The sequence below is a fragment of the Chenopodium quinoa genome, unplaced genomic scaffold (assembly GCF_001683475.1).
Source record: "Chenopodium quinoa cultivar QQ74 unplaced genomic scaffold, ASM168347v1, whole genome shotgun sequence".
Classification (NCBI taxonomy): Eukaryota; Viridiplantae; Streptophyta; class Magnoliopsida; order Caryophyllales; family Amaranthaceae; genus Chenopodium; species Chenopodium quinoa.
The window spans coordinates 570,053-642,141 of NW_018743262.1; the positions used below are offsets into that span (position 1 = coordinate 570,053).

Below are 72,089 nucleotides of genomic sequence, written 5' to 3' on the forward strand. Positions count from 1 at the left end.
GTCGCCTGATCGGCTTAGAAATCTTCCCAAGGCCGCCAGACAACCTGCTAACTTCTGAACCTCTCGGATGGTACGAGGCGACTGCATGTCAATGACCGCCTGCACCTTCTCAGGGTTCGCTTTTATTCCTCTCTGATTGATAAGGAATCCGAGAAATTTCCCAGACTCGACTCCAAAGACACATTTCTTGGGATTGAGCATGACATGGTGCCGCCTGAGTGTGGCGAAAGTTTCTCGGAGGTCCGACAGATGATCTTTCTGAAGTTTAGACTTGACAATCATATCATCAATATATGCCTCGACATTGCTCCCAATTTGATCAAAGAACACAGTGTTTATCATTCGCTGAAAAGTGGTCGGGGCATTCTTAAGACCAAACGGCATGACCGTGTAACAGTATAACCCCTGATCAGTGACGAAGGCCGTCTTCTCCTGATCTTTCTTCCATAAAGGAATTTGATGGAAACCAGAGTAGGCGTCCATAAAGCTCATCAAAGCATGGCCGGTTGTTGAGTCGACCAGGTTATCAATTTTAGGCAGAGGGTAACTGTCTTTGGGGCACGCCTTGTTTAAGTCTGTGTAGTCTACACACAATCGCCAGGTGCCATTCGGCTTTTTAACAAGCACCACATTTGCAACCCAGTCTGGGAAGTAACATTGCCGAATGAACCCTGCATCAAGTAATTTTTTAACTTCGGTGGCTGCCGCCTGACTTCTTTCTTCGCCATGGTTCCGCTTCTTCTGCCGTACTGGCTTCTTTTTCGGATCCACGGCCAGTTTATGTACCGCCAGATCAGGACTAATGTCTGGCATTTCATGGACTTCGAATGCAAAGATGTCCTTGTATTCTTTCAATAGTTTGTGAAAGTCGTCACCCAGGACTCTCAGAGCAGTCGTCCCAACTTTGACTGTTCGCTCAGGACGTGAATCGTCTAAGATCAAGTCCGTATGCTCACCAGCCGGCTGAGGGCGGAATTCATCCGACCGCTCCTCTGCCAATGATTGCTATTTTCTGTCTTTTCGTGCGGCCCCTGTCTGGGATGCCTTTCTCTTCTTGCCGCCTGCTTCTTGAACAAGCGCACTCTCCTTGACATTGTCAAGGTCTATTTTTCCACCACTCGACCCAGTGGCCATAACAGTGGGCTTGACATCCGAGAGATAGCACTCTCGGGCCATCCTCTGATCTCCCCTTAGGGACCCGACTGTTCCATTATCCCTCTCAAACTTGAGCAACATAAGAGATGGGACTATAACAGCCTTGGAATTATTCAGGGTTGGTCGTCCCAGAATCATGTTGTAGGCCGAGAGTTCTTCTACTACCAGGAACCGGACTACCATGTGTCGTCCTTCCCCTTTTTCGCCCAGGCGGATGGGTAAATCCACTCGTCCCACTGGGTAGACGACTCCTCCTCCAAACCCTAATAAAGGGTGGGATGCCGGATGTATGCAATCAGTCTGATATTTTAGTTTCGACAGACATTTGCTACTGATGAGATCTAAGGAGCTTCCGGTATCTATGAGGATTCGGCCAACTCTCTGGTTGGCCACTTTACATTCAATAACGATAGGGTCGTCATGCGGCCCTCTTACCCCTCCTAGATCTTCTTCAGTGATGACAATCTCAGGAAATGGATATTTGGAGGGCCGTTCTTGGTGAACGGAATTTACATCTAACCGTCTGATATTGTCTTTATTGCCCCTAATAGTGAGGCCGCCTCCTGAGAAGCCGCCTGCAATGGTGTAGACGACTGCATCATCTGTATCGGAGTTGTCGGCCTGTTGACTCTTTTTGGTCGACTGCTTTTTTGAGGAAGTGTTCCCCGTAGATTTCTTGACATAAGTGTCAAGATCACCTTGCTCAGCCAGGCGGTCCAGATACCGCATGAGACTGATGCATTCATTGGTGTGATGACCAACATCTTCATGATAAGCACATAATTTTTCTTGGTTCCGGTTGTTTACAGAACCCTTCATGGGGGCCGGCTTCTCAATTGAGATCCGTCCCTTGATTTCCTTTAGGATAAACTGGCTATCCTTGTTAAACGCATACTTTAGGGAGTATGGTTTGAATTCTTTTTTCTTTTTCTGGGCCGGCTGTTTAGAGGAATCAGCCGCCCAGACCTCTTTTCTCTTCTCGTCTTTGTTTGACGATTGTTTCTGTCGTCCTTCTCTTTTGTCGGACCTTTTCCCGTCTGACTGTTTTACCGTACTACAAAGATCAGTCGCCTGTATATAGGCTTCCGCTTTAATCAAGGCCTCTTGAAGAGTCGCCACCCTCTTTCGGACCAAATCAAATTTGAAGGTCGACCCGTCTTTGAGACCTCTGAAAAAGTCAGTATAGGCTACTTCATCCGGTAACCCTTGAATCTGTATTCTCATCAGGTTAAACCGCCTGATGTAAGAACGAAGACCCTCCTTCTCGCCCTGCTGAATTGTTCCTAAATCAAGGGTCGTCTTCTTCGCAGGGATGTTCATGGCGAAGTTGGAGGTGAATAAGTAAGCAAGCGTCCTGAAGTTATTTACACAACCAGTCGGCAGGTTTCCGATCCATTGTTGTGCGATTCCTTTGAGAGTCGCTGGGAAACACTTGCACCAAGTGGGATCATCCAACCCTTGAAGGTACATCAGGTTGGTGAATGACATCAGATGGTCTTCTGGGTTAGTAGTGTCGTCATAGGCGCCTACTAGTACATTTTTCACTTTGGCCGGCTGAGCGGCTTCAGTAATTTCCTTGGAGAAGGCCGACGGCTGTTCACCAAGTCTAAGCAACCGTAGCTGCCAGTCCATAGGTTGGACATTTTTTGCTGCATGTCCACCAAACGGAGGTGGCTGTAAAAAATACTGTTGTTGCGGTACAAACGGTAAGTTTGGTACCGCCTGGTCGCTATGAAAGCCGGACTGACGGGAGGTGCCGCCTGACTGACTCTCATGATACGACTGAGTATGCCTCATCGAGGTATTTCGCAGACTGTCTTGGAAGTTTGAAGTAGAGGCCGACTCTGACAATCGGTCACTCTTCTTCTGCTCTAGCAGTAGCCGAGCGTCTGTGTATGTTTTCCTCGACCCGTCCGCCTGAATATGACGAACAGGTTTCCTATTTCCTGGAGTAGGAAAACGGTATTTTGTGAAATCAAGGGCAGGTGGCTCCCACTTCCTAGATTTAGGATGAGGGGTCGCCTCTCGCCCTTGAACTGGTTTCCTCTTCAGTGAAGTGGAAGGTTTCTTAGCCGACTGCTCCTTGTCCAGAGCAGGCGGCTTCTTGTTGATCAACTCTTGAATTTCTCCCTTGAAGTCCCTCATGAAGTTCATGAGTTCGTTCCTTGTGATGGGAGCAGACCCATCAGTCGGCTGCTGCCGAACAGGCGGTGCGCCTGCTGGCTCACTTCCAGTTTGAAGATGTTCCCATTCCCTCCTTTCGGTATGACGGGTACGTCGGGCCCTTAGGGTCCCGTCTGAAGCTGTGTGAGCTTCAACTTCAAATTCATTCTCAGTATCGTGGGCCGACTGAACTAGAGGGTCGTCCAGGGGACGTCTCTCTTCAGGAGTCGGTACAAACGTGGATGCCATCTCAGAAGTACTCTCCCCACAGACGGCGCCAAATGTTTCGGGGTTTTCTGATGTCCTGCGGGAGAGTTACAATTCCGAGACTGGAACCGGACGCCTGTACTTGCAAAACAAACGGATGCTCCGGATGATTGGAGATCCTCCTCCGACGGTCAAGTTAGTACTTGATTAAGGAGTAATTAATGCGGAAATTAAAGTGATCGGGTCTCTCTAGGTGAGAGTGTTTAATGTGTGTAATCTGCATTTTTAGCATGTTTTCTCCCCTTAATGAGGATTAAGGGAGGTATTTATAACCTCGGGAAACGTGTCAATCTAGGTTTAGGTTAACCTTGGGCTGATTGGGCTTCCCTCGGAAGTTGGGCCTAGGTGACCGGTTATCTCAGGTGTCATGGGAAGGACACGTGTCGTGTCGTAATTGGTCCATAGTGGACGGATCATTGCTTGACATGTGGCAGGCTCCTATTGGCCCATGTGACGGACACATGGCGGAACCTGATTGGTCCACTTGTCAGATGGTGAGTGATGGGGAAAAATCCCCTAATCACGTTCCTTTAAATCGCTACATCATGAATAAACTGTTAGTAAATTCAATAAAAAAACATACAAAGTAAATGAAAATTAAATTAAGAAGTAGAGTTTATTTGGTCCAAACCCTCAGTTAATTCTACCTTTTCACGCCTTGGTTTTAAGTATAGAACTTCAGGTAAAGTATGGACTCCTTGGAGTGCTTAGGGGAAGTATTTTGAGATAATAGGGTGGCTAGTATTTAGGCTAAAGAGGGAGAAGATAATTATTTGATGATCAAGCTTGTTGATTATTGAAAAGGGGGTGATATGACCTCTATTTATAGGGAAAAAAGAGGGTCGAAGAATCAAGAAAAGATCGAGTTCGAATTGGATTAAAACTCTTGCGATAGACAGCAGTTTTTGCGGTTTTTGTTTTTATCATATCTTTTGATCCAGAATATGGAATAATATAAATAAGATATTTTTAGAAATCTATTGAAGTCTAGATTTTAAACCAATTAAAATCATATTAAAATATTTTGTAGAACAAAAGATATAGCCGAAATAGTGAGACGGTGTCAGTTTTGGATTGAGTTTGACATTTTATTCATATCTTTTCCGTTATAGCTCGGAATTGATATTATAATATATCATTGGAAAGATAATTTCAAGGGCTATCCAACCATATAAAATTTAGATAAAAACTATAAGACACGAAAATAATATTTGTCTATCTTTGAACGACTTTTAATTCGGATATAAATAGGATTTTCAAAAAAAGGAGTTTTATTCAATTTCAAACTATTTAATCTTATCTTTTCTAAAAGGATAACTAAGATCTTTTAGAAACTTATAGAAGCTTCTAATTAATCCTAATTGGTTTAGGATTGGGATTAAATCATTTGTACCCTCCACATGATCATTGGGTCGTAGGTAAGGTGGGCTTAGGTTCGGTTTGGGCTTGGTTTAATATTTTGGCCATAACTTATTCGTTATAACTCGGATTTGGGCTTATAATATATCTTTGGAAAGCTCTTTTCAAACCCCATCCACCTATTTAATCATTGGACCCATATTATAGACCAAAATAAACTGGATCAAACGTTTTTATAAAAAGGACACAAAATGAATGATTTTAAAGGACACAAAATGAATTATTTTGGGTTTAAAGGCACGAAAAGAGGAAAATAAGTTATGGTTTGGGGAAATGGGCTAGGAATTGGGTTGGTTTATGAAATGGAAATATGGTTCCCCGAAAAAGTCGTCCTTAGTTAAAAAAGACAAGGATATATATATACATCCCTATATATATTGTGTGTAATAAAGCAAATGCATCCCCGAAAAAGTCGTCCTTAGTTAAAAAAGACAAGGATATATATATACATATATATATACATATATATATATATAAAGGGTTTCGTTTTCTTCCCTAAGTTAAGCATTGAGGACAATGCTTCGTTCATGCTTGGGGGGGAACGTTACTTTGTTTTCTTTTTTTTATGGAATGTTGGTGTTGAGTAAGCTTGGGGGAGATGACATTATTGGTATTTTTGTTTGATGTTTGGTGATTTCTTGAGTTTGTTTTTCAGGTTTGATCACCCTTTTGCTTCACTTAGGAAATATCACCAAAATTTTCAAATTTTTACCCCGCCTTAACCCTTTGCCTTACGTTACAACCCTAGTTAAGACCCTTAGACTTTAGAGGGGTGAGGTCAAATTCCGGTGGAGGGAGATAGATTTCAACCCTATGGAGAGAGTATGCATAGTTGAGATGTCGGGATGACCCACTAATTCCACAAATTGAATCTTTTTCCGGTTCCTTCGTGGAATCATGAGGAGCTAACTAGGGGGTGATTTGAAGCTAGTGGAGAGAACGTGGACCGTCTTAGATGGGGCTAAGGTGGAGATTGAATTCTCTAGTTCTCTATGCTTAGCTTAGGTTTGTCTCTCTCAACCATGAATATCTTAGAACGTGTTTTCCCTCATTGTATTGAGAAAGGTGAGTATTATTTGGTGCATGTCTCTTCTTTTTGAATCCAAATGGAGTATTTTCCGCCTTTGAGCTTGATTGGTTTTCCTAAACCTTGCTATGTTATGTTGGTCATGGTTGTGTTTGTTTTTTGTGTTTCCTTTTATTTTCTTTTTATTGTCTTGCCTTGGTTTTTGTTTAGATTTGTGGGTTAAGCTCTTAGGAAACCCTCACGAGAGCATACTCGTCCTCTAGGGCGATCTAGGGGTTTAAAGGGCTTGTCTTTAGTTGTTAAAATTGACCGTGATTCCTACGAAAGTGAGTTAGTGTACATTCTTGTCTCCTTTGGTGTTCTAGCTTTGCTTGAATAAATCATTCTCCTTCTCCCGTGTTTCATGTTAATTTGCTCGAGGACGAGCAAAAGATTAGTTTGGGGGAGTTTGATAAGTGACTTTTATGTGACAAGTGCCAAAAGTTTGGCAAGCTCATCCATCGTCCGGCCACAGACCTGATGGCCATCCACAGCCCAATACCCTTTTTTATATGGGGCATGGACATACTTGGGCCTTACACAGCCGCCTCAGGCGGCAAGCGCTATATATTGGTAGCTGTGGATTACTTTACCAAGTGGGTAGAGGCAGAGGCGGTCAAAAACATCAAGACTAAAGATGTCATTTCCTTCATATGGAGGAATATTATCAATCGTTTCAGGGTGCCTATGTCTATGGTTTTTTACAACGGTCCTCAGTTTGAGATGCCTCAGCTCAAGACTTGGTTGGGAGAACAGGAGGTCTCAAGTTTCTTTGCATCAGTCGGCCGGCCCCAAGCAAACGGCCAGGTCGAAGAATTCAATAAGTTAATCTCAGACAGGATCAAAAAGAAAATAGAGAGAGCTGGTGGCCTTTGGGCAGATGAATTACCACAGGTCCTCTGGGCCATCAGAACAACCGCCAAAGGGGCAACTTGAGAAACCCCATTCCTCATGGTGTATGGTGCAGAAGCTTTCCTGCCCATTGAACACTATGAGCCAACTCTTCGAATCATATTGTATAACGAAGAGGCAAACTGGGAGGCCATGCAGCTAGCAATGGACTCACTTCCAGAGCGCAGGGGCAATGCTGCCTTGCGCCACGAGATTTACCGTCTGAGAATGACTCGGGCCTACAACAAAAGAGTACACAAGCGTCCTCTTAAAGTGGGGGACTTTGTGCTACGGAAAATGGAGGCAGTCGGTAGGGCAAATGAGCAGGGAAAGCTAACCCCAAATTGGGAAAGTGATAAGTGACTTTTATGTCACTTTTAGGGTGTTTATTGAGTCGTTTTCCGGCTTATTTTTCCAATAATTTAACCCTATTTATCCTTTATTTCTTTTATTCGCTTATTTTCTTATTTTCCTTTTTCGTTTTCTATTTTGAGTATTTTTGCATTTTTATTAGTTTTTAGTTTATTTTTGTAGTTTTAGTTAATAATTTCCCGCTTCCCTCATTTTATTTATTTTCTTTTAGTTTTTAGTTTTTTATATTTTATTTTATTTTATTTCATTTTATTTTATTATTTCTTTAGTTTTTAGTTTTTTTTATTTTATTTTATTTTATTTTATTATTTCTTTAGTTTTAGCATTTTATTTTACTTTATTTATCTTGTTTTATTTTATTTTATTTTATTTTAGTTTTTGTCCCTTTTTTCTCTCGGTTTTCTTGGTTTGTGTAGGATTATGCTCGGAGGTCCAAGGTTCGAGGTTCAATATTCATGTCTCAAGTTTTGAGTCATAAATGGAGTCTTGAATTCAATATCAAACACGTTTCCCCTGCTCCCATAAACCGCAACCATCACCACCTTCAGCCACCCTTAACAGCAGCCACTACCACCACCACGCAAACCACCAGCCTCCTACAACAGCCCTATTGCCAGCCACAACTCATACCAGCACCACCTACACCTAGCCACACCGCCCTGAACCACCAACAACAACCAACCCTCTGCTCCCTCACAACAACCCAGCCACACCTCCCATTTCGCCACCAAAACCGCCAGCAATTACCACCTTCCACTCACCTTCAATCAACCACCAAAAACCACCCCGCAATAATTCCACTCACCTTCAATCTACCACCATTTCACACCCCCTGTTCCACCATCACACCACTCACGCGCAAACTACCGCAACCAATTCGCCACCTCACCCTACTCGCACCACCTCCAATTAGCCACGCAAAACCGCAGCAATCTCCACTCACAAAACCACCTGAACCACCAATCACCCCCCGTAACAACCACCAGCCCTTCACCCATATTCGACCACCAAACTCCAACCCAATTACTCACCAATTAAGCCACGCAATTTTCCCAACACCCAAACTCACAGAGCAACCAATTCACGGCCGCGCAGCCCTGTCAGAAAGCGCACAAATTGGGGTCCAAAATCAGATTCGAGGCAGAAGCTTTGCGCGACCTGTGCGCGACTTCTGTGCAGGCGCGCAATTGTGGGTCAATCACGAGCTTTTCACGTGATTTTTATGAATATCGGATGGCCACGATTCCTTCAATTAATCCAAAGGCTACGATTTAGTGATGCTAGATGATGATAATGTTGATGAACGGTGATTATGAGGATTGTTTTGCTGACTGATAATGGTGAAATGAAAGCAACAATTTTCGAAAGGGAAGGAGAAAGGGGTCTGGTGGGATTTTTGGGTTTGGACGGGTCTGGTGGGACTTTTTGGGGTTTTCTTTTTTCTTTTCATTTTCTTTTATTTTATTTGATTGTAGTGTTGTTTTTTGGTTTTTAGTTTAGTTATTTCTATTGTTTTATTTAGTTTTATTTCTTTTTAATTTAATTTATTTTATTTTTATTTAACTTGTATTATAAATACCCCTTTGGGGTTATTTTCTAAAGACTTGGAAGGAACATTTTATTTTAGATAGATTAAATTAGTTTAGGAGAGCTTCTCTCTCTTAGGGTTATATTAGATAATTTTTAGTGAGAGAAAATAGATTATGGCTCAATTTTCTTCCAAGATTCAATTTTGCTCAAGTTCAAGTTTCAATCAAGCAAGAATTCAAGTTTTCTTCTTTCTTTAATCCTTTCTTTAGTAATCTCTTCTCCTTTCCTTTAATATTATTTATTTGTTTTATTGTTACATATTTTTGTCAATCTTATTAGTTTATCTAGTTATTAATGATTTCATTAATTTCAATCATGTTTTGTTTTGAGTTTCTTGAGTTTATTTCTAGTTTTGATATTATGTTTAATCTCCCTTCTCTAGGTTAAACGTTTAGCTAGGGGAAGGGGGTGGAAGATATGATTTGATATTGGATGAATGATGATGGTTTGATTGAATTTATGCCATATATTGATGAAAGACATGATTTTTATTAGCTTGAGATTATTGTTGCACTCTATTTTGATGTTTTCTAGTTTGAATGCATGAAAGTGATTTGAACTAGATTAGGATCACCTCTATTTTAATGATTTCATGAGAATCAGTTATTAAAGTGGAGTTTTCATGGATTGTGCTTCTTGATTCTCTTGATTTGATTGTAACTAATAGGATGCATGAGAATGATCCTTATTAGTGTAGACTTCTTTCATTGATTTGCCTAGACTATTGCATGAGAATGAATTGTTTAGGTAGAACCTTGTGTTCTTTGGCATATGTTTCATGATAATCACCATTATTCTCCTCTTTCTAATCATATTGGACACCCCCGTATCCCTAGCGCCATTTTATATTGATTTTAATCACCATTTTCTTGTTTATTTGTAGTTTTAGTATTCTTACTCAACAAAACCAACAAAAAAAATCCCCCTTTAACTCTTGCATTAGTGATATTTGATGTTGAATTAGCGTGCTTCCCTAGTGGTTCGACCCTTTACTTGCCACTAACTATTTTAGTGTAGGTTTAGGTATTATAAATGATTAATTGGGTTAGGGTAGTAGCTTAAAGACCTATCTATCCCGCGATCAGAAGGATCCTATCGAATCTATGATGAAGTAAGAGACGGCACCTACCGACTGGAAGAACCAGACAGTAGTCGGCTGCCTAGAACTTGGAATGTAGACAACTTAAAAAAGTACTACTTCTAAGAATTTTTGTATATGTTTCAAAGTTTTGATTAATGAGAATATGTCTTCATTTCCCAAACTTGTCTTTTTGCTAATTTTTGTAAATTATGCTAGCATCGCCTGTACAAAGTATAGACGACCACCCTATTTTTAAACGGCTGTTCCAAAAGTAGACGCCCCATTCCGTCTGAAGGAGCCGACTGCACCAAAGCAGTCGACCCTACTAATTTATTTTCAAGTTAAGTCCAACACTGAACGGCTATTTACCATTTTTAAAGAGGCCAATGGCCGGATATTAATAAAAAAATAGAGGCCGACGGCCACAGTCTGCTCCAACATGAGTACGATCGTCTGCTCCAACATGAGTCAGATAACTGACGACGTCCATTCGGGCGAATTCGTCGAGGAGAAGCATCTCCCATTTGGGTGGCACATTGCTCTACTAATACATCAAACGGCCCTACCGAATGCTAAGGAAGCATCCGCAGTTATTTGAATGAATCAAAAGTGAAATCTAAAAGGCCGAGAGTCTTTCCAATTGTTCTAGTATAGTTGGAAAGTGGTCGATGTTTCATGATTAGAGGTTATCGAGGCTTATGGACGGATGCGCCTGCTTTGCTTCGGGGCAAACCAGGCGAAATATTTTTCCTTAACAAATAAGCTAAGTTAAAACTTGGCATCTTATTTTAACGAGGCCTATGGCCGAATGAAATCAACGGATCAACTGCTCTGCATGGTCGTCTGTCTCTTGGTTTGGGGCAATCACCATAGTGATTTATTAACTTAGAAACCATGCATACTCTTCTAAGTATCAATAATTTCTAAGTCAATTAATCCAATCAACCGAAACCAATCGACATCCATCCAGGGGCAAGAACATTCACATGCTATACGGGCTAAAATACTTAGCTAAAATTCTATGCATAAAAATAAGTTTTGAAAATTTTTAAAGCATAAACACCAATATTAATAAAACCGGCCAAATGACGGATGCTTCATAAAAATTAACAACCGTCAAAATTGACGACTGAAATGTGTTAACTGGCTAATCCAGGAGAATTGTTGAATTACCCGACCCCTTGGTTGGTAAAGATACATTTTTTACTCGGCACACACGCCGGAAGATCAAACACATGGTCATTTGGCCGCAAAAAAAATAGACATAAAGCTTAAAGATCAGGGGAGCTTCTCAGCATCGGCATCCTCCTTATCCTCCGACGCATGCTCTCTAGTTTTCGCATCCTCCTCCTGATCATCCTCCTCCTCGTTCCCAAACAACGAGCCGCCAGACGAGATGGACTCCTCCGAGGCACTCTTGGCAGCCGCCTCCTTCTCGGCCGCCTCTTGAGCTTCTCTAAGGAGATGGGCATAGAACTCGTCATTAGCCTTATCAAACTAGACCTTCCAGGTTTGATAATTGGCAGACGGCTGAGCAGCCGCCCAGGCTGCACGCATGATGACCTCATTATCGTCCATCATTTGTTTGACCAGGGCTTGTTTCTCCTCCTCCATCAAGGACCTATACTTGGTCCGGAGTTGGTTCTCCTAGTTGCTCAGCCGCCCTCTGAGTCTCTTGACCATCGCCTCCAGGCTAGCCGCTTTAGACTTCGCCTCCTTGAGGTTGTCCAGCTTCTCGTTAAGGCCCTTGACCTGGTCCTGGAGCTCCTTCACTCGCTGCTTGGATGCGTCCAAGTTCTGTTGAACTTGCAGGTTGGCAGACGCCTGGGAATACAACATATCAAGTGTCAGAATCTCATTTTGAGCAATCTCAAACTGATCTTTGTCCAGAGTAGAGGAGGCCCGAGCATTCCCTGCCTTTACCTCCCTGGTCTTCTCATTAAGGGGCCCTTTGAGACCACTCATGCGCAGCATAGATTACAAGCGTCCAAACCAGAGAAACTTGTCAGTAACCATTCGACAAAAATATGTACATTAATCAAGTTGTAAGAAATTGTACTTCGCAAAGAAGCGCCAGAATGCCATCAAGGTCCAGGGTGCCAACCCCTCTGACGGACGCCTTGTCCTCGAGATCAAGCGTCCTGAGCATCCGTCTGGCCATTTGGAGGACATTTGGCCTCACTGGAGCATCTATAAAAAAAATACAGCTAAGTTAAGACTGAATATAATGGCCTTTATAAAGTGCATGTTCGAATGGTCGAATGGCTTACCTCCTTCTCCCCCGTCAGCTTCGCTGCCGCCTGCTGTGCCGCCAGCAGTGGTGAGTAGCGTTTTGCCACTCTTCGACGCTCGTTGTAGAGCGTCCGGCTTTGATGGAGTCTTGGTGGGGGAAGAGGCGCCTGTCCCTTTCTTAACAGGCTTTGTGGCGACGTGTTTCCTCCGGCTTTGGGAAACGTTGCCAGCCGACTGCTTTCGCAGCTTGGGGTCTGGCTGAGAAGAGGGGGCAGGCTTTGATGAGACACTCTGAAAAGAATTCCAAGTGTGAGTCTCATAAACAGAATATGTGAACACATTTCATTAAGCTAAATCTTTGCAAGCTCGTTACCTTAGGAGTGCCGCCTGTTTTAGGTTTGAGCGGTAGAAGGCGGCTTAGAGGGCTGGTTTCTTATGGGAAGGGAGCTTTTCCATTGCCTTATCTACAACAAGAAACCAAGTGTTAGAAAAGAAACAAATAATCAAAAACAAGAAAAGGTAATATTATCATGTTGCCAGCTACCTCTCGGAATCTCAGTACTTAGCCCGCAGGCGGCCAAGTACGTCCTGTCTGAGAGCCACTCGAATCGGGGAATATAACTTTGAGGGGTGACCTCCTTAACCCCCGTTTCTTGATTTGTCCAGACGACCATAGTAAAGAGGCCTCGGTAAAAAATCTCCTCTTGGGCCCGCTTGGGAACAGGCGAAAGAGCCTTTTTCCCAGCCAAGAGGCGAGGATACTGAGTCCAGCGGTTGTAACGCCTATTCCTTTGGGCGTCTAGGGAAGAGACTATGTAAAACTTGGTTCGCCACTCCTTCCACTTGTTCTCTTTCCCCAGCGTCATCATGTACCGGGTATGGCTGGTCAAAGTAAACCAGCCGATCCCACTTGAATTGGACGTTATGCTCAAATAGTGCATGTGAGCAAACGCCTCGAAGCTGGGATCCACTTCCAGCATCTCGCAGGCGGAAACGTAGCCCAAGATATTTACCTAAGAGTTGAAGGCTAGTTGTCAGATACCCAGTTGGTATCCGTCCAAGATCCTCTCCTCGGCCGGATGGAGAGGAAAGCAAAGTCCTGCCTGGATGGCTACCTCATAGCAGCCGAAGCACCAGTCACCATAAATAGCCATCTCAGGCCTGGTGAGCGTGTCTACAGCATCCGACACAGACAAAAAAAAGCCATGTCCCATGACATGGGCAGAAAGAAATTTGGGAAGATCATCCGTCATAATCTTCCGCCTGCCTTCTGGAACGTGCACATAATAGGGCGCTCGTTCATGCCGCCTGGAAGCAGACGGCTCCGCCCAGCCCTCTCACTTCTCAACGGAGAGGGACTCTCTAGCAGCTTTTAGGTTTGACTGCGCCTCCTCTAAGTCAAGGGGGACACAGTTGGAAGATGATGACACAGAGTCATCAGAACTCTCTTCGGAGCTAGGGGACTGCCGGCTGTTGCCAGCAGTGTCCTCCCCCAGCTCATCATACGGCACCGATCCACTCGGCCCAGGGTTCTCAAATTCCTCGTCGCACTCCTCCAAAAATGAGTCATTTGGAGTGCTGACGGTGCTAGACGGGTCCCCACGAACCTCAGAAACAGGCACCCTAATGGAGCCATCAAAATTGGCAGTCTCACTGTTCAAATGGTAAAAGGAACCATCCTCTCTATATCTCCTTGTTGTTTGCTTTATTCTGGCCATCGTGTCCTGCAGAGGCACAAACACTGTCGGATTTGTAGATGTACTTAAAGCAAAGTTCTCGACGAGCATTCGGCACTCCTAGTTCTAGATTCAGCCTTCCCCGGTGACCGGCTGATCGCTAACCTAGGTCGTGCCGTGTGCGTTTGGGATACCATTTCGATAAAGAAAAATGCAAAAAAAAATAAGTAAAAAGTGATCAGGCGGTTACCTCAGGAGAAGGTAACGAGAGTCGCCGGTCTTGGGCGCTTGTTGAAGCAGGCGAACTAAGGGGGCCGGCTGTTGGATGCTTTGGAAGGTCAAAGTCCTTGAAAGTTAAAAGATTCAAGATTCCTTTGAAGATTCACGCAAATGTGAATCCCAGAGGAAGTCAAACCTTTCTATTTATAGGGGGGTGAAAACTTGGGGTTAAACCCCTAAATTCTCGGCCAATCAGAGGCTGACACCTATCACAAGCGTCATGTGCGATGCACGTGACCCTTGTGAGGGGCAAATGATTTGGGTATTTTTATACCCGGCTAAGTGGCTCAATCGAAGCCCGTCACGTGTCGCTGGAAGAAGTGCCACCTCAGACCTTTGAGATGGTGACACGTGGTAGGCAGATACCCCTTGATTTGGGATGTTTGATGATCCGGAATGGACCATTAGGAGGGCGACACGTGTCACCGTAAGAGACGCACAAATGGCCTTTTAGAATCAGTGACACGTGTCACTCAGATATCACTTCTGAAATGGCGGCCTTCAAGGGCCCAAACCTTGAGGTGCCGTTTTGCGGCATGCCGTAATCCCTAGGTCAAAGACCCTAGGGAGGGCACACTTTCCCAAAAAACCCTATGAATAGGGACGATTCCCTCATTTGAGGGCATGAATACAGAACACGAGACAACACGTCACATCTACATTTATTATAGAGCTGTCGTTCTCAGGAAACAGACAACACCTTACCCGAGCTTGGAATCTAAGCAGATAAGTTTATTTCCGCATGTTTTACTCCGAATACTTTACTAACTTAATCTTCGGAGGCGGACCACCGATCATCCGGCGGTCCGTTTACTTTGCAGGTACAAGCGCCCCTTGCTGGATCCAGTCTTAGTGTTGTAACTCTCCCGAGGGACAAAAACCCCCGAAACACTCTTGGTCAGTAAAGACTTCCGTTTCTTCTACCGGACGCTCAGGATGTGGTACAGACTCTTGAACCATCCTTGAGGTACTCTCCCCACAGATGGCGCCAAATGTTTTGGGTGTTTTTGTCCCTTGGGAGAGTTACGTCATAAAGACTGGTCCGACTGAGCTGTACCTGCAAAAACAACGAAGACTCCGGGTGGTAGGAGCTCCGCCTCCGAAGATCAAGTTAGTAACTTGAAAGAGAATAAAGAGTACGGAAATTTAGGTGGGTATCTGCTTGGATTCCAAGCTCAAGTGTTTCTCTGATGAAAGAGAAAGTAGGTGTAATAAATGATTGAATGTGTCCCCAAAATGGGGAAATATCTCCCTATTTATAGGGTCGTTGGTAGGTGTGCCCCTATCTAGGTCACTTGACCTAGATTTTAGTGGGCTGCGCCGAATTACGGCGTTTTCTTGGGATTTAGGCCCTTGAAGGCCACCATTTCAGAAGCTATCTGAAGGTGCCACGTGTCAGGTGACAAGGGGGCCACTTGGGTCAGCCTGGTCTGAACACGTGGCCTTCTCTTATTGGGACACATGTCTAGGATAATTTTTACCCTAAACAGAAGCCATGACCCAAAATGCCTAAATACTCAAAATTTCTTAAGGATATCTTGAGTGGCGAGAGAGAGTGCAATGAGATAGATTCGGTAAAGGTTGGAGAGTGTTGTAGTGCTTTGATTCATAACAACTTACCCAAAAAATATGAAAGACTCGGGAAATTTCTCCATTCCTTGCAAAATGAAAGGAAAATTCTTTGAAAATGCATTGTGTGATCTTAGTGCTAGCCTTTGTATCATGCCTTATTCCGTCTTCAAGAAGCTTAAGCTAGGAGAGCTTCTTCCTACTAACATGACTTTACAATTGGCCGATAGATCCATTAAGTTCCAAGGGAAAGATTGAGGATGTTCCCCTTAAGATAGGTGGTTTTACTATCCCTGTAGATTTTATTGTGCTTGAAATTGAAGAAGATGACCATATACCTATCATTCTAGGGAGACCTTTCTTAGCTACTTCGGGGGCTTTGATTGATGTTAAGGGAGGCCTAATCACTTTAAGAGATCGTAACAATAAGGCAAGTTTTGAGCTAAAACCGATGCATGAGTCCTTGTCATTTGTTAATGGAATCATTTGTGTGAATTCCCCTCGTTCCATTGATAAAGTATGCATGATTGACTCTTCAACTAACGATGTTCTTGAGATTTGTGATGATGTGCTTTTGAGTGTTGATTGCAAGAAGGTTAGTGAAGAGAAAAAGGAGTTTGATTTTTATTTTTCTTAATTTTCTTTCTTTTGTTTTCCTTTCTTTCACTTGTTTTCTATTTGTATTGGTAGGTTTAATTCATGGGAATTAGATTATTTCAAGCGAGCATGAGCAATGGAAAGGTGTTTTGTGTTTTTGATGAGAATATGTTCGATTTTAATCGAATTTTGAGGTGAAAGGGTAAGGTACCTCGGGATTGAGTTGATTAAGATTTTCGACAATTTTGGTGAATATTGAAGGTTCCAAAAGGTTTGTGTTGAATTAAGGTAAAGGAGAAATTGATGTGCAAGTGCGCTCTCATGCTTGCGTTCTCGTGAATCTTGATCATGAACAAGTGATTTTAAAAAAATTTATATGATTTTTGGTCTGCCCCCCTCGAGGGTATCATTTGATCATGACCCTCATGAGCGTCGATGAGAGCGCGAGCACGAGAGTAAGCACAAGAGGGAACAACACCGCCCTCCTTGGACTTGGCTGGTGTGCACGCACAGTGTATGTGCACGCACGCACCAGCAGGGGAAGAATTTCTCTCTTCTTTTCAAGCAAAAGCCAAGCAAAAATATCAATAAATGAAGTTGCAGTGGCGCGGGCGCGCCAAGTAGAGGCGCGGCCGCACACCTGGACGTGCTGAGCCCATTTTCTTCTTCCTTTCTCCTCCCTCATTCCCTCGTCACCCTCATCCTTACACGCACGACTTTCCTTCCCACTCTAGAAACTAAAACCCTAACCCTTGTTCATCAATTTTCCATCTTCAAATAATCAAAAATCCATCAAACATTAACATTTTCTTTCTACAAATTCATCCTATACAACAATAATCACTCTACTTTCTTCCATTTTCAATCTCCAATCCTTCTCCTCCATCGAAGACAAAATTTGGCGTTTTTCGGTTTGGTGGGATTGGGTGGCTTATTCTTGTTCAATCTTGCTTCTAGTATGGGATAATCATCTTCTTAAACTCTTATTTACATTTTTATATCATATTGTTACAAGAATTTGATTGTTTATGGTTGTGAATAGTATTAGTATGTGTTTTGATGAATTTGTTGATTGAATGTGATATTTAGTTGATTATTTGTGTTGATTGTTGATATGTTTTTGCTCACATTGTGTTGTTGTATGTTTTTGAAGAAAATTTGGTTCATTTGGTGGTGATTGTGAGAAGTTGAAAATTTTGATTATTGGTAGTAAATTGTTGCTTGTGTGATTGGTGTTATTGGTAAAGGAGTTGTGATTTTGGCAATTGGAAGTGTTTTGTGGTGTTATTGTGGTGTTTATTAATTGGATTTTGAGTTGATAAATTTGGAGGAGACTCAATGTCAAAGCTTGCTCGAGCCTTTTCCTCTAAGAAACGAAAAACCAACATCACAATCAAAGAGCCTTCAAACCCCTCTACTTCCCAAACACGACAACCTAATCCTTTGCCCAAGATAAAAATCAATTACACAATCTAAAAAGATCAATATGCCAAGCTAAAAAAGAACCGATCCTTAAAACTCTCTCGTCACTAGTTTCAACCAGACATGATCAAATTGGGTATTGATGAGGATTTGAGGAAATTGTTTAGCAATGTTCGCATGAGCACCTTTGTGAACACATGTTACCATACTTACTTTGTGCCAACTTTGGAATTTTTTGCTACGGTTTCATGCGAGGCGGTAGATCATGGCAACTACCGGGTCCATTTTTAGTTTTTCAACATTTATCATGATATTTATCTTGCCGAGTTCAATGCGGCACTCGATCTTAATCCGGGGGCAGATGTCTTGGACCCTAAGTTCTTCTTCAATGAGTATGACCAAAATTATTCTTGGTGGGATAATATATCGGGGAAAGACTATTTTGTTACTCGGTATGCCGCCATAAGCAAAGTCTTTCAACCGTTGTCTAAGAGTTCTTTATAGACTTTTGGGATATTCGATAATTCCAAAGCAAGAATTGGGAAAAGTGAGTCAATTAGAGCTCCAGATACTTTGGTTAGCTACTAAGGAGGAGTACCAAGGTCATTTGAACTTAGGGTTCATGTTTCTGAGATATTGCAAGGGGTTGCAATCTAGGTAGTCCGGGTAGATCCCTTGTGGTAGTATGGATACGAGGCTCGTAACCAACCCTCATCTTGACCATTACTTGCCCTCTTATACTCCGATGGGTAGTTCGAGCACCCTCTACCTCGACATTGTACAATTAAAGTAAGTGCAATTTTTGGCTAAGAATGATGATGATAAGGTGTTCGATTAACTTAGGGAGGAAAAACATTGGTGCTATCTCCCTAACCCCTCTTTATCTTCTATCCACCAAGAGGATGTGCCTAATGTATGGCATGTACCCTTGAGTAACCGCCTACCCTATGATGATGATGAGAAGAAGAAGAAGAAGAAGAAGAAGAAGAAGAAGAAGAAGAAGAAGAACCGCGACAACAACATCAAGAACAACAACAACACAAATTTGCTAACCTGGATATGGATGCTCTATGTGCGCAAATGAAGGGGATGCAAATTAGATTGGAAGACATGTACGACCAAGACTTTGAGGCAATATATCATCAAATGAGAGGCATTTCGGATATGTAATTAGTTATATTTCTCCAACAACAACACTTATATGATGCGAGTGTTAACTGTGGGGAGGTCTCCCCCGCGGTTAACTACCCATACTTTCCACCCCAACTTGGTCCTTTACCATTAAGTTGGTCTCCTTATTAGCAAGGACCCCCGAGGTCCAACACCGAGACTCGCTCATTCCCCGATGAGCACGGTAACTATGATTATCGTGGTCTCGGTGGGAGTGATTATAGGGGGGATCCTAATACCCTTATGTCCACCCCTGATCATCCACTACCGCTCGCTTTGCCCGAGCAATATTCTCCCCTTGCCCCTTATTAACAAGACAACTTCAAAGGGCACTATGGTTAGCCACCCTGTTACACCGAGGGATGGGATCCTTATGGTCCTCCATCAAGGTTTTCCTATGACGGGGATGACCATGATGGTGCCGGGCCAAGTGGTAGCTAGTTCCCCTATTTTGTGCCTTTTCCTCCATCCCTTATTTTATGTCATGCTTACTTTGTATTGATGAAATGTTGAGATGTAATCATGTTTAGGTTGGGGGAACTTTATTTTCTTAAGGGTTTGTCTCGGTGGCCAATATTGTTGTTGGGAGTTTCCTTGTCTAATTTTTTGCCTTGATGATTGATAATTGCATGCCTTGGTCTATTGTTAATGGTGTTTGATTGTTGTTTCTATGACCTTTCCATGCCTATTCTTCCTCTCTTGATAATGTTGTTGTTACGTTAACTTCTATGATGATGATGATGCATGTTTTTTGGTCCCATGAATCCAAACCCCTTGAATCCAAATCCCTTAAATCCAAATCTTGTAGTTTAGGTGATTAGTTGCTAGTTTAGTGTATAGTTCCTTTAGTTTCTATGCTTATTCTTACTTTTTTGGTAGTTTAACTTGATTTTTTCTTTGTAGTTTCTTTTTATTTAGTTTTGCTTTCTTTTATTTTGTTTTGAAGTTACTAACCGTTTTCTTTGTTTATAGCTCTATTTTCTATTTTTCTTCTAACTTGGCTTTGATGATGATGCTATTGATTCTTGGAGCTTAATGAAGGTGGTTGATCTTTCGCCTTATTTTTTTAGCATTGCTTGGAAGTTCGGTGATATCCTTCTTATTTTCTTTCTTGTATTGCTTTACTTTTCTTAGATGCATATATTAGGGTTAGATTAAGGAGAAGTTGAATGGTTCGAGGATGTATGCTTTTAACACCTTAGAGTGTGTAGGATCATTGGCGATGTTGTCAATTGATTACTTGTATGACGTTTGGGAATTACATGTTATACTTGCATCTTTGTTCCTTTCTTTATTTTCCTACTCTTCCTTTATCTTTGTTTTCTTCTTTTCTTTATTTTTCTTTACTTTTCTTTCTTTTCTTTTCATTTCTATTCTTCTCTTTGTTTTTGTTTTTGGTTTGTATAAAGTCTTTGAGGCTTTATTTTTCTTTTTGTTATCTTTCTTGTGGATGGGACTATATACCAACGTACTTTTTCTTTTGAATGAAAATCTTCCTAAGTGGTAGTGGTATGCACGGTTTGAGAATATGTTTGGTTGATTCTAGGATGGCGTATGCTAAGGTAGCATGTCTAAGAACTAAGGGGATCATGAAACCTGATTCTACTTGTTTGTGGCATGTTTGGTAGTTCCTTCCTATAGTCGATTTGACAACAATAGTGAGTTTTTGCTACATCGATGTGAGGTTTACAATTTTTCAAGCCTTCCACACTTACTTGCATGAGCGACATGGATCCTTTATTATGGAGGACCTAATCTAGAATCTTGACTCATAATTCTCAAGACCGAGACCGAACCATCTAGGGAGACAAAGGCATATTTTCGGGGTGGTAATTTTTCTTTTCTAGGATAGTCTATTTTATTTTTGGTCCTTGGGTTTACATTTGCCTACATGCTAACCATTTGAGCCATTTTCCCTTCTTTATCAGCCACATCTTTAGAATTTGAGCCTTTTGTTATATTTTTGTTCCATTTTTGGTTTTTGTGAAGCAAATGATCATGTTATTGGAAATTGTGGTATATGAGTTTGGATATTGGTTCTTATTTGTAAGCAAGCTTGTGTTTTGTATATCTTGTGAATAATGGCAAGTGAATAAATGAAAAGGCCGTCCAAAGTTAAAAAAAAAAAGGCAAAGACATTCAAATGCAAAGTTGAAAAAGCCGTCCATAATTAAAAGAGGCGAGGACATTTGTTATGAATTTGAAAAGTGCAAAAAGAAAAGGTGAAAAAAATGAGAAAATGCAAACATATTTTGATGTGAATCTTTTCTCTATTTTAAGCATTGAGGACAATGCTTCATTTAAGCTTGGGGGAGAAGCGTCTACGCTTTTTGTATATATGATTGTGAGTATAGCTTTGAATAAGCTTGGGGGTGTTAGTTTGTTTTTGTTTGGTGATTAATTAGTTATGAGGAGAAGGTTTGATCATCCTTTTGCTTCACTAATTACGAATACCACCAAATTTTAAATTTTAAGCCTACCCTCACCCTTTTTGCCCTTATGTTACAACCTTTGGAAGTCCTTTTGACCTAGAGGTTGAGTCACTTATCGGAGGAGGAAATTATGAGTTATAGCCTAAGGAGAGGGAATGCATAGTAAAGACGTCGAGTAGCCTAAAATATGTTCTTTTCCAGCTCCTTCGAGGAACTATTGAGATTCTCACTAGAGGGAGATTTGAGACTAATAGAGAGAACGCGGTAAGACTGAATGAGATGGAGGTGAATTGTGATTACTAGTTCTCTACACTTAGCATAATCCATGTTTCAATCAACCTCGGATATCTTGGAATGTGCATACCCTTATTTGCTTAAGAAAGGTGTTTATTCATTTGAAGTGTAGTCATTTTGTAAAGTCCAAATCGTAAAGGTTTTTATTTTACTTTTCTTTTGATTTATTTTACTTTTGTGATTTTCCTCATGTTTGTTTTTTTAGAGTTATGGGTTAATCTCTTAGGAAACCCTTACGAGAGCACCACTCGTCCTCTAGAGAAATCTAGAGGTTTAAATGGCTTATCTTTAGTTGCTAAAATTGATCATAATTCCTACGAAAGTGAGTCTTTGTGTATATTCTCATCTCATGTCTTTCTTTCCATTTTTGAATAAGTCTTTCATCCTTTTTCTTTCTTGCTTGCTTGGTTTTGCTCGAGGACGAGCAAAAGTTTAGCTTGGGTGAATTTGAAGAGTGTCATTTATGGCACTCATTTTTTCTCTTTTAGAGTGATTTTAGATTGCTTTAATAGCTCTTTTCATTCCTTTTTACTTATTTTTGCTCTCTATTTCCTTAGTTTGCACTTTCCTTAGTTGATTTTCCATTTTCGTGTATTTCTTGGTTTATTTTGTCTTTTTCGCTTTTATTTGTTTGTTTTCTTTCATTTTCACGTTAAGATCATTGTCCAAGGATTCCCGAGGTTTCTTCCTGAGATTTGCATTGATTGGGATGCTAAGTGTCTTCCATTTGAAGCCCAAATATAATGATGTGCAAGTTCCAAGTTACCTTAGGTCATGCATTCAAGCCGTGGGGGCACCAATTTTGGTGTTGAACCCACCATCAAGGTGTTTAGAATCTACCATGTTCCATGCGCTTCAAGCACATCAAGTGGAGCGCACGAGGAGCGTCAAGATTGAAGGGGAAGAGAGTTGTCTTGCTCCCAGGCGCGGGCGCGCTCGATAATGGCACGGCCGTGTGGCCTGGTGGCGCAAGCACGTGTGGCCTTGGCGCAGACGCGCACCTGGTGGTCTCTATTCTGTACACTCTTTTGTGCGGCCTCGCAACTTCTTGAAGAAGGTCGCGCATGTACAGGTCTATTTTGGACGATCTAACTAACTTCTCTTTATTAGTTTTACTATATATATATATATTTCTTCTATTTTTAGAGAGAGAATTGATTAGGAGATTTTTAAAGGATTATTATAGAAGTTTAGAGTAGAGATTTTTAGAGAGAGAAACTCATAGTTGGTGATCGATGATTCTAAGCACATTCCTTTGATTTGATCACTGTTTGTAAGGATTTCTTTTACTAATTTAATGCAATATTTATCTTTTGATTTCAATTGTTTGTTGATTGTTCAAGTTTGTTGATTAGTTGATTGAATTTGTTTGATGGAAATGATGATGATGAATTTGTTGATTAGCTTAGTTTTGTTCTTGATTTCTTCCATGGATTGTGAGTAGTTTACTTGCTAGGGAGGTGGTGAAGCATGTTTGAGTGATGGATCATAGATAATTGGGGGTTATTGATTGATTTAGCATTTTAATTAAATTGGTTGATTGATTTTGTGCATGTATGTGATTAGTTAAAGAGTAGCTAACTTTAATTTTCATACTATATTGCATTGTGTGCCTCCATTGATACGGACAATTGCTTGTAACTCACATATGTCGTTTGATCTTGGTTAGTGATGTTCCTAGTTAGAATCTTTCGTAGTTGGCGCTAGCTAGACCTCTAGGAGATAGCTTGTCGAACACTTTTGATTGCATTGTCTATCTTCCCTCGCAATACTTGAATTAATCGATCTCCAACCCGATTAGTGTGTGTGCATTGCAAGAATATATGGATCCTAAATCCCTAGTGTCTTGATATATTGATTTACTTTGTTGATTAGTTGAATTTAGTTAACCTACGCTACCTTTTACGCTTCAAAATAGTTTGACTTTGGCCATAGCAAACTTCCCCCCATTCCTAGTGGTTTGACCCGAGCTTGCCTTATTAATTGGTGTAGGTTTGGTTATAAATTTAGTTTGATTAGAGGAATTTTAGTTTCAACGACCTAGAATCCAACCTCCGTCACACGCAGCCATCATGGTGATAGGGTTACTCGTACACAACGAGAGGTTGCACTTAGAATTTCTGAGTGTGATTCATCATTAATAGATCAGATAAATAAGCAGCAAGAAAAATTATCTAAAAAATTATATTCAACAAATCCTTTAGAACATTTGAAAAAGGATAAGACATTTGCTAAGATAACTCTAACAAATCCTAATAAGAATATTAAAGTAAGACAAATGGTCTATATACCTACCAAGTTATATAGGAATTTGATGAACAAATAAAAGAACTGTTGAATAAAAAGATAATTAAGAATAGAAAGAGTCCTCATAATAGTCCAACATTCATGGTAAGAAATCATGCAGAATAAAAAAGAGGTAAAGCTAGAATGGTCATTAATTATAAACAGCTAAATGAGAATATTGTTTTTGATGGCTATTACATTCCTAATAAAACTGTTTTATTTAATAGAATACAAGGATCCACATGGTTTTCGATGGATTGTAAGAGTGGTTATTGGAAAATTAAAATGAAAGAAGATAGTATACCATTAACTGCATTTAGTGCCCCTCAAGGGCATTATGAATGGTTAGTAATGCCTTTTGGATTAAAAAAAAGCTCCACAAATATTTCAGAGACGAATGAATAATATTTTTAGAGAACTTAATCATTGTTGTTTGGTCTATATAGATGATATCCTAATATTCTCAAAAAATTTAGAACAACATAATAAGAATGATCTTAAAGAAGTAACTCTAAAATGTGCAGAGTATGTTATAATCCTTGGAAAGGATAAATGTGTTTATGCTAAACAAGAAATTGAGTTTCTAGGATTAGAAATTAAAGCAGGATAAATAATATTGCAAAAGCATATTTTGGAAAAGATTGAAAAATTCCCACATAAAATTGAAGATAGAAAACAACTAGAAAGATTTCTAGGATGTTTAACCTATGCTTATGATTTCATAGATTGATTTATTAAGAAATCATTACAGCAAAAGCTCAAGAAAGAAATAACTTGGAACTGGAAGGAAAGTGATTCCAAAATTGTTCGAGATTTAAAAGCTATGTGTAAAGATCTTCCTGTACTAACACTACCTACTAGTGAAGATGATTTAATCCTTGAAACAGATGCTAGTAATGAGCACTGGAATGCTGTGTTAAAAATCAAAGAAGGAGAAAGACTTTGCAGATATAGTAGTGGAAGTTTTAATAAAGCTGAGTTAAATCATCCTACAATGCAACTGGAAATCCTTGCAGTTATTAAAGGGATCGAGAAGTTCTTAATATTCTAGCCCCTGAACAGTTCTTAATAAGAACAGATTGCAAAGGAATACTCGGTTTTGTTAAAAAGAATTTGTCCGTAAGGGAGACTCTTGCGTTGGCAATTATGGCTTAACCAATTCTCTTTTACTGTTGAACATATATAGGGATCGAAGAATTCTTTAGCCGATAGTCTAACTAGAGAATTATCTAATGGCGAAGAAGCATACGACATCAGAAAAATCTCCTGCCCATCAACTAGAAAAGATGGAGGTAGAGAGAAATACTCTTATTGAAGAAATTCATAAAACAATGGAGTGGGTTTCACCCTCCACTTAGGCCTTGATGGAGGCCATGATTGTTTCATCAAAAAGAAGATCTTGAGATGGTTTAATTTAAAGTTGTCATGTAGCAGTTCGAAGGTTCCTAATGTACGAAGTGATGGTCATTATCCTGAGACTCATTCCTGATATTCAGGATATAATACTAAATAAAATAAAAGATAAAAATTTTAGGTTCTGGTATGATCTAGTTGTATCAAGGTCATACAAGATGTATGATGTCTATGATATATAGGGAAGTAGAATACTATTCAACACCAATTCCAGAGTGGGTACTGTGTCAATTCATCCACATTCATTGGAATGGAGGGCACCATTTGTAGCGGAGCACTACAGAGCTTGGGATTATGGGATGGTTCATAGTATTGTACAATTTCCCGATAATAATACTACGTTCTTTGAGAAGCTCACGAAATTCCAAAACTATGTTTTTAGGAGAATTTATGAAGCAACAAGATATAAAAGAAGAGTTGAACAAGTCCAAGTGCAAAGTGCAAACATTAAAATGGTTGAAGGAAAACTTAACTCTCCACATTTCCTGATCATGTTTGAAGACGGTCATCACAAACTCAAAGATCCAATCTGTATCCAGCAGAGACGAGTAAAAGTAGCAGAGACGAGTAAAAGTTCCTACGAAGGCAAGAGCTTATGGATTTTGCTATATTGCTAAGTATCTTAACCAGTTTTCATAGTGTTAAAAGAAGAACCACTAGTCATAATACATGTGGGAAATACTACTATAGTAGCACTAGAATAGTTAAGAAATTATTTAGAAGAAGGAGTATTACATGGTGAATTATTGTATGATTGTCTCGAACAAGTTGAAGCTGGGAGATATTTATCCTTAGCGTGAAAAGAGCACTTATTGGAGATCTTTGTCACATGGGATGAATCTATGCTGTTAAATGTGTGATGGATCTAGATATAGAAGAAGACAACCAAATGTATGTCCATTATGAAGACAGTAAGGACAACAAAGGTGGTCTACAAGATATGATGGAGTTCTGAGCCCACGCCAATAATTATGTATTCTACTTTTACTATTGTACCACGTTTTATTTGTTTTAAAAGATCTTTGGAAAAGCAGTGAACGATATTCACTTGTTGAGTCATGGTTTTCTGTAATTCATAGAAAGTGTCGGTGACCTTTGTGACCCTTTCCCTATATAAAGGGAATTAGGCAAAGAAGCGAAGGCAGAGTTGGAAGAGTTAGCTAGAGAATTGCTCTGAAATCATTACATAGTCCTCTGCAGAAAAATACTCACCTTAAGAGACAGATTGGTTCTCCATCTCTCTTAAAGTAGAGAAAACTCTAGTTCAGCTTATGATTGTTTAAGCTTTTAGTTTGTGTGTTTGTTGTAATATATGAGTGTTGTAATCTTTTCAAATTAAATAAAATTTTTGTTCAAGAAGGAAACGTTATCCCCTTGAACCTTATATATCAAATGAGTTATCTTTCTATTTAAGAAGTTCCATCATAAACACAATAAGGGTTGTTTAATTTGAGATTACATTCTAAGGTAGGAAACGAATTAGATCAGCGTTGAGCCTGATTTAAGGAAGACAGGGTTGGGGTTAGCAACCTTGGTAAAGCCGGAAGCTCAGAACGCCGAAGGTTCCATTGTCAACTAAGTTCAGGTATTGGTCAAAACTCTCTAGTTAAAGAATTGTTATTGCGAAGCATGATGGACTGTTAAATTGTTAAAATAATTCATTTCGATGTATAAGTAGTAGAGTAGTGATAACTAGTACCTATAAAAGTCATTTAAGTAATTATCAGATCAAATTATAGTAAAAATCAGTGTATTATTAAAAAAACTGTTATTTTAAATTAAGGTGTTGTTATTAATTTATCAAATACTGTTATTGATTCATTAAATAATGTTATTTACCCTAAATAAAATATATTAAAAAAAATTACTGATGTCAATTGGTATTGGGCGAGGTGACCTATACCAGATAGCGGACCATCATTCCCACTACATATCATGTTTGAACAAAGAGACTTCCATGCTCTACTGATTACAACTCCAATTATGAAGGTGGTGATCTTATGAGTCAACTAATGTCACATTTCACAAGTAGGTCCGAACAAAGGTGGATGACCGACAGTGGCATTTGCAATAATAATCCCCTAAACTAAAAAAAGCAAAGCAAACTCCCCCCATTTTTTCCACTTTTCTTCCGCCCTTTTCTTTCTCCACCCCACACTTTTCATTTTCACCATCCCAACCATATCACAACAAAAACCCCATTTTTCTTCAATAATTATTCATCAATTTTATCAATAATAATAATAACAATAATAATAATAATAATAACTTTCACCCAAAAATCCTCCATTTATATCTCAATCAAATAAATAATCATTCATCTTAGAAAATTAAAATTAAATTATTTGCAGAATCTTTTTCGTGTCCTAACTGTATTCCTTAGTCAAAACATCCACGCCTGGAGAGAAAAGTAGTACTAGCCTTTTTTCTTTAGAGAGAGAAAGTTAGAGAGAGATGGGTACCTAACCTTCTTTCTTTTCTGTTTTCTTTTGCAAAATTTCTGAGTTAAATTTAGTGTTTTTGCACCAGATCTACGTGACCCAATTTGGGTTTTTTATTTTGTTACAATAATTTTAATTTTAGTTCATTAAATCATCTAGTTTGTGCACAAGATTATAGGGTATACTCCAACTTCTGGGTGTTTTTGTCAGGTGAAGATTTTCAAAAGCTTTGCTTTTTCATTGATTTTTATCTTTATGTTATTAAAAGAAAAAAAAAGGCTAGTTCATTTTTCTTGAATTTGTATGGGAGCTTGTTGGAGTAATCGGATCAAGGCTGAGAGTCCCCTTCACACCGGTATGATTTTCTCCTTTTCATTTATTTTTATTATTAGTTTGATTCTTGGGTCTTATTCAATTTAATTATTGTTGTGATTAATTGATATTGGATTATTTATTACATGTTCATTTAATTATATGGTTTGTTGGTAATCTTTGCATGATTATTTTAAAATTTGTGTTTTATGTTGTTTATTATGGAGTATTATGCTCATAATATGATAATAATAATTATCTCTGCTGCTATGAAAGTAGACCTTAAGTTAATTTTTTTTTGTTATTGATTTGCCTTTGTTGCATACTTATATTCAATCATGAGCTACTCTAGTTTTAACTTTAGATAGAGTAATAATCAGTAGCTTGGATGGTGATTTGTATGTTATATCCTATGTTACTTGGACTCTGCTAGAAGTTTCTGATTCGGGTGACAGGCTAATGGGACGGGTATGCTAGAAGTGCCAAACACGGCCTTCGTATGTAACACGGCGTGATTTTGGTTTTTAATGAAGTGTTTCAACTTTCAAGTGATACACATGAGCTAGGTGTCCCGTTTCCAACATGAGTACTTGATGTGAAATGAAGAGTGTATTAATTTAAATATACGGATGGTTTCAACATCATGATGATACTTGCATAATGATGTGTGTGTCTTAATTATATGAACAATGAATAAAAATGTTCAATTGCTTTATACAAAAATCATAAATTTTATTTTTAAAAGTAATTTTTTTGAAAACTGGTGCAGGGTTTAGCAAGGATGGAAATGAATGGAGTCGGTCAAATAGCAAACAATCGTCCACATCAATGCCCCAGACTCCTCGAAGTGAGGGTGAGATTTTACAGTCTTCCAATTTGAAGAACTTTAGCTTCAATGAATTGAAGACAGCAACTCGAAACTTCCGTCCTGATAGTGTGTTGGGAGAAGGCGGTTTTGGTGCTGTGTTCAAGGGGTGGATTGATGAACATTCTCTTACTCCCACTAGACCTGGAACTGGGATGGTGATTGCTGTTAAGAGGCTTAACCAAGAAGGGCCTCAAGGCCATAAAGAGTGGTTGGTGAGTAAAACCCTCATGTCTGACTGTTGATTCGAATCAATATGTAGTTGTTACCCTTAATTTCGGTGGCCTCAGCTTCTCGAGTTTTGAACTTTTCTTTCACTTTCGAAAATAATATGCTATCATGATGACAACTAAGAATTTTTGGTTTCTTAATTACTAATATCTGCAAATATAATTGTGTCAATTTTGTACTTCAACTGGGTTTCTAGAGTATGCTAAATGAGTCAACTACTTGATTTTCTACAATAACGTTTTCATTAACAGACAGAGATTAACTATCTGGGGCAGTTACGTCATACAAATCTTGTGAGATTGATTGGTTATTGCTTAGAAGAGGAGCATCGGCTACTGGTGTATGAGTTCATGCCTCGCGGGAGCATGGAGAACCATTTATTTAGAAGTTAGTTTTATACTCTTGTCTGTTCTCTCATTGAATACATGTCTGCTGCAATTTGTAAGTTATTGATTGTATTTATAATTCATTTGGGAAAATAGGGTCTGCACATTTCCAGCCTCTTTCTTGGAGCCTAAGAATGAAGATAGCTCTTGGTGCTGCAAAGGGCCTTGCTTTTCTTCATAGTGATGAAGCTAGAGTTATTTATCGAGACCTTAAGACTTCAAATATCTTACTTGATGTGGTATGCAAAATACTGTTCTTACTTCATGCTATTCGAATACATAAATTGACTCCAAAATTTGTGAGTGCTCATTGTCTTTTATATATTAAATTGCCAGAACTACAATGCAAAGCTATCTGATTTTGGGTTAGCCAGGGATGGACCTTCTGGAGATAAAAGCTATGTCTCTACAAGGGTCACGGGAACTTATGGTTACGCTGCACCAGAGTATGTCGCAACAGGTATTTTTTCCATGATATTTATGTATCTTTAGATTCTCAAATGTAATTGCTTTTGTCCTCCAATTGGGCCCTTAAGCCATGCATTTCCATGATGCTATAGTCTTAATGTATTTTTGTTGTTATTAGCTGCAGAGTATAAGCTTATATATTCTCAAATGTAAATACTATTTGCCTGTCCACCAATTGAGCCCTGTAGCCATGCATTTTCATGATGCTATTGTCTTTATGTATATTTGTTGTTATTAGCTGCAGAGTATAAGCTTATAATATGACTTTGTGGTGTTGTAGTAGCACAAAGTTTGGGACTGTGATGAGCTGAGACTTGAGTGCTTCTTTATGTATTAAGAATTGTTTGAGCAGGAGTCAATCAATCAATCAATCAAATTCTTAATCCCATAAGTGAGAATTGTTTGTGCAAGCAGGAGTAAACTGTAAAAGTTAAAAAGTGCTTTTCTGAGTTGTGTTGAGAATTTCCCAGATTTTTCTAAATCAGCATTGATGCTACCGGTTGAGTTTTTGGTAGAGTTTTATTAGCTCGTAGCTCGTTACAGCACCAGCTCTATAATTGATGCTTATAATTGATTAGTTGTGCCTCTTTAAATATCATTAAGTTGTAAGAATATTTATTCGTAATTTCTATATCAAAATATTATTTTGTTTTTTTGTTAAATCATGTTTATTTTAGTTTCGCTAACATGTTGAATATTGTCTTCATGCAGGGCATCTGACTCCGAAGAGTGATATATATAGTTTTGGGGTTGTTCTCCTGGAAATGTTATCTGGCAAACGTGTGATAGACAAGAACCGGCCTACTGGTGAGCAGAAGCTGGTAGAATGGGCAAAACCTTGCCTCACCAACAAACGTAAAATCTTTCGTGTTCTGGATCCACGAATTGAAGGGCAGTACTCTCTGGATCATGCAATAAAGGTTGCTAACCTCTCTTTAAAATGTCTGTCATTTGATCCCAAGCTAAGGCCGAATGTAAACGAGCTAGTTAAAGAATTAGAGAAGCTTCAGGTTCTGCAGGAGCCTACAAGGAATACAAGAAGAGAGACTCACCTTCCAGGTCAACTCAGTTGCCGAGCTAATGAAGTTCAGTCCTACAGGCATAATCTACCAAAACCTTCAGGGGGCACTGCTGCTTATCTGAAGGCAAGTCCACTTGCTGTTAAATCATAGTGATAACGTATATATGGAGTGATATAGATTATAATTTTGAATAGGAAATTGGTGCCGCAGACCATAGGATAAAGGACACTGATTCTCATGAATTCTGCAGTGTATTATAAGCTGTCAAGAATATAGCATTGTACAGAGTCTTGCATGTTGCAAATACATTTTGTGATCCCCCTTCCTTCTTCCTCTCCATAATATAGAATGTTTTTAAATTGTAGAATTTATTTATTTAATTTTTTTTTTATTTTTTTTTTATTTTTTTTTTTTTTACATTGTAGATTATCTGTTTTGGCAGGCACGTTGTAGTTTATGAGAATTTTAGTGGATATCAATGTTTGGGGAAGTTGTATTGTAAAGGAGGTAACTTATAGCTTTCTGAATCCTGCTACAGCTATTTTTCTCGCTCATGCTGTTTCAATTTTGTTTTTCTAAATACTCCCTCCGTCTCTTAATACAATGTCTCTTTTGAGCATTTATTCCTCACATAATAAAGAGAAAGAGGTATTATATTAAGGGACGGAAGGAGTATTTAGTTAGAGGCACATGATTGTATAGAGTTAGAAATAAATCTCATCTCCATCACTCCTTAGTGTGGATTTTTTTGAACCTATGAAACAGCAGCTGAAGAGATTAATTAAAAACATGAGTTGGCCTGAATCATTCTCTTCAATATTAGTCGAGCAACCAGCCAACCAGTTTAAATGTTAAATTCTCTAGACGGTCAAGCCTCCATCTTAGACTGTCATTTTTAGTAGCTATTAAGGAATAGGGTTGGCTAGGATGTAAATGATCTGTAGCTTTCAAGTGTTGGATTTTTTACATTTGCATTCATATAGTAACTCCGTTTCGTATTAGTTGTAACTTTAGAATTTTTTATATTTTACAAATAACTCAAACTATTGGGTTAGTCAAGTCTGACCAAACATTTCTTCAGTCCAACTATTATTTGTACGGCAATACAAACTTCTTACACCTTCATTTCCACTCATCATCACCAACAATACTCCCATTCAATCCTACTTCACTTTTGTTGCGGCCTGTACCTGCAAAACAACGGAGACTTCGGTTGCTAGAGTTCCGTCTCCGACGATCAAGTTAGTACTTGAGTATGAATGGGAGAAAGTGCGAAAATAGAAATGAGATCTTCTCGGATTCCGAGATCAGGTGCTTCTCTGATGTAAGAGACTGTAGGGTTGCTGTAATAAATTGTAGATGTCCCAAAAATGGAGGGAATCTCCCTATTTATAGGGTCATTGGAAAATGTGCCCCCTCTGACCTAATTCTACTGGGCTGCACCGAATTACGGCTTTCTCGGGATTTGGGCCCAGGCCGCTTTTTTCTCCCAAGTTTTAGGAAGGACACGTGTCAAATGGAGATTGGTCCAATTCGGACCAACCAGAATATGACGTGTTCGGACATGATTGGCCCACGTGGCATGGGTAAAATTACCAAAAATATTTGCCCCTCACAGATGTGACGTGGCGCGCCATGTGGCATCTGTGACACATGTCACTTAGCCATAGGAAATAGTAATAAAGGGGTTTTTTTAACTGTGAAAATTTAACTTTTCACATTCCGGGAAAAATTACAAAATTGCCATCGCTTTTACCCCTCTATAAATACGTATTTTACCCCTCTCATTTTGGACATTTCCAAAATATTCTAGAGAGAGAAATTTCAAAGTTTTAGAGAGAGAGAGAGAGAGAGAGATAGAGTCTGCCTTCCGTCTGTGTGTGGACACAAACTTTGCTAATTTTCCGCCTGCCTCAGCCGGTTCTCAACCGTCTGTACCCCAAGCAAGCAAGATCAGCTTCAGCAGCAATATCAGTCGGTCATCACTGTTTGCTCACCTTTATGAGAAAAACGTAAGGTACCACTCATATACATTTGTTTCAATTCATTCAATAAATGGACTCATCACCAGCACACACGGCACGACCTAGGTCAGTAGTCAGCCGATCACCTGGGACGGCTGAGTCTAGGACAGGGAGTGTTGGCTCTGGGTGCATGGAGCAATTTTGTACTCCTCAATCAACCATCTATGTGTCTGTGCAGGACACGATTGCTAGAACTAAACAAACAACCACCAAACGACGTCAAAGAGACGGTACTTTGGAAGTGTCGTCTAGTGAGATAACCCCGGTTGAGGGGTCAGAGAGCAATGAAGGCTCAGGGGAATATTCGCCGTCTAGGATTCCTAGAACCCCAAGTGACACAATCTTATACGATGAGGGTAGAGACGGTGAGGAAGCCGTCTCTCAGATGGACCTTAATGAAGCTGGCCCCATAGATAGAGACTGGAAAGAGTTTACATCGGGGTCAGCCGACAAAGAGGGAGACGGTGAAGGCTCCGCCTCAGGGTCTAGCTCTGAGGATGATAGTGATGCCCCTCTTTCTCCGCTTGAGGATAGTGAAGCCGAAGAGAGGAAAAAATGGGAAGCAAAGGATGATCCCTTTAACATCCACCTCACCGCTAAAGACAGGCGGATAGTGCGAAAGGGCATTGAAAGCTTTGTAAAGAAGCGGCCTCTGGGAAATGGATATGCCATCCGGGTGCCGCCTAAGCTAGGCGCCATCTCTTGGAAGGATGAGTAGGAGAACGCAAATGCCTACTTTGGATGTTACTTTGGATGTTACGATGCTTCACCATGCTGTGAGGGTCATACTCAGGGGTTATGGCCTGGGCGTCTAGCAGCTCACCCCGAATTCATGGGCTAACATTCTAGGATATGTTGCCGCCTATGAGATGCAAAACTTGAACCGCAGCTAGGAGGCTTTTTCACACATGCACTATCTTAGCCGCAACCCAGGCGGTTGGAGGGCGTGGTACACCTTGACCACCCTCCCTTAGTATCAAATGACATTAGAAAAGGTGTCCAAATATGACGGTTGGAAGACTCGTTTCTACTTGCTGTCTTCTTCAACCTATCGAGAGAACTGGGAACTGCTCCGGTATAATAAAAAAAACCAACCTAATGGGTCGCAAATGTGCCCTTCCTCGGATACTAGGGGATGACTATGACGTTATCATGGAAACCAAGTTTTTTGAGCTCCATCCGGAGACTCTCTCAACCAAGGATGTAATAAAGGTCCCTCATAATTACATTCCCATGTGAGCATGGTTTAGAGATGAGGCCTTCTTATCCGCCTTTGGGTTTAGCACAATGTTTCCAAAGCGTACGTTTGATATACATCCGGTTAAATGTCGCTTGTACTATCATTAGCCAATTATAATTTAGTACTAAGCGTCTGTGACAGGGTAAAGTCGTATCCCCTAATCAAAAGTAATACCTAAATCCTCTGACTAATGTAGATAGGGAAATAGGGTCGATCTCCACAGGGAAACAAATCTTTCTATTCCTAATTAACTAAAATAATCTAGATTATGAAGTAACCAATATTTATATTTGAATAAGAAACTAAACTACTAAGATTGAGAATAGGGAGAAAACAATATATAAAAGGATCTAGGGCATAGGTTCACCAATAAATAATATTCCAGGGTAGAATATAATAACCATTCATCAACGTATACATCAATCAGATTATAAAGGGCTTTCGCTACGTATTATAATCACACAATTAATTTACAGGTATTAAATCTCATCTTTTGAATCTCGAATTAACCATTTATAAATTAACCTGCCTATTGAAACTAGACCTAAACATTAATTCTCATATGTCGAATCTCGAATCAATATTGTCAAACTCATGCATAAAAGATCAGGCCTAATCTAGTCACAGAGCATTAATTCAATCAATAGGAAATTAATCTAGCATTGATAATTAACAACAATAAATTACCCCTTCATATTATTTATGGATCCCCATAAACTCTATAAATAAAACTACTCACACATAGTAAAAACTAAACTAATCAAAGCAATAAAACAAGTCATCATGAAAGGAATAAAATAAACAACTAAGATTAAGAGAAGAGAAATCGTTACCAAACTAATCTGTATTAATGGAAAATAATCAAGAACAAAGTTGAGAGAAAAGTTAAGAGAGAGAGAGAAAAATCCCAAGAAGAGAGAGAAAGTCTAAGGAAGAAGATAATCTAAGAAACCGTACAAAAATCATACTTAAACGTTTTCTAAAACAAGAATTAAAACTAAACTTAATCAGGTCTTTTAAAAACGCGCGCCCGATCGGGAAAAGGGCCACCCGATCGGGCGCGCCTTTTTCTTCGCGTTCCTCCCAAGCATCATCACCCGATCGTGCTAGATGCTCGCACGATCGGGCGCGCCTTAGCATGCACATCACTATGGTCTTGCCGCGCCCGATCGGGCTAGAGGTTGCCTGATCGGGTCCTTGCTTCCCTTTGAGGCTTGGACTTCGATTGGGATAGATTTCTCGGCCCAATCCGAATTTCCTCCTCGGGTCTTGAATACTTGGTCCAAATGCCTCGGGATCCCAATTACCGAGACCTTAATCACCGGCTCTCGATCCTGGGCTCCAAAAGTGGTCGTGTCTTTCAAGCTTCCGTAGTTGATCCATAAAGCCCGGGAAAATGCTCCAAGAGTGCAATTTCCTTTAAAATACAACTAAAACTACGAAAACACTAGAAAACACAAATTAGTAATAAAAGTGGCCCGAAAGAGCCAAAAACACTACTAATAACGACCAAGGGACGGGGGTAAAACACTATATAAAATGGACATATCAAACTCCCCCAAGCCAAACCTTTGCTTGTCCCTAAGAAAAGAGCTCATCAATGAAATATAAAACATACTTCACCCCAATAATCAAATCAAGCACCAACGATTCAAGGCAAATCTAATGAACATGCTTCAACATCAATCAATCTTATTCGTCTAATCACCCTTCCTCCCCAACTCACACTCTCGTGTGTATAAAAACAATGAACGCTCATCCTACTAGTTGACTCGAAATATGTCAAGTCATAACTTGCATTGATAAACAACACTTTCATATTTACATAACTTCTATGCACAAGGTCGGAAGGTCTTTAAAGCTTGTAATGTAAGGCTAGGGTAAAGGTAGGATAAATTTGGGATTATGTGAGAGAAAAGCTATGCATTAAGGGAGCCAAATCCTAACAAACCCATGATCAAAATAAATGATGATCATACATCTCCATCAACATAACTAACTCCAACAAAAACCACCAAATACAACTTTAATCATCATAAACGATCCCAACACTTACAATAATCACTCATAGAAAAATATGATAATGAAGAAATAGAGTGAATAAACAAACTTTATTTTCAAACTTGAATATTTTTTTTCATTGAAGCTCTATTATTTTTCTTTTGATCAACCTCCAACTAGAACATTTGAACATTTTTTTTTCTTTCGATGTTCACTTATTTTTTCACATTTTTTTTTCTTGAACTTCTCTTTTTTTCATAATATCATGCTTTGTTTTTTCAAGAAAATATAACTCTCAAACTTATCAAAAATAAACATGATCAACAACAAAATAAATTCTCAAAACCCACCCAAATTGTGCAAATAATAAGCACACTACAAACTCCCTCACCTTACTCACTAATAGCTCCCCCAAGCCAAGCTTGGGACTAGTAACCAATGGGGCAAAATAGGCTTGTAATATGGCTAATAAACAACAAAAAGTCAAGGCAACAACATGGGTAGCAAGAAGGGAACAAATGTATCTACAATGTCTGGAGGCTACCTAAAAGAACAAATGCCTTCGTCCTCCACAATGTGCATAATAATGAATCATATAAACATTACTAATAGTTTCAAACCAATACTCAAATTCATTGACATACCAGGAACTATTGAACTATCACACATTTCCTAACCAAATCAACTAGTCAAGCACTATATTCACAAATAGTTGGCAAAATTGACTCATGTTTAGGAATCCACGCAATTAAACTTCAAATCATGACCAAGAAATCCACAATGCTCATTATCAATAACCAAGAATCAAAATAAATTTTCTCACGTATGGGGCACAGGGAAGTACGATTCATAATTCATTGGAACGTATTTTTGATTTTTTTTTTAATTTTTCAATTTTTTTGTATTTTTCATATATAAGAAAGCAATAAAAACTACACTAGGAAAGCAAATAAAAACTATACTAGAAAACAAATAAAAAGAGAAAAGGAAGAGAATTACCAAGCGAAAGAACACCCCCCCAAGCCAAATCAAGCAATGCCCTCATTGACTTGGGAGTGTGGCCTATTCCTCATCCTCATCCATCCTTGAATAGCCCCCTTCGTGGCTAGTTACGGCTCCTCCATGGCTAGAGCCACCACCTCCATGACCCGAACCACCTGCAAAGTAGTTAGGGTCCACATTCCCCCCAAGCCCACCAAAAGGTACGTCAGTCCCATAACCATGGACCGATGAGTAGTCGACGTAGGTACCAAAGGCACTTGGGTTCGTATATCCACCTTGCGGATATTGGAACTAATCAGGGACAAGTGAATCAGGGGGAATAGCCCCCCGACGGGCGTATTCATCATACATGGGGTATAAACCCCTCCCTAGGTTCCTCTCCACATAACCTACCCTTCTATCTAGAGACCCTACTCTAGTATCCAAATCTCTTACCAAACCCTCAATTCTCCCTTGCCCCGTCTCAATCCGATCTAATTGGCTCCTAAAAGCCGAGAAGTCATAAGGGACGTTGGGGTCTATGTTGTAGTTGGTAGAGGAAGTGGGAATATCGTATGTAAAGGGTGGAGGGGGTTGATAATGTGGTGAATGGTGAGGAGGTGAGTGGTCATTGGGAGAGTGATGGGGTTGAGGTGAAGGGTGTGGTGGTTGCACCTTACCTTGACCGTTAAGCTCGAAAGTGTAAGAAGGCTTCCCCTTCTCAAATTTGGTCAATGTGGGGTGGGGTAAAGTGAAAGCATTATCCCTCCTACCCGATTCCCGTTGAATCACCCACCAAGTCTCCCCTCCCATGACATTAATCCAATTAAGGCCACCTAGATAGGGTAGGTCCATAATAGTTGGGCCGGCTACCTTACCGTCATCGCTAGGGACAAAGCTAAGGTGTTTGACCGCTATATGTGTAACTAGACCACCAAAGTAAATGGATACCCTAGACCTACCCGCCTCGGCTGCATTAGCCACCCGTTGGAAGTGGTTGGCCATTTTGTGGACTATATTGAGCTTTTCACTCCTAGGGATCATGTATGACCCTAACAATTCAAGCTCATCCCGCCTAACATTGGCGGGTTCATACCTTCCAAAAATGGTAAGTCCAACAAACCGTTGCCAAATCTTTGGCACGGGATGTTGTATCCAAGTGCCCTTAACATGTTGGAGGTTCAAATTAGGATCCCCCGTAAGGGATTGATAGACAACGACAATGTTGTCTTGGGGCAGTTCAAGGGGCCTATCCGATTTCAACTCAAAAAGTTTACCAAATTCTTTCAATGTCAATCTAACATCATTATTGAATAATCGAAATTGAACAAGAGAAATTAAAGCATTTGATTTTATGACATTAAAACTAGAAACGAATTCTAAGGTTAAATAATCATAAGTATCGTAATGCATGTTAAAGAAACCGCTCATGCCAACTCCCTTGAATAATTTTTCTACATGCTTATCAATTCTTAATCTAATAAGGGTAGGGTGATGAATGAAACGAGTGGGAATTACCTGCCTCGTAATGAGGTTAAGCATCCTCTGTTTTTGCTCTTGGGTGGTGATGACCACCCTCTCCCATCCCGGAATTTGCAAATCCGGGTCAATCCTCGCCTCTTATTGCCTTGAGCTTTCCCCCCTTACCGTTCTTGATCTCTTGAAAGCCATGAGATTAGAAAATATAGGAATTGAGTGGTTTCTCTCTCTTAGGGTTTAGAGAAAATTGAGAGGAAATGGTAGAAATTAGGTGTAGATTGTAGAGAAAGATGAAAGGATTAGAGATATGTAAAAATTTTTGAGTTTTGATGGAAGGATTGGAGAAGATCTTGAAAAATAAGTGAGTTTGAAGGTGTAAAAATGGAGGTTTTAGAGAGAGAAAGTAAAGGAGAAGAAGATGAAATAAGAAGAAAGTGAGGAAAGAAAGAAGAGGAGAAGTATAAGGGGACGGCCAAAATAGGCGTGCCCGATCGGGCAAGCCTCGCCCGATCGGGCGGATAATCCTAATTTCCAGAAACATAGTTGCGCGCCCGATCGGGCGAGCTCCGCCTGATCGGGCGCGAACACGAACGAAAATTTCGCCCAATTACTTGCCCAATCGGGGGAGCTTCGCCCGACATATCTTTTCCTTCACTGGATTAGCGCTCGATCGGGCAACCTAGCCCGATCGGGCGAAATTTCCTCGAGTTCCTGACTGCACTTTCGCGCCCGATCGGGCGAATTTAAGGCTGCTTTCCAGCTCTCCTTGCGCGCCCGATCGGGCAGCCACGCCCGATCGGGCGAATTTAAGGTTGGAATTTAATCTCCCTTGCGCGCCCGATCGGGCGAGCTCCGCCCTATCGGGCCCGTGCCCGGTCTGATTTCCTTAGCTTTTCTTCGTCTTCAAATTTTTCTAAGTCTTACGACCTCTTAAACATATACCTGTACAAAAACACTTATAAACGGTAAAATTTCACTCTCCTCGCCTCTCTAAAATAAAAATAAAAATAAAAATAAAAATAAATAAAAAGGAAAACTAGTCTAGAAAGCAAGAAATACGGGTTGCCTCCCGCAAAGTGCTGGTTTATCTAGGTCCAGCACGACCTTCTTACCAAGTACAATATCTAAGACCCTTGGCCTAACGCTTGATCGGGTGGTTTCTCACCCGGTCTAGCGGTGTTCAGGTTGCAATGCGGCTTCCTGACATACCATGTGGGGCGCCAAATTACCTTATCTGCTGGATCCTCCTTGACTTGGACTGGGGGATCTTCAATGCTACGCACTAAAAATCCTTCTTCGATTGAAGGTTGCTTCAAATTGTCATTGCGTTCTACACTTGCAACTCGATCTGGCGGAACACTTACCGTAGGCTCGATTCGCACAACTTGCTCGATCGGTTCCACCTGTTCATCCTCGAAACCAAGACCAACAGTGTAAAGCGATCTTTCTATTGCATCGACTTCCTTCTGCTATTTGTTTATCTCATCTGAAAAGGATGCAACACAAGATACCGCCTCCAAGGGATCTTTTTCAAGAGCTTGGGGCTTGTTAGAATAATTTTCAACCACATTAACACTGAAACATTTCTCCTCAGTCATGGAGCTTTTAGGGGTATTATTCAGATTAAAATTAACTTTATCATCCCCTACTGATAATGTTAACATACCACTTCTTACATCTATGACTGCTCCTGCAGTGTTAAGGAATGGTCTATCCAAAATAATTGGGGTTTGCATATCCTCAGCCATATCAAGAACAAAAAATATACAGGTATATAAAATTTACCTACTCTAACGGGGACATCCTCTAAAACACCTAAGGGGTATTTGAAAGAACGGTCGGCCATTTGTAGAGTTATATTTGTAGCTTTTAATTTACCCATATTCAACTTAGAACACACAGATAATGGCATGACGCTAACACTAGCACCCAAATCACATAATGCATTATCAATCAAGAGATTTCCAATATGACAAGGGATAGAAAAACTACCCGGATCTTTTAATTTAGGTGGAGGCTTATTTTGAAGTACGACACTACACTCTGCAGTGAAAGCTACTGTCTCTACCTCACTAATAGACCTTTTTCTCGTCAATATTTCTTTCATAAATATTGCATACGAGGGGATTTGTGTGATTAATTCAGTGAAGGGAACTGTTACCTTCAAATCTTTTACCACCTCCAGGAACTTACCAAACTGCTTATCCAAGTTTGTCTTCAATTGACGACTGGGGAATGGAAGTTTGATAATTGGCTTTGGAGCATTATTACTCTTATCTGGAGTAGCCACCTTCTCTGGAGTCGTACCCTGCAATGTAGAATTAGATATGTTAGTATTATCCTTTAGCCCTGCAGGGCTATCAACTACATTGTTTGGTTTAACGGAATCAAGATTAGCATTATATAATAAAACAGGTTCATCAACTCCGGGCATAGAGGGCCCTTCATAGTTTGAACCACTCCTTAGAGTAATTGCAAATTCTTGATCTGTAGGCCTAGTCGGCTGTGCCGGCAGAGCTCCCTGTTGGCGGGCTTGTAGGGTAGCAGAGAGTTGCGCAATTTGATTATCTACAATTTTATTATGTGCTAGAATTTGATAGATTGTCGCATCTCTATGCTCCATGTGCTTTTGCATATTAACCATCATTGCTCTAATTTCCACCAGAGAAGGGTCAGAAGATGAGGAGGGTTGTTGTGGTTGGTCCTTCTGACTAGCATTGGGATGATAATATTTCTGCTGCTGTTGCTGTGGTGCCTGTGGTTCTTGTGGGGGTGGATTTTGAACATTAGTGCTCCGGTAGGAAAGGTACGGATGATTCCGATACCCAAGATTGTAAGTGTTGGAGTATGGGTTATTCTGCCTATAAGCTTGGAAGGCATTAACTTGCTCCACAGAACTCCTGCAATCTTGCTCCCAATGACCTACAATACCACAATTTTCACAGAAAGCCTCATTAGAATTATTATTAATCGCAGAAACATTAGCTACATTAGCAGTGCTCAGATTATCTAATTTTTGGCAAATAGAGGTCAGTTGAGCTTGAAAAAAGGATACAGAGTCAACACTATGTTTCCCTTTGTTCTCAAATCCTCTAGGATTCCCATATTGGGAATTGTGTATCGCCATGTCTTCAATAACCTGACCTGCATCTTCAACATCAAGATTCATAAATCTCCCACTAGCTGCAGAATCTAAAATTATTCGAGAAGAATTTCCAAGGCCATTATAAAAGGCTTGGATTAACTGCCATTGTGCTAAATTGTGGTGAGGGCAATCTCTTTGTAAATCCTTGAACCTATCCCAAGCCTCATATAAAGATTCATCGGCTTCTTGGGCAAAGTTCTGGATTGCACTCCGTAGTACGGCTGTTCTCTATGCAGGGTAATACTTGTTATAGAAATTCAAAACAAGAGTTTCCCAGTCAGTTATAACAAGTGTAGTTCTATTCAAGCCATTAAACCACAATTTAGCTTTTCCAATTAAAGAGAAGGGAAAGAGAATCTCCCTGATTTGGTCTTGAGTGACCCCAGCTTGCCTGATTGTGTTACAATATTGACAATAGTCGGCAATGTGAAGATTCAGGTCTTCACCCTTGGCTCCACTGAATTTCTTCCTCTCTATCATCGTTATAAATTGAGGTTTAATTTCAAATTGAACCCCATCAAGAGCCAGAGTAGGGGTGAGATGTGGAAAATCCGTAAGCTTTGGTTGTGAATAATCACTAAGCTTATTTGGAGCCGTCATCTCTGATTCTGCGTCTGATGATACCTCTGAATTGCTAGAACCAGTTGGAGGATCTCGGTGATTATTGTTATTATCACCAGAATCCGCCAGGATTTGCTTGTAGTGATTTTTCTGTCTATGGAAGGAACGTTCGATCTCATGATTGTGATTATTATATATTTTCAAGCTATGACCGAATTAGAAGCCCCCACTTTGACTGAGTTTGGAGAAACGCAAGTTTTGAAAAACAAAAGTCAAAGTATCGATAGGGACGGAGAATGATTCAGAACATTCTGCGATCCTAAATCATTCTTGTAACGCCAATACCTGCAAACTAGCGTTAGTTAAACAGATAAAAGAGTTAAGAAACGCGTATCTTGCACCGTCGAGCACACGTCTCTGAAAGTAACCGATTTGCTGCCACTTTACTGTTTTGATGACCTCCTGCAAGCTAGAGAATGCCATCCCGCTTGAAAACCGCCACGCCTGTAACTGCTTCCAAAGTAGAAGATTGCTTCGCTTGAAACGATCCTCCTCCGCTTTGATAATATTCCAAGTCTAAGGGAATACTATCAAATATTGCTTCTCTTGAAACAATCCTCAGTTGTTTATGACAAATCTCCACAATCTAGGGAACGCTACCTTGTTGTTTCGATGTTCACTCGTCTCTGAACAAAGAGCTTCTTTTTTATATGTTCACGCGTCTCTAAACAAAGATCTTCTTTTTGATATGACTCCAATTTCCGCTGTGATAGTCTTCGAAAAGATCACTGCTTTTATCCTTAATGCTGCTATGCCAGTACGTCGGCGCTTTGCTGCTTGTGAACCAGTATGTCGACAATCCTCTTTTATTTGGGAATAGTTGCCAACACAACTCTTGTATGATGTATGACAATCTGATTTAGGGAAAGTTGTCAATGCCACGTAACAATCCATCCTTGGAAATGTTTCCACGATGAAGCGACAATCCGTATCTCGGAAAATTTGCCAAAATCCAATTTTTGGAAAAAAGTTGCCAATGCTTCGTAACAATCTTTCATAAGAATTTTGATACGATCGACAATCCACATCTTGGAATATAACTCTTGAAAGCAATCCACCTTGGAAATTTGCCAACGCTATGCGACAATCCTTTTAGGAAAATATTGCCACAATTGACAATTCGCGTCTTGGAACATTTGCAAAAAAGAGTCGACCGACAATCCACTTCGAGAAAATTTTCCACTTACTGAAATGAATGACAATCCATGTTGAGGAACTTTTGCAGATATTTATGATGAGTAGAGACCTATGATAATCCTTTGGGAAATTTTTCCATAGGGAACTGGGTGTATGACAATCCAATCTCGAAAAATTTGCCAGCGATCTATGAATGTATGACAATCCGAACTTGGAAAAACTTGCCAAACAAAGAAGGAGTACAACAATCCACGCTTGGAAACTTTTCCAGAGATGACAATCCAATCTTGGAAAAATTGTCGTTGAAGAAGATGCACGACAATCCATTTTTGGAAATATTGTCAGTTGGGGATGACAATCCAATTTTTGGAAAACTTTGTCGTTTAATAAGAATGCGCGACAATCCATATTTGGAAATATTATCGTTTAAGTGCTTGCTTATTTTTGAACCGATTGTAATGAGCCAGTGTTTTAGGCGCTTAAGCTAAGTGAGACGATTTTTTGCCAGGTCTATCACTTACTACGATTGTAATCAAGCCGACTACTAATCATGTCAAATTGCTTATAGGAGCTAACTGGCGTACCAAGGAACCCGAAATTGCTGCATGAGGTCGAAATCACCTTTCTGAGAGGCTTCGAGCTCTGTCGTTACTGAAAAGATCTAGCGCTAGGCGTTGGAGTAGGGTCTTCCCTGTTCTGCTGCACCTGTATTTATTTTGACTATAGAACTTTGCCAATCTCTTTAGCCATCTTAGGGTTGAACTAAGGCTTAAAATTATCTTAGGGTTGACCTAAGGTTTAATGTTGCTTGACTCATTGACTCGACACGACTCAAGGTATAAACTTGACTCGATATGATTGACTGACTCGAGGTTGACTCGACTCAAAGTAAAATGACACGTGTGACTCATGACCCGTGTGTGCATTGTAATGTGATCTTGCGACTCGAAAATGCAAAAAAGCAAAAATTTTCCGTCATTTTTGTGGAGGGTACCGACTTTCTCCCGAAAAAGAAAGACGCGAAAAAGAAGAAGCGAAGTTTGAAGGTGCATGTTGAATGAGCTCAGTCAGATGTTGTTTGATACTATCTCTCAAGGTGCAAGTATTAATCCATCCTAGGATTTCTTAACTTTTGACTCCATGATGAAAGTATTTGGGTAACTTAGGCACGGAGGCTAAGCACTTTATACTTCGTGATGCAATGACAATTATGATTGATGAGTGATGAGCGATGTGACAAGGCATGCTTTATGTTAAGATTTCATGACAAAGGGTTCCTAAGGGAAGTATATTTGGTCATGTATCTGTGATGTGTGTGAAAGTGACACTAAAGTTAGGACGCAAGGGCTAAGTGTGTGGGAAGATGTTATTTGTTAAAAGAGTCAAATGGCGGTGACTCTTAGGCTAGGTAAGCTAATGATGAAGGGATCAAGCCCCCAAATCTAGCTCTAAATTAAAAGGGATGAGCATAGGAAATCCCTTGATATGATCATGGTGCAAGTGTGTGAATGTGAATATGAATGCATGTTTATTACGGCCGCACCTCGATGTGAGGTTGCCTACGTATCCGTTAGGAATCAGGCCGAACGTAGCTCTAGCCGAACCTCGCACAAGTGTGTGTATACCTCAAAAAGGTCTTTTTAAGGGTTGTAACGTGGTTAGGCTACAGGTTTTAAAGAAGAAGGGGATAAAGGCTCAATACCTTAGATAAGCCCCCAAGGTGTGCAACCTCGCTTTTGAATCTTTGTATATTTTTTTATGCTTGAGTTTCTACTCTTTTTTAGCTCTTTTTTACTTTAGCATTTATTTTATTTTTATAAGTGTGGGCAATCCCGATCATGCGGTCTATCACTCACTTGGCATTCATGTTTCTCAGGCACGGTACCGAGCACTCGATAAGAGACGCAATCTGAGACGTGTTCTTATCAAAGACATTGGAACACTTACCCTTTTGTACACTTTTATTTATTTTTTTGCTTTGCTATTTTAATTTTTTGAATTTTCTCAAGCTTTCTTTAGAATTGCAAAAGTTGCACACCATCCCATCCCAAGGTTAGGTAGATGTAGGTTGAAAAAAGAAAGGTCTATCGTTAGACGAGGCTCAAAGTGGTTTATGAAGAAAGGATTGTAAATTTGAAAGGTGAAAAGAGATATGATGTGGCTACAAGGGGTGCCTTAAATCATTGGTATACCTTGTGCTAAATTCGACATGGATTTTTTTTTTTAATGTAATGTAATGAAATGATCAGATGTAAGGAAATAAATGCTCATTTTATTAAAAGAAAAAATATAATGATCCTACAAAATAAATCTAAGGAGAATAAAAGGTGCCTATGCTAGACTTATTGGGGAAAGGGTAAATAAAAAGGAAATAGAAAAAAGAGGTCATGGAATCTTGTCGTTGAAGCTCGCCTCTTGTCTTGTGTTGTTCCCTTTATCATCACTCGCTCTTCTTGTTAACTGGAGGCATGGGAAGCTTGTTGTTATAAATCAAATATTGGATAGCCTCCTTTAGCTTCCAACAGCTCTCAGTAGCATGACCCCTGCCTTGGTGGTACTTGCAGTGTTCGTTTGGATTCCAACTAGGCAATCTTTTCTTAAGTGGAGGATCTTAAATAGGTCCTACGGGAGTAATGATTCCCTTGGCATGGAGTCGGTCGAAAGCCTCATCATAGCTAATTCCAATAGGGGTAAATTCCCTTTTCGGTTGCTTCCGATTACCTATGGCTAGGATCTCACTAAGGTTGAAAGTACCAGCACTATTACTAGAGTAGGTGTTTTCGGAAGAAGAAGGATAGTCGTTCCTCTTCTCTTTACAGCCACTGTTACTATTGTTACTAATCTTGGCCTTCTTGTCGCGCGGAGGAACATGAAGGAGATTTGAATCAATGAGATCTTGAACATGATCTTTGAGGGCGAGACATACTTCGGTGGTGTGACCACGACCTCTATGGTATCAACAATAAGAATTTGGATCCCAATTGGGAAACCGTTTTTCAGGCGGAGGGTCTTGACTGGGACCAATGGGTAGATAAGACCTTGATCGTGAAGATAGTCGAAAGCTTCATTGTAAGTCATTCCTATTAGTGTGTACTCTTTAATGGTCCGTTTTGCATTTGGCTTAGGAGCATTGAGTTCTTCATTAAACCATTGGCGAGGATTTTGTTCGATATTACCCGATTTGCTAATCCCTCTACCACATTCAAGAGCATGGCAACGATATCTTGCAGTTTTCGAACGTCCTCTTTTAGACTTGAAGAGTCTTCCATTGTATTATCTAAGAAAAGACTTTGATCCTCCTCAATCATGGCCACTTCATCGAGAGAGGTCATATAAGCTGTCTCGATCATGGGCTCTCCTACAGGTGTGATAAGAAGTGATGGATTGAAGGGTGCTTGGTCATCTTCGATGGCTAGAATCTCGGAAGTTTCATTGTTATCGATCAAATCTTGAATAGCTTCTTTGAGTTTCCAACACTCCTCAGTGTCGTGACCCTTTCCTTGGTGATATTTTCGGTGCTTATTAGGGTCCCACTTAGGTGGCCTAGCTTCTGGAACTGGATCTTTGATGGGCTCTATGGGCATGACTAGTCCTTTGTGATGTAGCTTCTCGAAAGCCGTTTCATAACTCATACGAAGTGGAGTGAACACTCTTTTTGACCTTTGAATTTGTGGTTTAGAGGCGTTCGTGGCATGTACTTCATTAATGGGAGAGGAAGAAGAAGGATGGTCGTTCTTCTTTCCTTTCGCACCATTATCTTTCAGAAGGTCATCTTCAATGTCTATGCCTATGTTATACACAGCCTTGAAAGTATTTAAATTGTGTCAGTACTTTAAGTGCCTTGAATACTTCCCTTGGAGATTCTTGATAAACATCCTTACAGATTCTTTTTCGGTAGGAGCCTTAACCATATTAGCGGAAGTTTCTCTCCATTTATTGAAGAAAGACGTGAAAACTTCGTTTTCTTTTTGTTTTAACATCTCAAGTTGTCTATGGTCGGTTTCAACTTGGATATTGCACTTGTACCTATCAACGAAAGCGTTTACTATCGATTCCTAGGTAGAGGTTTTCTCTTTGTCAAGGGAGAAGTACCATTGTTGGCAAACGGTTTCAAGAGATAGTGAGAACAGAGAGGGGAAAACCTTCTTATCGATACCCTTAATACTCATTATGGTTTCAAAAGCTCTTAAATGGAAATAAGGGTTATCTGTTGCCTTGAATTCAGGGATGTCAGTGGCGTTGAACTTATGCGGAAGAAGTTCCTTATCAAGCGAGACCCCTTGTGAACTCATGCCCTGAAATTTATAGTCACTAGATAGCTTGCTTAGACTCTCTTGCATGAAGTCCATCTGTTGTTGCTTCACGGGATCATCGACGTTGAGGGTGAGGAGCTTCAGTGTTTCAGTCATGGTAACTAGTTGGTTTCTAAGCTCATTGACTTCTTCTTGAGTTGCCATTATCCTTTTAGCCTTCCTCTTTTGACGAATCAGTTTATCAAAAAGTAAAACTTGAATAAAGAGGTTGTCCTTGATTAATCGCCCTTCTCTCCTCGACCAAGCACTGTGGAAAAGAAATTTAGGGATACTTATTGTTAATTATTTGACTCAAACTTTATTCAACATGCAATGGATGGAGGAATTGAATAAAGATTGGAATAGAATGTGAAGGAAAATGATGCAGATGGAGGGATATGAAGAATTAGGAATAGATGTACCCCTCAACTCAAATGACGGAAAAAGACCGACTCATGCATGAACCTAAGACATGGTCATGGTGCCATATACTCAAAGTGTGTGCTAAGACTAGTGAGTGTAGATGGTACTTTAAGACTCGTGTCATGACCATGTCGCTAGACTATGCGACTAGACTCAAGCAAAGACTAAGTTAAGACTTCACGTATATGCATTAAACTTGACAGACTGTGGTATTTTAGACATAACTTTTTATCTGTGACTCTGATTTGGATGAAACCAACGCCAAATTAAAGATAAAACTCGGGGATACAAATCCATAGGTTTGACTCGCAGTTCTTCCTAGAACTCCGGCTATGACCAAAACAAGTTGACGTTTGTACAGTATACGGGAATACAAATCCGGGTTGACTTAAAGGGACTATGACTCGATTTTATGTTTATTTATTAGCTCAAATTAATTAATTAATTAATTAAACAAAGTCTTTTAGTCATTAATCAGTTTATTTAGTTTTGACACAAGTCAAACAAACGGTTAGAAAAAAATCACATAGAGTATGCACAACAAATAATGCACAATTAGTCAAGTAGGCACAATATGATGCAATGAGTTTGCAACCTAACCATGGCTCTAGTTCTCTAAAGTTCGGGATATGGTTTAGTCAAAGAGGGTCCATGGTTAATTGTCCGGATTCACAGCGCGTAAGCCTAACCGTGAAGGGTTGGCGCGAGTGGATGGGACACCGCGAGTTTTAGAAAAAACTCGCTTCCATGGTTTGGTGAATTCAACATCTTGGATGTACCCTTTGTTGCACGGAGCGTTCAATCGGGTAGATGGAGCATGAATTCCCAGAGGCTTATGTCCATATGTAGAACACATATGGGTTTCAGAAAAGTGAGAAAAAACTCAATCAGGAAGTAGGATCGAGCAAACAATACGAAAAACCGGTCGAAATTAGAACGCATATTTCTGGCTCGGTATTGGGGGAGGTTGGCGCCAGCAAACAGAGATTGGCGCCAGTTTTTAACTGTAGCGCCTGGCCCCAATTTTTAACTGTAGCGCCTGGCGCCTGGCACTACGGTTAAAAGTATGGCGCGAAGCTTTGGCCCCTGGCGCTACTTCCCACATGCCTCAGCAGCTTTTTGTGCTCGATAAAATTTTCCAGTTTTACGCGGTATTATTTCGGTCCTAGTTGTGAAAGATATTTCTCAAATTTCCTACGTGTAAAATCCTACGTTTTTAACTCATTACGGGTGGTCTTTCCAATGAGATCTTTTTTATGCATATGACAAAAATGTTAATCAAAATTACGCACATGAAATACTTAGAACGTTTCAAGTCTCATCCACTCATTCTAAATCATTGTCGAAACAAATTCAGGAATTAAAATAGAAATCCTCCCCAGTGGAGTCGCCAAAAACTGTAGGGAATATATTCAAGCGTTAATCCCACTAGCTTGAACCCCACTGTGATCATACACTAAAGTACGGTGGCGTCCAAAAGGGAAGAAGATAGAGCAAAAGAGTCGCCAACAAGTTTTAGGAACTTGTAAACCGTTCACGAGGTGAAGGTTACACCCCTTAACGATCCAAGAGATTGTCAACTCCATAAGGTCTAGAACTAAATAAGGGTTCGGGGATGATGGTACAAATCCAACCTAAAAGAGATTGAACCTGCCCTAATAATAGGCCTATACTTTATTCAGATCGTATTCATGTGCGCTTTCTAATTAACATACAATCAATAAGTTTACCCTAAACCTGTTTATTTATGTTGGTTGAATATAATGCACAAATAAATCTATTATTGGTGATCACTAGAAATTATAATCAAATTAACCCTAAACAAGATTATTAATTATCTTATTAAGCGTGATTACAAGTACCAAATTCCCTTTAAACATGCATAAAAGGTGTGATCAAGCAATAACAATAAATAATCAAGCAACATAATAATAATCAATATCATGAATAATAATTACAATAATCATAATAATAATAAAATAATCGTCATCAAAATAATAATAATAATAATCATAAAAATCTTAAATTATAACAATTATAATCATAATCATGTTCATGTTAATATTAAAGCATAATAAAAATAGCAAGATCCTAGGCATGATACTAACAAGATTAATAACAAACCCTAGCATGTCACTAAGAAATAAAAATCAAATCTTTAACCCTAACATGATACTAACAATCATATATATTAGGAAGAACATAGGAAGCATCGTAACAATCATATTTAATATATTTGATATTATAACCTTTTCCCTAAAAATGATACTAGGAATATCATAATAACAATATAAACATGAATTCTACATCATAACATCAATAAGTCAATTAAAGTACTTACTTGGATGCCTCGTACCTCTTTCTAATAAAAAAATACACACGTTAGTAACTTCAAGGAAAATAATAAAAAAACAATTAAATTAAATAATTGAAATAGAGTTTTGGGACCAAACCCTCAGAAATTAAACCTTTCACGTCTAGGGCGAAGGCAACTTCGAATATGTCTAGGTGTATCTAAGTCTTGCGAATGCGGAATTTTGTATTTGAGAAAAGGCTAGTTTAGATAAAGAGAGAGAGAGAGAGAGAATAATCAAGAAAATCTTGATGAGAGTTGGTGAATGAAAACTGATTGTCGATGAGAATTGGAGAATTAATGGTTGCGAATAAAAATTGATTCTAGGTGAATGAAAACGGAGTTTTTAATATGTTATTTATAGAGAAATCAGCCAAAAAGATAAAATATCAAAACAAAGCACTTGGAGCACGCAAAACGAGATTGGCGCACGCAAAACAGAGCTGGCGCCAGAACCAGCTAATTAGCGCCAGGCCTGGTTCCAGGCGCTGATTTCAGAAATTCACGCGTTTTTGTTTTTATCATATCTTTTGATCCGGAAGTCCAAATAAGGCATATAATATGTCGTTGCAAGGCTCTTAAAGTATTTTGTAGATAAAAAGATATGACCAAAATAGTGGAAGGGTATTAGTTTTGGATAGAGTTTCATGTCTCATTCATATCTTTTTCGTTATAACTCGAATTTAATATTATAATATATCATTGGAAAGAAATTTCAAGATCTATCCAACCATATAAATTTGGATAAATATTATGAGGCACGAAAATAAAATCTGAATATATTCCACTTCGTACAAAACAATGATTCTTAAAAGGAGTAGTTTTATTCAATTTCAAACTCTTTAAAACATAATTATCAATCCTAACTCCATTAGGATTTAAAAGAACCTCCTAGAGTATTCTAAAAGACTATAATAAATCCTAATAGCTTAATAATAGGCCCTCCTCTAGATCATTGGGCCGCATATAAAAACCAAATCGGGCCCAGTTTAGTATTTTGGCCATAACTTCCTCGATATTCATCGGAATTGGGCTTATAATATATCGTTGGAAAGGTCTTTTCAAACCCCATCCAACTACACTACTATTGGACCCATATCATGGACCAACCAAACTGGATTGACTGTTTTCTTAAAATAAGTTTTCAAAAACAGAGAGAAGAGAAAAGAAATTAAAACTTTCCGCAACACTAGACTTTCCACACTTTCGCTTCATTCGGTTATGATTCGATGCGAAAGGTACTCATCACTGGGTTTGGTTTTGGGGAAACACATTTGGGGAACGGCCCCTAATTGAGCCCTTAATCACCGAACTAAATTTATTTAGAACAGCCTTGAGCTTTAAATATACGGTCATAAAACACGATCAAACTCCAATATCTTTGTAGTGGCTCAGTAAGCTCGGGAAATATTATATATATGCAAATTCCTACAAAATAATACTAAATCTACAAAAACACTAGAAAAAGTATATTAGTAATAAAAATAGTTCCGTAGAGATCAAATAAGCACAAATATGGCCGTGGGACGGGGAATAAAAATATATATAAAATAGACTCATCAAACTCCCCCAAGCCAAACCTTTGCTTGTCCCTAAGCAAAGTAATGAATAAATAAATCAATACTTCACCCCAAATACATTTGAAACCAATAAATACGATTCAAGGTAAAGCCGATAAATAAGTATCAAAGTCAATAAATCAAATCCATCCAACTACCAATCTTCCCTAACAATTGTCAAGTAGAGCAAACCACAAGAGCATATAGAATTCAAGACTAGTGCTCACACACTCAACTCTCATTTATGTGGCGAGTAAAAGATGTACTCGATGGCTCTCCAACCACCCTTTAATGTGAATAATGCCCTACGAACTCACACTCTCGTGTGTTTAAAAAGACATACACTCAACCTAGTAGTCGACTCAGAATATGTCAAATCATTCTTTGCATTGATAAACAACACTTTCACATTCATACAACTCTTATGCACAAAGGTCGGAAGGTCTTTAAAGCTTGTAATGTAAGGCTAGGATAAAGAGTAAGATTAATTTAGGAAAATGTGAGAGTAAAGCCATGCTCAAGGGAGCCATATCCTAATAAACCCAAGGTCACAACAAGTGATGATTAAAACATCTCCAATCACAACTCAACTCCACAAAAATTCACCAAACAATCATATACACAACACAATCCCAACACTTACATATTCACTCACAAAGTATGATAATATGAAATAGAGTGAATTAAAACAAACTTTGAACTACTTATTCTTTTCTTTCTTCTTTTTTTTTTCAAACTTGAACCCTTTTTTTTCTTTTGATTTTTTTTTTCTTTTTTTCTTGAGCAACCTTCAAATAGAACATTTGAACATATGAAACAACTTTTTTTTCTTTGCTCTTTTTTTTCTTTTTACCTCATATGGGAAATTTTCAACTTTGAAACACAAAACATCAATATTTCCAATCAAAACATCAAAGAACAATCACTCTTCTTTGATTCCCACATTGTGCAAATGATATGCACACCACAACTCCCTCACCTCACCAACTAATAGCTTCCCCAAACCAAACTTGGGACTAGTAACCAATGTGGCTCATATAGGCTTGTAATGTGGCTAAATAAACTATAAAAGGGCACAAACAACAACATGGGTAACAAGAAGGGAACAAATGTATCTAATATCGTCTGAAGGCTACCTAAGAGAACAAATGCCTTCGTCCTCCTCAATGTGCATAATATTGAGTCATACAAACATTACTAATAGTTGCAAACCAATACTCAAATTCATTGACATACCAGAAACTAACACACATTCCTAACTAAATCAACTAGTCAAGCACTATATTCACAAGCAGTTAGGAAAAATTGACGCATGTTAAGATTTCAAGGCAATCAAACATCAAATCATGACCAACTAATCCACAATGTTCATCATCAATATCCAAGAGTCAAAACAATTTCGAAAATTTTTAATTAAGGGGCACAGGGAAGCATGATTTAATATTCATTGGAACGTATTTTTGGATTTTTTTTATTTTTCAATTTTTTGTATTATTTTTCATTTTTTCAAAGCAATAAATCTATACTAGAAAGCAATTAAATTTATGCTAAGAAAGCGTTAAAAACTAAACTAAAATAAAAAGAAAAGGGAAAGAAAGAGTTCCTATATATACAAGAAATCCCCCCAAAGCTAAATTAGACAATGTCCTCATTGGCTTAAAGGGAAGCTAGTAATCCAAGTGACTACCCCTCATCATCGAACTCGTATCCACCACCGTCCCAAACATTGCAATGCATCACCTTGGTACAATTTTGGACAAAAAAGAAACAAAGTGTTAGTAAGAGAAGAGGAAAAAACGAGTCATGTTCACTATTTTGCTCATAACTTTTTTTATACAAATGATAATTCAGTAATTCTAATTGCATTGGAAAGTAGACTTGATGATCTTTCCAACGACAGTCACACGTAAAATTTCGTTAAGAAACGCAAAAGTTATAGCATTTTGAAGTTGGCCAGTTTTGCTGTCTTGCTCTCGCGCCCGACCGGGCGAGCGTGGCCCGATCGGGCCCGTCTCCCACGTCCGACCAGGTATCTTCTTGGTACTTGCTGCTCGAAATTTCTTTTTACACTTGATTTTCTTCGTTTTTCCACAAGATTGAGTATTTATCTCCCGATCAGATGGGACTTTCACTACGGGCTCAAACTCTACAACTTGCTTCTTTTTCTCTACTTGTTCATCTTCAAACCCAAGTCCCTACACAATTTAGAGCACTTTATATAGCATCGACTTCATCTTTCCATGCATTAGTTTTTTCTGCAGAAGATGCAACAAAAAATACCGCCTCCAAGGGATCTCTAACGGGAGCTTGGGGCTTATTAGAAAAATTATGTACATCAACCACACCAATACTAAAACACTTTTCCTCTAACATGGGACTTTTAGGGATATTATTTAAATTAAAAGTGATATTATCATCCCCTACACATAATGTAAGTTTACCACTTTTGACATCTATTATTGCCCCTGCAGTATGAAGGAATGGTCTACCTAAAATAATCGGAATTTGCAAATCTTCCTCCATATCAAGAACAATAAAATCAACAGGTATATAAAATTTACCTACTCTAATAGGAACATCCTCTAAAATACCTAAAGGGTATTTCACAGAACGATCGGCCATTCGCAGAGTAATATTAGTAGCTTTTAATTTACCCATATTTAATTTAGAGCTCACAGATAATGGCATAACACTTACACTAGCACCCAAATCACATAATGCCTTTTCAATCATCAGATTACCAATATGACATGGAATAGAAAAAATACCCGGATCTTTTAGTTTAGGTGGAGATTTATTTTGTAATACAGCACTATATTCTGCAGTAAAAGCAACAGTCTCTACCTCACTAATAGATCTTTTTCTAGTCAAAATTTCCTTCATAAATTTAGAATATGCAGGAACTTGAGTAATTAATTCTGTGAAAGGAACTGTTACCCGCAAATTCTTCACAACCTCCAGAAACTTACCAAATTGCTTATCCAACTTACTCTTTAAATGTCTATTAGGGAATGGAAGTTTGATAGCAAGAACCTGCACATCTCCACTCTTATCCTGGGGTTTACCCTACAAAGAATTATCAGAAAAGTTAGTTTTACCATGTAGCCCTTCAGGGCTAGTAACAACATTGTTTGGTTTAACATAATCAAGATTAGCAATTTTTGTTGTTACAAGTTCATCATATTTGGGCATAGGAGGCCCATCATAGTGTGAACCACTCCTCAAAGTAATTGAATTTGCGTATTCTGTTGTTTGTACTGGCTGTGATGGTAGGGCTCCATGCTGGCGAGTTTCCATAGTAGAGGAAAGTTGCGCAATCTGAGTATCTATTATTTTATTATGTGCTATTAATGAGTCAATTTGTGCATCTCTACTCTGCATCTGCTTCTGCATATTGGCTAACATCGTTTTGATTTCTAATATTCTAGAATCAAATGGAGGAGTAACAACCTGTTGTGGTCTCTGATGTGGAGGTTGGTAGTACCTATGTTGTGGTTGTTGTACCTGTGGTGGAGGGTTAAACACATTCGTACTATTGTACGACATATTTTGATTATTTTTCAACCCTGTAATGTAGGTGTTAGAGTATGGACTAATTTGCTTATAGGTTTGAAAAGCATTAATCTTCTCAATTGAACTCCTACAATCATGTGCCCAATGACCTACAAGACCACAATTTTCACAAAATATTGTAGAGTTAGAAACAATAGCAGAAACATTAGCAACGGAAGATGAATTAGAATTATTAATACTGTCTAGTTTCTGGCTAATAGAAGTCAATTGTGTCTACAAAAAGGATATAGAATTGACTTGGTGTTTTCCCTTGTTTGCAAACCCTATGGGATTCCCATATTGGGAATTATGAATAGCCATCTCTTCGACAACATTGCTCGCTATATTCTCATCCAAATTCATAAATCTTCCGTTAGCTGCAGAGTCCAAAATCATTCTTGAATTATATCCAAGCCCATTGTAGAAGGCTTGGATTATCTGCCACTGTGCTAGTTTTTGATGGGGACATTCTCTCTGAAAATCCTTAAATCTTTCCCAAGCTTCATATAAACTTTCATTAGCTTCTTGGGCAAAATTTAGGATTGAACTCCTTAACAAAGCTGTCCTCTCTGCAGGGTAATATTTATTATAGAAATTCAAAGCAAGAGTTTCCCAGTTAGTAATACCAAGTGCAGTTCTATTCAATCCATTATACCACAATTTATCTTTACCACATAAAGAAAAGGGAAAAAAGATCCCTGATTTGGTCTTGTGTGACCCCAGCTTGCCTAATAGTATTGCAATATTGACAGAAATCTGCAATGTGAAGATTAGGGTCTTCACCCTTAGCTCCACTAAATTGCTTTCTTTCGATCATCGTGATAAACTGGGGCTTGATCTCAAATTGCACTCCATCGAGATTAGGTGTGGGAGCAAGATGTGGAAAATCTGTCAGGGATGGCTGCGAATAATCGCTAAGCTTGCGAATAGGAGGAGGTGGTGGTGGTGTAGTCATCTCTAATTCTTGATCTGTACTAAACAAATAAATATGAGAAACTGTCACAAAGAACTTACATTCTATGAGACGAAAAAAATAATAAAAAAAAAATCTAGACTAAATAATTAATCAGAAATAAAAATAAAACCGTCTCCCCGGCAACGGCGCCAAATTTTGACAGGGTAAAGTCGTATCCCCTAATCAAAAGTAATACCTGAATCCTCTAACTAATGTAGATAGGGAAGTAGGGTCGATCTCCACAGGGAAACAAGTCTTTCTATTCCTAATTAACTAAAATAATCTAGATTATGAAGTAACCAATATTTATATTTGAATAAGAAACTAAACTACTAAGATTGAGAATAGGGAGAAAACAATATATAAAAGAATCTAGGGCATAGGTTCACCAATAAATAATATTCCAGGGTAGAATATAATAACCATTCATCAATGCATACATCAATCAGATTATAAAAGGCTTTCGCTACGTATTATAATCACACAATTAATTTACCGGTATTAAATCTCATCTTTCGAATCTCGAATTAACCATTTATAAATTAATCTGCCTATTGAAACTAGACCTAAACATTAATTCTCATCTGTCGAATCTCGAATCAATATTGTCAAACTCATGCATAAAAGATCAGGCCTAATCTAGTCACAGAGCATTAATTCAATCAATAGGAAATTATCTAGCATTGATAATTAACAACAATAAATTACCCCTTCATATTATTTATGGATCCCCATAAACTCTAGAAATAAAACTACTCACACATAGTAAAAACTAAACTAATCGAAGCAATAAAACAAGTCATCATGAAAGGAATAAAATAAACAACTAAGATTAATAAAAGAGAAATCGTTACCAAAATAGTCTGTATTAATGGAAAATAATCAAGAACAAAGTTGAGAGAAAAGTTAAGAGAGAGAAAAATCCTAAGTAGAGAGAGAAAGTCTAAGGAAGAAGATAATCTAAAAATCCGTACAAAAATCATACTTAAACGTTTTCTAAAACAAGAATTAAAACTAAACTTAATCAGGTCTTTTAAAAACGCGCGCCCGATCGGGCGCGCCATTTTCTTCGCGTTCCTCCCAAGCAGCACCGCCCGATCGTGCTAGATGCTGGCACGATCGGGCCGCCTTAGCATGCACAACACTATGGTCTTGCCGCGCCTTGCCCGATCGGGTCTATGCTTCCCTTTGAGGCTTGGACTTTGATTGGGCTAGATTTCTCGGCCCAATCCGGATTTCCTCCCCGGGTCGTAAATACTTGGTCCAAATGCCTCGGGATCCCAATTACTGAGCCCTTAATCACCGGTTCTCACCGATCCTGGGCTCCAAAAGTGGTCGTGTCTTTCTAGCTTCCGTAGTTGATCCATAAAGCCCATGAAAATGCTCCAAGAGTGCAATTTCCTGTAAAATACAACTAAAACTACGAAAACACTAGAAAACACAAATTAGTAATAAAAGTGGCCCGAAAGAGCCAATAACACTACTAATAAAGACCAAGGGATGGGGGTAAAACACTATATAAAATGGACATATCTGTTCATTATTTTTGCAGAAGAAGCTTTGAACATGGTGGCTGAAGAGAAGACTCCCAAGCGGTCCTCTGCACAAATCCGGAGAGACCTGATAGAGGCTAGAGCCGCCAAACTGAAGGCTGAGGTGAATAACCGTCTAGCTCCTTGATCTAATTTCCCAACAAGCATTGCCGGTTGCTTATTAAATACTTATTAAATTACAGGGGGGAGAAGATCCTAGGTCCTTTACGAAGAACGAATTTAAATGAGGACGGGATGAGAACTCTTCTACTCCAATCAAGCCTACAAAGTTTGCAAACGCAACTTCAGGTAAGACGGGCCCCGAAGGGTCTTCTAAGAAGAACCGCCTCCGCATTGGGGTGAAGAATGTCACCGTTGGAGTCTTTGGAGTGGGCTTTGATATGGTCCCATCCGGCCTCTCTGTGCATGTAGGTGGTGCAGTCCCACCAGCTTCTAAAGGTAAATACAATCCCATCGAATCTCCGCATGAGCTGGGATGGCCGTTGTGAGTGAAATCTCACTCTCAACAAACTTCATCGTTTGATAGTCGGCATCATGCTGGTGCCGTGTATATAGCTCACTCACCCCCTTTCACATATGGTGTAAATCATTCCCCCCGATGGCCGGACGTTTAGGCGCATGCCCGGTCCATGCTAGCGGTCGTCCCCAAGAAGAAGAAGGATGCCACCCCGGGCATTAAGATGTTTAATATTGAACGGATCAATGCAATCCTATCTGAGGTATACATGATTTCCATTTTTTGGAACTAAGTATAATATATGCCGCATAAATGACACCGTTTGTGTCTGCAGGCCATGCTTAGGGTTGATGGACTCAAACGACCATATGCCCGGAATAGGGAGGAGGTAAAAAGAGCCCTTAGATCAACTAGGGATTCTCAGGATGTTGCTGAATATCAATGTACCCTTAATGAACTTGAAACTAAAGCTGAATTGATGCTACAGTCGGATCAGATCAGGGTTCTTAAAAAAGCCCTGGATGAGGCCAAGGAGAAGGCCGACACGACTAAAACCAACCTTAAGAAGGTGGAGGAAGACCTCAAGACCTTGCAGGGTGCCTCTCAAGAGAATGTAAATCTCAAGGGCGGAGGTTGAGAAGCTGAAGAAGGATGCGGAGAAAGTCTAAATGAATCTCAGGGCAACAATCGAGGTAGAGCAAGACTGCCTGATTGCTGAAAATGAAGAGGACTCCGACACCGGGATGAAGATCTCATGGAATACTCTCCACCCCAACAACGAATACGGCATGTGGGCTCTGGCTTTTTATTATGCTGAACATGTAGTGTATTAAAGAGACAAAGAAGAGCTAGAGCCCGAGTCCTTTGACGCCTGGGCAAAAAGAGAGCTTGAGGAGCCTGCCAAGGAGCTCCCCGAAGAAGGAGAAGCCATTGAGCTTAAATCTAATGGGGAGTGTCCTAAAGAGGATAACAAGGTGGCTTAGAACCAGGTGGTCCAGTTCTGATAGTCAGCCGGTCCTTCACCTCTGTATAGATGGTGTAGCAGTCTTTATTGAATCATACCACGAGACATACGATTTAAATTCTTTCTCTTTCTTTTTGAACGGTAGATCCGGTTCCTCAACCACCCAAAATTCTTTTCTCATTTTTCTCTCTTAAGCTTTTTGAGCCGGCTGAGCAGACCGACTCTTCTATTGTTTGTCGGACTTCTTTTAGTCCAACTAATGACTAGACGAGAAGAGGTCGGTGGCTTGAATAAAGCTCTTCGCCTCTATCAACGCCTCTTGGAGGGTAAAAACCCTCTTACAGACAAGGTCGAACATAAAAGTCGACCCGTCCTTTAGACCCTTGAAGAAGTCTGTATAGGCTACCTTGTCAGACAGCCCCTGGATTTGAATTCTCACCAGGTCGAATCGCTTGACATTGGAGTAGAGTCTTTCTCTATCTCCCTGCCGGATGGTGCTGAAGTCGAGACTTGTCTTTTTGGCAGGGATTTTCATCGAGAAGTTGGAAGCAAACAGGAAGGCAAGCTTCCTGAAACTGTCGATGCACTCGGCTGACAGGTTGCCGAACCATCGTTGGGCAATGCCCTTCAACGTAGCCGGGAAGCACCGGCACCAGATAGCGTCCTCCAGCCCTTGCATGTGCATGAGGTTGGAGTAAGCAATGAGGTGGTCCTCCGGGTTGGTGGTATAATTATAAGCACCTACCAACACATTCTTAACCTTGGCCGGCTGTGCGACATTGGTTATCTCCTTGGTGAACGCAGAAGTTTGTTCACTAAGTTTGAGCAGTCGGAGCTGCCAGTCAAATTGTTGGACGTTATATGCCGCCTGACCCCTAAAAAGGGTCGGCTGCATGAAGTGAGGAGAATACGGGCCGTAGACCATAGGAGGTACATACGGTGCATTTCCAATTATCTGAGGACCAGAGTGGACGGTATTACCACCTCTATGGCTCTCATGTAAGGATTGAATATTCCCTGCTGATGTATTCTTGAAGTTGTCTGGAAAGCTCGAGGTAGAGGCTGACTCAGACAGCTGTTGGCCTCTCTTGCGGGTGATGATTTCTCGAGCATCAGGAGTTGACTTTTTGCTTCCCTCCTGCTGTTCAACCCGGCGGGAATTTCTTGTGTTCTTCTAGGACACAAGAATTTTGGACCTATCATGTGTCCCGGATGCCTTGTCCTTTGGATGCGGAGTCGGCTGACTGTCCTTGACTAGCTTTTTCCTTGCCTTGAGAAGTCTTTCTTTCCGACTAACCCTTGCTTGGTCTAGCCTTACTCTTGGTGATCAGATCCTTGATTTCACCCTTAAAACTGGTCATGAATTTCATAAGTTCGTCTCGGGTAACAGGGGTGGATCCGCCTGCTGTATGGGTTTCCCCTTCCGGTTGACCAGGGGGTCGGCTTGTACCCGCCTGGCTCACCCCGTTCAAGAGTGTCTCTGGGACGGATGCATTTAGTGATCAGGGAGCCATCTTTGGCAATGTAAGTTTCGACCTGAGGATCATCATCCTCTTGGTCAGTAAAGACCTCCGGCTGGTAAACCGGACTGTCAGGGGGTGGTACAGACTCTTGAACCATCAATGAGGTACTCTCCCCACAGACGACGCCAAATGTTATGGGTGTTTTTGTCCCTCGGGAGAGTTACGTCACAAAGATTGGTCTTGTTGAGTTATACCTGCAAAAACAACGGAGACTCCGGGTGGTTAGAGCTCCGCCTCCGACGATCAAGTTAGAACGTGTTGGAGTAAAAATGCAGAAAAAGGAAAAAGTGAGATCTTCTCGGATTCCAAGACCAGGAGATTTCTTTGATGTGAGAGAATATGGATGTAATAAATTATTTAACGTGTCCCACAATTTGGGGAATATCTCCCTATTTATAGGGTCATTGGAGGGTGTGCCCTTATCTAGGTCATTTGACCTAGATTTGGTGGGCTACGTCGTTTTACGGCGCTCATGGAAATTGGGCCCTTGAAGGCCGCAATTTCAGGAGGAATCTGAAGGTGACACTTGTCAAATGGCTATTGGTCCACTTGGACCAGCCTGGGCTTGACACGTTGCCCTCTCTAATTGGTCCACGCGGACAGGGTAATTTTACCCAAAACAATATGAGATTTGTTATTAAGGGAATGAACTACATCACAAGAAGACATGGCAAATAATGAAAAAGATTGAAACACACCATTAGCATCCACTTGAGCATGTACTTCATCATCATGAGCAAAAGAGGAAATATAATTTAAATCATTTGTTCTAGGTTTAACTATGTGATCATGTGACAAATCATGGGAAATCATGCTAACATTACAAGATTCATCACATTGCACATCAACATTAGAATCATGATTACCCCTATTATAGATATCCCTAACAAACCAAACATAGATATCCCAAGCATCATCTTTTGACAATGCTCTAAATTCACCATTATGCATGCTTTCAACTTCATTCCTAGTTTGCTTATTCAAACAAAAATAACAAATCTCACAAGCCTCCCAAAGACTACAATGATTATAGTCCAAAAATTCAGCATGTCTATGGAAGTAGATATTAAAAGACTCACCATCATATTAAGGAGAAGAAAACATGCCATTTTTTTTTCACAAAACAAACAAAAATCAAATAAAAGAAAAGTATGTACAAAGACATAGACTCAAGCAACCAAAAACACTCAAACAAGACACCGTTCCTCTACAACAGCGCCATTTTGAAGAGGGGTGAACTAGGTTGTTGAAACTAATCCTCTCTCGGTTAAACTAAATTTATAAACACTTAACCAACCTAAATACTAGTATGCATGAAATTTAAGGGTCGAACCCAAAGGAACGGTTTGTTTAAGCGCTCTCAATTATGCGCCTAAGCTATGCCGAAGACAAAGATAAAGAGAGAACACTAACCAACTACCAAACAAAGAAACCAAACAAATAAAGCACTAGGAACGGGGATTAACAAGTAATCATGACAATTGTAGCAACTCGGGAACAATATGCAATTCAATGGTTGCGAAGACTAATGGAAAACTCAATCAAAAGAGCTCGACAAGCTATCTCATAGAGGTCTAACTAGCGCTAACTACGAGAGAGACTAACTAAGAACATCACAAATCAAACTCAATCGACAATTTAAAGCTACAAATCAATGGTCCGTATCAATGTAGACTCACAATGCAATCTAGCATAATTCTCAAGGCCTAATCGAATAACACACATGAAAATTTCCATTAATCAATTTAATCTCAACAATTAATAAACATAATCCCCAAATTAAGCACAATCAATCAATCATACAAGTTTCACCCAATCCTTAGCAAACAACTACTCTAAAATCATCATCATCTAATCAACTAAAAACTAAAGAAATCAAGAATCAACAAAATAAGAATAACAACTACACTAATCAAGCATCAATCATCAAAATCAATTAAAACTAACAAGATTATTAAACAAAGCGATAAAATGAGATAGAGTTAGAAACGCTCATTGATAATAGAGAAGATCTTCATCATAATTGCCACCATTGAATCTTCAATATTTCAATCACCATTGAAATTTCTCACTTTCTCTCCCTAAAATCTACTCCTAAAGTAACCCTAAAACTAAAGACATAAGCTCTCAACTAAGCTAAAATTATGATCAAAATCATAAATGAAACTTTCTTTATAACTTGCCAAAAAATCGGGTTACAAGCATATATATAGGAGGCGCGAACAAAAACCAAGCAAGACGAATACCTAGAGAATCGCGGCCGCGCGGGCAAGGAGGCGCACCCGTGCGGAGGGTCTGCGCACCTGCCCCCGTGGGCTGCGCGCCTGCATTCCCATGAGTTTCTTCGATCTTCTCGCGGCTTCGTGCGTTCGCTAAGTTCTTGGAGTGGACGCACGATATGCTAATGATGAACACTAATAGTGGCAGTCCCAAAAGGTACTTGATAGTGGGTTCAACACCCCATCTTCATGAGAGCACGGCTTGAGAGCGCAAGAGTTAGAACTTGGAGAATGCACTTCCTTGCATCTTGAGTTTTCCAATTGCCATGAGCTTTCTCCAAAAGCATCTTCCACCTTTGTCAATAACCAATATCAAGATCCGGACCTCGTACAATACCTACAACCACGAAAATAGAGCAAATAAAGGAGAAAATAGTAGAAAAACCAACAAAATGCACAAAAGCTACAAACTAAGAGAGGAAAGGTAAAACCATGACCAAATGCATAAAGCTAGGAATTTATTGAGTATTTTTGTGTTTTTACCGACTAAGGAATCGGGTATTATTTTAACTTTCTTTTCTCCCAGATGTATATCCTACTAACAATATTATCCGGTTCTAACCGGTTTTAAATGAAATTTGCCGACTAAGCTGGCTTGATGAATTTGTTATTTTGTTTCAATTTTTTCATATATATTTTGCAATTTTTATTTTTGAACTTTTTCCTAACTTTTTAAAGCATGCGGCAGTGTAGATAGTATACCGACTACTCTTGCCCTTGACAGTTGTGTGGTTGGTTTCAGTACCTCTTTGATTGATTGACTTTGGAAAGTTTGATACTCTAAAGAGTGTGTAATGTTCCTAAGTCAATCAATCACAGTGGTGATTGCCCCAAACCAAGTACACAGTCGTCAAAAGTAGTCGTTTTACCGAATTGGGTAATCGCATTTAACTTCTTTATGAGCCAGACGGGAACTTGCATTAATATTCAACATGTTTTATTGCTTCCTAGTATCATGTTTAGGTTTAATTAATATTTCTGATATTATTATAATGCTTCCTATTTCTTTCCTAATATCATGTTAGTGCCATGTTAGGGCTAATTGATCTTTAATGTTTAGTGACATGCTAGAGGTTCTTTTAATCTTGTTAGTATCATGCCTAGGATCTTGCAATTATTTTTATTCTTTAGTGAGAATATTATTATTATGATGATTGTTGATTATTATGTTGCTTGATATTATATTTATTATTATTTTTACACCCTTTTATGCATGTTTAAAGGAAATTTGTACTTGTAATCAAGCTTAATAAGATAATTGTTTAGGATAATATGATTATAATTCAAGTGATTGTCAATAATAGTTTTATTTGTGCATTAATATTCAACATAGAATAAACAGGTTTAGGGTTAATCTATTGATCGTATGTTAGTCAGAAAGCGCACATGAATACAAGAAGAATAAAGAAGAAGCCTATTTTTAGGGAAAGTTCAATCTCTTTTAGGTTGGATTTATACCTTCGTCCCCGAACTTCCAGTCATGGTTCCAGACCTATAGGAGTTAACGATCTCCTAGATCATTAAGAGGTGTAACCTTCACCCTGTGAACGGTTGCCGACTCGTTTACACTAGCATCATTCCCTTTGGACGCCACCATTCTTAAGTGTATGATCACAGTGGGGCTCAAGTGTGGGATGCTTGAAATATTCCCTACAACGGCTGATCAGGTTCCTCAACTGCCCAAACTTCTTTTCTCTTCTTGCTCTCTTAAGCTTTCTAAGCCGGCTGAGCAGACCGACTCTCCTTTTGCTTGTAGGACTTCTTGGAGTCCACCTGATGGCTGGATGAGCAGGGGTCGGTAGCCTGAATAATGATCTCTGCTTCTATAAGCGCCTCTTAAAAGGTGAATACCCTCTTTCGGACAAGGTCGAACTTAAAGGTCAACCCGTTCTTCAGACCCTTGAAGAAGTCTGTATAGGCCACCACATCAGACAGCCCCTAGATTAGAATTCTCACCAGGTTGAACTGCCTAACATAGGAGCGGAGTCCTTCTCTCTCTCCCTGCCGGATGGTGTTCAAGTCAAGACTTGTTTTCTTGGTAGGGATGTTCATTGAGAAGTTGGAGGCAAACAGGAAGGCAAGCTTCCCGAAGCTGTTAATGCATTTGGCTGGCAGGGTGCAAAACCATTGTAGAGCAATGCCCTTCAATGTAGCCGGGAAGCACCGGCACCACATAGCATCCTCCAACCGTCATAGGCTCCCACCAACAAGTTCTTAACCTTGGCCGGCTGTGCAGCCTCGGTTATCTCCTTGGTAAACGCAGAAGTTTGTTCACCAAGTTTGGGCAAACGGAGTTGCCAGTCTAATGGTTGGACGTTATATGCCGCCTGACCCCCAAAGAGGGCCGACTGCATGTAGTGAGGAGAATACAGACCGTAAACCATGGGGAGGGGTACGTATGGTGCATTTCCAATCATCTGAGGGCCAGAATGGACGGTATTACCACCTGTATGGCTCTCATGTAAGGATTGAATATTCCCTTCTAATGTGTTTTTGAAGCTGTCTGGAAAGCTCGAAGTAGAGGCTGACTCAGACAGCTGCTGACTTTTCTTGCGGGTGATGATTTCCTGAGTGTGAGGACTAGATTTTTTGTTACCCGCCGGTTGTACCTCCTGGCGGGGATTTCTTGGACCCCTCTACGGTTAAAGGATCTTGGACCAGTCAAGGGTTGCGACGGCCTTGTCCTTTGGATGCGGAGTTGGCTGCCTGTCCCTGACTTGCTTCCTCCTCTCCTAAGGAATCTTCCTTGCCGACTGACCCTTGTTTGGTCTAGCCTTGCTCTTAGTGATCAAATCCATGATTTCATCCTTGAAACTAGTCATGAATTTCATGAGTTCGTCTCTGGTGACTGGGGCGGATCCGTTTGCCGTTTGGGTTTCACCTTTCGGCTGACCAGGGGGCCTACTTGTACCCGCCTAGCTCTCACCTCGTTCGAGTGTGTCTCTAGGACGGATGCGTTAAGTAATGAGGGAGCCATCTTTGGCTATGTATGTCTCGACATGATGATCATAATCCTTATGGTTTGTAAAGACCTCCGGCCGATTAGCCTTAGGGTTAGGAGGCGGTACAGACTCTTGAACCATCCTTGAGGTACTCTCCCCACAAACGACGCCAAATGTATTAGGGGTTTTTGTCCTCGGGAGAGTTACAACTTAGAGACTCGTTGCACGCGGCCTTTACCTGCAAAACAACGGAGACTCCGGTTGCTGGAGCTCTTCCTACGACGATCAAGTTAGTACTTGAGTACGAATGGGAGAAAGAGCGGAAATAGAAATGAGATCTTCTCGGATTCCGAGATTAGTTTCTTCTCTTATGTAAGAGAATGTAGGGTATGTTGTAATAAATTTTAGATGTCCCAAAAATGGTGGGAATCTTCCTATTTATAGGGTCATTGGAAACCGTGCCCCCTCTGACCTAATTCTACAGGGTTGCACCGAATTATGGCTTTCTTGGGATTTGGGCCCTAGAAGGCCACCTTTTTCTCTGAAGTTTTAGGAATGACACGTGTCAAATGGAGATTGGTCCAATTCAAACTAACCAGAATATGATACGTGTCAGGACATGATTGGCCCACGTGGCATGGGTAAAATTCCCCAAAACAACTTTCTCTCTCCTTCACCTTTAACCCACCTCTATATTCTCTCTCCTCAACTTACTGCTAAATTTCTCTATTTTATTTGTTTATGATTTATGTTTGAATTGAGGAGCATGGATAGGAGAGAGAAAACAAAGATTGTTGATTATATTTATCCATGATTTACGCTTGAATTGACTTGATAATTGATTGAAATTCTCGGATTTTTTGAAAAATGCCCAAAAAAACGATTTGAGGCTTTCATGTGTGATGTATAATTGTTGAAATTGATTGTCCTATGTGATTGTATGTTGAATTGTGAGTGTTTTGATAACAAATGCATGTATTTTGGTTGAAAAATGAGCATGTTATGTTATACCCATGTGCTTAGTACGAGACCTTCAATGTTGGTTCCGCCATTGTTGATCTTTTAATTATTTTTATAAAATAAATTCTATTACGTAGATTATATCATCTAAAAGTTTGATGATATCCTCCATAAGTTAAATGATATCATGTATTGTGTCTATAAAATTATCTATACGATGGATGATATTTCCTCTTTTACCTCAGCGATAAATTAAAGGGAAATGTTGCAACTTCACGAGGTGGATTGCATGAGAGAGGTAAAGGGGAGGCACCCAATAAGCTATGCCACACATAAGTACCTTCGTCAAGGTGAATAGTGTATGTTCCCAACGACATGTCCCTATCAAGGGACCAATCAACCTTTTTTTTATTAATTAAAAAAAATACTATATCAATTCTCCTTCAAAATAAAATCCTCATTTTTTTTCTTTTTTTTGGGATCAAGCAACCTTTTTTTATTAATTAAAACAGAAAATATATCAATTCTCCTTCAAAATAAAATCCTCCTTTTTTTTCATTATTTCAATATTTTTTTTAATTAATTAACTTTGTATTTTTTGTTTACATCAAATAATACATATCATTCAACAAAATTTTACATATCCTCTATAAAATAATATATATATATCATCTAACAAATTATACATACATAGTCTCCGTCAAATAATATATATATATATATATATATGTATATATGTGTATATATATACACATATATACATATATATATATATATGTGTATATATATATATATATATATACATATATATATATATATCCTCTAACTAATTGTACATATCATCCATCAAATAATACATATCCTCCTAAAATTTATACATATCCTCCATCAAGTTGTACATGTCCTCTACCAAATTAGTATATCTTTTAATAAATTGTACATATCCTCTATCATATACTGTATATTCTGTATAAAACTGTTCATATCCTCTATCAAATAATACATATCCTTCAACAAACAACACATACCCTCTATTAAACAATACATATCATATATAAATTGTGCATATCCTCCCTCATATAATATATAACCTTCTACAAATTCAAATTTTATGTATCCTCTATCAAATAACACTTATCCTCCAAAAAATTATACATATTCTCTGTCAATTACCACATATTATAAACTAATAAATATCATATTTTCTAATAAATTGTACATATCCTCCATCAAATACTACACACAAATCATTAACAAACTATACATATCGCCAAATAATAAATATCATCCAACAAATTGTACATATCCTCTATTAAATAATACATATCCTCCAATAAATTATACATATCATCTATTAAATAAACCATATCCTCTAACAAAGTATATGTATCCTTCATTAAATAATTCATATCCTCTAACAAAATGTATATATCCTCCATCAAGTATTCATATCCTCCAATAAAGTTTACATATTTGATATCAAATTATATACTTCCTCCATTACGAATTACTCGCAACAAAGGGGTATTATTTGTGAGACATAAAATATTCCTTTGTTGCGAGTAATATGTAAAAGAGGGAGTATATGATCCATCAAATAATTCATATCCTCCATAAACTTTACATATTTTATATCAAATTATATATATCCTCTAATGAACTATACATATTTTTTAGCACAGTATATATCCTCTGTCAAATAATATATAATGTTTGGGTGTTTTTTGTCCCTACGGAGAGTTACAGCTAAGAGACTGGTTGCGCGCAACCTGTACCTGCAAAACAACGGAGACCTTAGGTGGTTTGAGCTCTGCCTCCGACGATCAAGTTAGTACTTGAAGATAAAAGGGAGAAAGTGCGGAAAAAGAGGTGAGATCTTCTTGGATTTCAAGAACTTGTGATTCTCTGATGTAAGAGAGTGTAGGGTATACTTTAATAATTGTAGATGCCCTAAAAATGGGGGTAATTTCCCTATTTATAGGGTCATAAGGAAATGTGTCCTTGATTAGTTAACTCTGACCTAATTATTTTGGGCTGCGCCGAATTACAGCTTTCTCAAGATATGGGCCATTGAAGGCTGTCTTTTTCTCCCAAGTTCTAGGAAGGACACATGTGTTATTTCGGATGATATACTACAAGAGGGGGGGTGAATTGTGGTATGTTCCTACCGCCTACTTTTCGCAGAATATAAAACTGATTGCTGTTAGGAACTTAGACAATGCAAAGCGGATTTTACGAGAAAACCATCCAGGACCCAACTAGAAGTAAAACCTCGACCCTCCCAGGGATTTCAAGCCAAACCAATCCACTATAATAGGGCAAACACCAAGTTACAAACCTATTAAGTGACAGACCTTTACTCACAAGTTCTTGCCTAAACTTGCTACACGATAAGACCCTATCTTACCCAATCTAAGTCCCAAACTTAGATTCACTCAGCACTCCCAAAGTGCCTACACTCGGCCTCTCACTAGAAGCTCATTCGGCTTCACCCTACGCTCACACATTGCACTCTTACAATACAATATTATAAAAATGAGAATCCTAACGAACTCTCACACCCCAATACATAAAACACTCAAAACCCTTTTTCCCAATTACAAGATCTCAAAGAATAACTCTAAATACATACCAATGAATAAAGAGATAAAACTAATATGCTGGACACTTCAAGATCTGTCTGAAACTTACTGGACGAACTGTAACCAGAACCTGACTGGAAATTTGACCTGGAGGTTTGTCTTAGCTTCGTGGTGAAGGATGAAACCATTAAGCACGACCACTGCACTTTGTCAACCTCGACTTTGAATGAAACATATGAGCATATTTATAGTACCACCCAAATTATTCTTTTCGTAAAAGATAAGTTTTATTAAAAGATAGAAATAAAAGATATTTTCCAAAAATAAGTTTTTCAAAAATATATCTTTTTTTAAGAATATATTCTATCAATAATAATAAGATATATTTACCATAAAATCAGATTTTATCTAAATCTTATATTTTTCGAATAAACTAATATATCTTTTAACAAAAGATATACTTACCATATCTTTTTACAAATGATATACTTGCCATATCTTTTTATAAAAGATATACTTACCTAACAAAAGATATATTTACCATATCTTTTAACAAAAGATATACTTGCCATAAAATTAGATTTTATTTAAAACTTATTTTACTGAAAATATTTTCCAAAAATAACTATCTTTTTCCAAAAGGGATTTATTAGAAAATAAATATTTTTATTCTGTAAAAACCAAATCCCTAAAAGATATGCACGTATTAGGTAAATATTTATATCATTAAATTCGACCTGCGACCTTTAACGACGTGCAGACCTAAGTTCTGATTAGGTTTTGGAACTCTAACAGTCTCTAAGTTCCTGACAAGTCAGTAACTCTAATTTTATTGACTATCATGAGTTCACCTTGGTTCTTTAGACTTGTTCTAGACTGACTTTTATGTCCAATATACTTACATGAATCCTAGAGTGATATACTTCGATTTCTTTGTCTTCATGTTGTTTCTTTGAAACTCTTGTTCTGGAAACTTGTAGTATTGATGTATTCTAGTTCTCGGGGCAACATTAAGTTCCTGTTAGGGAAAACTTAATGTACCTGTTAGGGAACATGCTCCGGCTCTCGTGGGAAAGCCTGCCAAAGGTTCCTTCTACATCTCGTTAGAGAATATCTTCTGGTTCCTTCGTGGTTTGGTTCTTGTGGGAGAACCTGCTTTAGGTTCATTCATTCCCTCTTGTTCCTCTTGTAGTCTTCTATGTTCCAACCCATTGACTTCACCTTAGTCAGTTCCTGTCTTCACATAAACACTTAAGAGAAACATTAGATTGAAGTTTGTTTGTCATAACAAACTTCAAGTAGAGAACTAATTAACTTAAAGCTTATGTAAATACTCCTACACATATACAACTCATGTATGCATAGTGTACTTACCTTATGAAGCTAACATATGCAAACACCTATTTACATAGTTACCTTCATAGTTCCTTAGCCATCTTTAGGCTTATCAACCATAACACTCATCATTGTTCTTGTTCTTCTATTGCTTTATCATGTATTGCTTAAGTTCCTTATTATATATATATATATATATATATATATATATATATATATATATATATATATATATATATATGACTGCTCAGGTTCCTTGTATCCTGTTCCAAGTATAACTTGTTCTTTCTATGCACAACTTATCAAACACATTAGATATATAATCATCATTAGTTTACAATCATCAAAACCTATTTACTCAACAATTTCCCCCTTTTTTATGATGACAAACTAATGATGCTTATCACACATTAAAGGATAAATCGTTGTACATTTATTCCCCCTTAGTTCTTCAAGGAAATAACATTTAGAACAAGTTAGGAACATACACAAGGGTATTTAGACTTAACTACTACATACCATAAGCATCATACATATTCTTCCCCCTTTTGTCTTTATCAAAAAGGGTATTGTTCCACAAGTTTGTTTTCCGTAAATTACAGACACATAAAGTCATATTTCACACCTACCACC

At 39.1% G+C, this 72,089-nt stretch overlaps 1 protein-coding gene across 1 annotated transcript; it reads left to right on the forward strand.

The window, feature by feature from the left end:
* Window positions 1-27,512: 27,512 nt before the first annotated feature.
* Window positions 27,513-31,626, forward strand: LOC110735289 (receptor-like cytoplasmic kinase 176). Its single transcript, XM_021915470.1, has 6 exons — window positions 27,513-28,170; window positions 28,897-29,207; window positions 29,475-29,610; window positions 29,706-29,848; window positions 29,946-30,069; window positions 30,789-31,626. The coding sequence occupies exons 1-6, from the start codon at window positions 28,119-28,121 to the stop codon at window positions 31,247-31,249; spliced, it is 1,227 nt and encodes a 408-aa protein (XP_021771162.1). The 5' UTR covers window positions 27,513-28,118; the 3' UTR covers window positions 31,250-31,626.
* The last annotated feature ends 40,463 nt before the right edge of the window (window positions 31,627-72,089 follow it).

Coding starts and splice junctions, on each gene's coding strand:
- LOC110735289 (XM_021915470.1), top strand. CDS start 28,119: ATGGGAGCTTGTTGGAGTAATCGGATCAAGGCTGAGAGTCCCCTTCAC. Junction 28,171..28,896: donor TGAGAGTCCCCTTCACACCG/GTATGATTTTCT, acceptor AAACTGGTGCAG/GGTTTAGCAAGGATGGAAAT. Junction 29,611..29,705: donor GGAGAACCATTTATTTAGAA/GTTAGTTTTATA, acceptor TTGGGAAAATAG/GGTCTGCACATTTCCAGCCT.